Below are 72,089 nucleotides of genomic sequence, written 5' to 3' on the forward strand. Positions count from 1 at the left end.
TGAAAGGAACAGCCATAGATCTAGTTCAGGCAGGAACATTGGTTTAAAGTGGCCTCAGCAGTGCCTCATACCACTTTCAACCTATACAATAGCACAGCTTCTGTCTCTTCATGGTGGGAGTACATTGGTAGATTTTGATTATCATTAATACTTGGAGTACAAATGGCTGGAGGTTGTGCTTCAGTTGTTTAAAACTCTAGTTACACTGCATCTGAAATACTGCATTCAGTTGTGGGCACCCCACATCAGGAAGGATCTTGGAGTGGTTATGGTGCAGGTTTGCTGGAATGATACTGTGACTAGAGGGTGAGATTTTTTAGTGTAAATGGTTCATGGATTTTTTTTTTAATGCTTTCATGAGATGTGGGCATTGCTGGCAAGGTGGCATTCAGAGGGCAGTTAAGAGTCAACCCTGTGAGTCTGGAGTCACATATAGACCAGACCAGGTAAGAATGGCAGATTTCCCTCCCTAAAGGGCTTTAGTGAACCATTCACAGCAATCAATGATAGCTTCATGGGGCAGAATTTTCAGGTGAGCGAGTGGGGGCTGGGCCCGCTTGCCAACGTGTAAAATGACGCGTGGCGACGTAGGGCATGCGTCCTGACATCACCATGCGTCATTTAGATTTCCAGTTCGGCGGGCATGCAGCCAATTCAGGCTGTTAAAAACTAATTAACTCAATTTAATGAGCTGCCCGTCCAACTTTAAGGTTGGGGGGCAGGCGAAGAGCCCAGGCGGCCTTCGCATTTTTCATGGAACCTCATCCACAGGCGGGATGAGGTTTCATGAAGATATTATAAATTAAGTAAAGTTTATTATTAATGTTCCTTGACATGCCCCAGGTCATGCAACACTGTCACATGAGGGGACATGTCTTAAAATATTTTCTTTCCTTTATTTAGCTTTTAAAACCATTAACTAATCTCCCTGAGGCACCTCTTTGCCTCAGGGAGATTTCTGTGCTCTTTCTCGTGCATGCGTGAAATAGCGCAGGCCCTGACTCAGGGAATGCCGCCCCCCTGCCCGCACAGGGCGTGCTCAGCGCTTCTGGATGTGCGTCACACTGGGGCAGGCCTTAATTGGCCCGCCCATGTAAAATAGCGGCGCGGACCAGATCGGGAGTGCCGATCAGATTCGCGCCCGCTCCCACCCGCCCCCTCGCAAACTCCCTGATGGGGGGATAATTCTGCCCATGATCATCATTACAGAGGCTAGCTTCCAATTCCAGATTTATTTATTGAATTTAAATTCAAATTTGAACCTATGTACCCAGAGCGTTAGCCTGGGACTCTGGATTACTAGTCAAGCCACCATCTCCCCCTTGTAAAGTAAGAATATTAAGGCAAATTGAACCAAGGTGAGCAAAAAGTGTTGAGACACAGCTCAGTTATGATCTGACTGAATAGCAGAACAGACTCAAGCTGCTGAATGGTCTACTGCTGCTCTTATATGGGAGGGAGATTTTATTTTGTGCTAAGGAGAAGAACATTTGCAAGATTTATTTGACACGCTGTCTTAAAGTTAAAAATGATGCGGGCTGTGATAAAACTTAGATGGTTTTAAGCGATTGTTTCGCTTAGAAGCAAAATACCAAACACAAATCAATCATATTTTAATGGTCTGAGCAACACAAGCACACACTCGTCAACCAAGTACGATCTCTTTGGTATACATCATGAAATCAAAACGTAGGATTGTAAGAGGATGTTTCTGAAATATTTTGCCCTGTCAATAAGCTGTTTGAACTGGCCACATCAATTAACTTAACAGAATGTCATGCAGCAAGTGTGAAATAAAGCTACTTGACTGCATCAAAAGCATAAATGTGAAGTTCTCATTTCATAACCATCAAGGCGAAATTACAGTCAACCAAGCCCTGTTACTGTCGTAGAATTATCCTCAAACTGGTGATTGTCTAGCTAAAGGCAAAAAACGTTGTGCATGTTTCTCCAGGTGCTACCAGCCATGCAATAGCACACTTCCTCAAACTGATCCAATGGAAAATGGTGGCTCAGGTATATTTCAAAGAGATATTGCTAGTAAAACCAAAGTTGCTTAAAATAACACCAGCTCCGTTAAATGTGATGGGGAAATCGAGTGGACAGCGGCCGAGGTGAACAGAAAATCCCCTGATTATGGCAGTGTCAAGCACATGGCTCCATTGACATATCCCTGGTCTGTTGACTACCTGTTAATGGCGGGAAGTGGCTGATGGCTCTTGACCAGGAGCAGAATGACAAGCAGCAGGAGGATGTTGGCAAGTCCAAAGGAATGGTACCTGTGCTTAGTTAAATCATGGGGAGGGAGTTTTGGAAATATCACATGACCAAAGGTGACATGGGGAGCCCAAGGCACTATTGGTCTAAACATTTCTTGTGAAACTCAGAGGTACTCCTGGTCCTCCTAATTCCACAAAGAAAATAAAACATAAAGGTTAAGAGAAAAAGTGTCTCTCTTGGCCCTGCCTCCCAGCTTCATCAGGCAGGATTTCAATGTTCGGCCAACATAGAATGAAAGAAAGACCCCACCTGATTCAAGCAGGTGTCCTCACCATCTGCGCAGAAGGGCAGATTAAAACACAGGGTAGCAGAAATGAAGCCGAATGCAGCTGATGTGAACTATCCAGCCAAGTAGGCAGTGCTTAAAACTGCTCCTAGAATGTGCATCAAGTCTTTGAAATAGATGTATTGTATTCAGCTCGGGTGATAATGATGCATTTATTCATTGCATCAACAACACGTCAAATTGGAGAGCAGCAACGAGCCAACAACAAGAAACACATTTTCAAGATCTACCAATTCAAGTCTTTGCTGATTTCCATCAAGGACCAACCTATGTTTGTTGTTTCTGATTGTCAACTGAAGCAGCACTGCGTGCTCATTCAAGTATTTCCACTTGGTACCTCATCCAATGCTTCGTTAATTATTTTTGCTCAAATCAAAGCAAGCAACCTCAAGTGCTTTGTTTGTTGTGAGGGGAAAGCTTGGCTACCCAGTTGCTCTACATATAACACAAGCATTATACCTCATCAGTTTAACTCCAGTCGTATTTAGCATCAATATTTTGCCAACACTGGAGGATGCTATCTGCAGCAAATTCTCTCAAGTATTTAACCGTTAACGCAAGCTGGAAGACACGCAGGTCAAGTTGTGTTTCGCCAAGTCTGTAATTCCTGTTGTTCAGACATTTTGAAAAATATAATTTCCTCTAAAGAAGGAACTTGAGGCAAAACTAAGAAGAATTGGAGAATAACCGTGTAACTGAAGAACAGATGACCCTGCACATTTGGATCATGCCTCCAGTAATTATCGTCAAATCCTAATTAACAAATTCCGTGTTTCTGTGTCACTACATTAGCAGCAAGGGAGGTGTCAGCTGTGGCTCAGTTCATAGCACCCTCACCTTTGAATCAGAGGGTTGTGGGTTCATGTCCCACTCCCGGAAACCAAGAACTGTGATTGTACTCGAAAAGAGTTGCAATTTGTGACTGTTGGTAACTCGAAAGAGCTACATTAGCAGCAAACTAAGCAATTTAAAATAAACGGCATAATCCAAAACTGGATAAGATTATAGCAGAAATAAATGGATCACGGGCTCAATTTTAACTGTGCTTAATTGGCAGGAGTGCAGCTGACAAGTGGTTAAAATGGCAGAAGAGTGCTTTCCAATGCTGTGCATGACCCAGGCCTCCCTGTCGCTTGCCATTTCAACACTCCACCCTGCTCTCATGCCCACATGCCCATCCTTGGCCTGCTGCACTGTTCCAGTGAAGCTCAACGCAAACTGGAGGAACAGCACCTCATCTTCCGACTAGGCACTTTACAGCCTTCCGGACTTAACATTGAGATCAACAACTTCAGACCATGAACTCTCTCCTCCATCCCCACCCCCTTTTTAATCCCCTTTTTTTCAATATTCATTTTCATTTTTTAACTTTTATTTTTTCATTTTATAAAATTTTAATGTTTATCCACTTATTTTTATTTTTTATTTATTTTCCTTTTTATTCATTGTTTTATCCCAACCTTTTATCCTATTTTCAATCTTTTTTCCCACCACCATCCCCTCCCCCCACCCCACCCCCACAAGGGTCACCTGTCACTTGTTCATGTTGTTCTTTCCAGAGTGCTTACCCGTGTCCAGCTATTATCACATTCTGCTTTCTGACCCTAATGTCACCACCAGCACCTCCTTTAGCCAGCACCACTATCATTAACACCCCTTTGTCCTTTTGTCCATGACATCTCTGCTTAATCTCTCCTTTACCTGCACCTATCGCTGGCCTTCTATCCAGTTTCACCTGCTCCACCCCACCTTAAACAGTATAAATTTCATTACATTTTACTACTCTTTAGCTCAGAAGAACAGCCCTAAGGACTTGAAACGTTAACTTTGTTTTTTTCCTCTCCACGGATGCTGTTAGACCTGCTGATTTTTTTCCAGAATTTTCTGTTTTTGTTTCATTCAGATTTCCAGCATCCGCAGTATTTTGCTTTTATCTTCTGTCTTTCTCGGTGTCTCTCTGCCCTTAGGCCACAGCCCGGTTTTCTCTACTTTATTTTTCTCCCAAAATCACTAAACGTCTAACCACATTTGAACCCATCTCTTTAATTTTGGATGGTGTAAAACCTCAGTAAAAATATATGTACCCAAAAGACTGACATTTTAGCCACAGATCCACCCAGACTTCTACGTACCAAAGCTCGTAAAAACACCTTCCTGTATACAAAAATACATGTAAAAACCCAATACATGTAAAAACCCAACTTAAAAATTATACGTTGTCCATTACACACATTAACAACTTATTATATAATCTTTGGCTAATACTGAAAAAAAATGACTGCAATGGAATCCCCTCCCCTGGTGCAGAGGCAGGCAGTTCAAAGCTGCAGTGACATTAGCACCGGCAAGAATCCATTAATTATAATGTCCAGGACCTGATTTGAGACAGGGACACGGGCCAATTAGAAGCGTCAGCTGTGGCTCAGTGGCAACAGCTTCACTTCTCAGGCAAAATATAGAAATTTTAGAACATAGGACTTAGGAGCGGGAATAGGCCATTCGGCCGTTTCTGATCCATGGCAGACTCAACTCCACTTTCCTGTCTGCACCTCTCCATAACCCTTGACTTCCTTGTCTATTAAAAATCAATATAATTCAGCCTTGAATAAATTCAATGACCCGGCCTCCACTGCTCTCTGGGGAGTAGGGCTCTACAGGCTAATGACCCTCTGAGAGAAAAAAAAAATTCTCTTCATCTCCGTCTTAAAAAGGGAGAACTCTTATTCTTAAAATGTGCCCCCTAGATCTAGTCTCCCTCACAAGAGAAAACATCTTCCCTGTGTTCACCCTATCAAGACCCCATCAGGATCTTATATGTTTCAATAAGATCACCTCTCACTCTTCTAAACTCCAATGGGCATAGGCCCAACATGTTCAACCTTTCTTCATAAAATAAGCCCTTCATCCTAGGAATAAGTTGAGTGAACCTGCTCTGTATTGTGTCTATTAATAACTTCCTATTTCAAATAAGGAGACCAAAACTGCACACAGTACTCCAGATGTGGTCTTGTGGTGTTGGGCTAACTGGCCTATAGTTTCCTGCTTTATGTCTCCCTCCTTTCTTGAATAAAGTTGATGTTTTCATTATTTTCCAGCCCACTGGGATCCTTCCAGAATCTAAGGAATTTTGGAAGATTATAACCAACACCTCTACTATCTCTGCAGTCCCTTCTTTTAAGACCCTCGGATGCAGGCCATCTGGTCCTTGGGACTTGTCAGCCTTTAGGCCTAATAGTTTTCCCAACATGGTTTCACTTGTGTTGGTGATAGTTTTAAGCTCCTCACTCTCTTTCACCTCTTGTTTTTCCAGTATCTTTGGGAAATTTTCCAGGTCTTCTACAGTGAAGACAGACACAAAATACCTGTTCAACACCTCTGCCAATTCCTTGTTAATCATTATCAATTCCCCAGACTCACTCCCTGGAGGACCAACACCAGCTTCAGTTACTCTTTTCCTGTTAAACTATTTGTAGAAATTCTTACTATCAGTTTTTATATTGCTAGCTACCTTTCTCACTCTTCCACTTTCACTCTCATTATTTTTTTAGTCGTTCTTTGCTGGTTTTTAAAATCTGTCCAATATTCTAGCCTACCACTGCACCAAATTGTACGGTGTTTCTTTCAATTTGATACTATTGTTATGACCACAGCTGGTGTTAATTCTATTCTTGGATCCACACTTCTCCTCTTCAAGATGAAATTCTATCCTGTTGTAATTGCTGTCACCTAGAGGCTCCTTTACCATGAGATGGCTAATTAATCCTGCTTCATTGCACATTATCAGGTCTAGAATAACCCGCTCCCTGGTTGGCTCTAGAACGTAATGCTCTAAGACATTGTCCCACAAACACTCCATGAAGTCATTTTGCAGGCTACCTTTGCCAATCTGATTCATCCAGAACAAAGCAGCCTGCTTGATTGACACCTTATCCACAAGCATTCACTCCCTCCACCATTGATGTACAGTAGCAGCAGTGTGTACCATCTACAAGATTCCCTGCGGAAACTCACCAAGGCTCCTTAGATAGCACCTTCTAAACCCACAACTGCTATCATCTAGAAGGATAAGGGCAGCAAACACATAGGAGGACCACCACTCGGAAGTTACCTTCCAATCCACTCATCATCCTGCCTTGGAAATATATTGCCGTTCTTTCACTGTCGCTGGGTCAAAATCCTGGAAATCCCTCCCTAATAGCACTGTGGGTATACCTACACCACATGGACTGCAGTGGTTCAAGAAGGCAGCTCACCACCACATTCTCAAGGACAATTAGGGATGGTCAATAAATGCTGACCCAGCCAGTGATGCCCACATCCCATGAATGAATAAAATTAGACTCTGATTGGTAGAGGCATTGCCATGGAGAATGCACTAGTCAAATAAACTTTCTTTCCTTGATGCACTAGTTGAAAAATCTGCCAGGGGTTTCTCCAACATGGTCTTCTGCATGCATCCCTTCACTGGTCAATACAGACGTTAGGATTCTTACAGTTCCACGCGCTATAAGATTGGTCTTATCAGCAACCTCGTAATTAGGGCCTGAGACATTTGCCCAGTGTGGAAGCTTCATGCTGAAATAGGGCACATCAAAGACATCCTGCCGGATAATAGCTACCCTGATCAGATTATTATGCACTGTAAATTACAGAAATAATAACCTGCTCCCTGGCTGGCTCTAGAATGCACCGCTCTAAGACATTGTCTCATACACACTCCATGAAGTCATTTTGCAGGCTACCTTTGCCAATCTGATTCATCCAGAACAAATCAGCCCTATTGACACCCTATTCAAAAACATTCACTCCCTCCACCACCGATGTACAGTAGCAGCACTGTATACCATCTACAAGATGCACTGCATGAACAGGCCTAAGGACCTTTGACCTTGAAGAGTGCTCAACCTACCCCAGATTACCCTGGAAGTCTAAGGTATCTCAAAAATTTGAGCAACAGGTGAAGCTAGCTGTTTCACGCTGCTACTATGCAGTAGCAACAGGAGTGGTATTCGCCACTAACAGCATGCTGCCTTCAAGCCAAAAAGACGTTTTACCTATCACACAAAAGAGTAACGTGGTACATGAATTTCAGTGCCTGTGTGATGCCAGGAATGTAGGCCATAAGTCCCAAAGACTGGTAGATTGTATCAAACAGCATTTCCCTTCTGCTGTTCGCAATGGGCAAGGTACAGGCCGTACCCAACCAGCCCATGCTTGCAAATCTCAAAATACAGTGTCCAACATTAGATATGATCCGCAATTGGACAACATTTGCTAAATAATCCTCAGTGTGTTAAGAATTACACTGACAACCAATTTAATATTGTCAGTCAGGCTCGCAGTGTGGCGCATTTGCGTGTACTGGAAGCTACATATATTAATACACGGGGCCCTGCTCTTTGTAGACAGGAAGAACATGTACACACATTGCGCCTGTTTCAGCTAAACAAAATAAGTTACAACCATTCGCTGGTTCATTCCACAGGGCAATGTCTTGACTGATCAGGGTTAAGCTGCCCATTTTAAATTTCAAACACTGCTTGGCAGTTAACTCACTCACCATCAGCTGTTGCATTTTCAATAGCAACGCCTCTACCAATCAGAGTCCACTTGCCAACCAATCAGCAATCTCTTCCCGTACAGTATAAATACGTTGTTTCCCTGACACTGCTATTTTCTTGCAAATTGTCCTGATGAGTGCAAGACAAAAAGTTTTGACAAATGTCTCTTTTTTTCAGCAATACTCACATATATTTATTTATATCTATGCCAACAATTCATCCATTCTGCTATGAATGCTGCAAGCATTCAGATACAGAACCTTTAACTCTGTCTTTTTGCAATCTCTTGCCTTATCTGCCGGGGTACTCAAGTTTGTATTCTCTGACCCTTCCTGCCACACTTTGGTCATCATTAACCACATTTCTACCCTGCTTTATTATCTTGTCATTTTCTGTTGATTTACTCCCATCTCCTCTCACATGGTCCCCACCCCCCCACTCTTTAGTTTAAAGCCCTCTCTACCATCTTAGTTATACGACGTAACAGAACACTGGTCCCAGCATGGGACATGACCTCAAGTTCCCTCCAGAGACATAAGAGCCCATCTGTACTCTCAGGCAGACATAAAAGATTTCATGGCAAATTGGCAGTCTTGTTTCCTACGTTATAATGCTGATTACATTTCAAAAACCTTTTATCATCTGAAAAGTGCATTACGATGTCCTGAGTTTGTAAAAAAGTGCCATATAAATGGAAGCATTCTAGTCTGCCCAAACCCAGACCTGGGGAGTGAAATCATATGAATTCTAAAAGAATCCAATTTTGTCAAAGACAGGATAAAGGAAATCTTCCTGTTCTGCTTATAATGTTGGCAGCATTAGAGATGGGATGTAATCTTTCCTGGCACCTCCCCAAATGCCATAAACCATACCCATAATGCCTGCATTCTTCACCCACTGGGATGAAATTGTAATTCATGGGGTTTTATTTTTCCATACAGTACAAACATCCAACACATCTAGGTCAGTGTCGGTAACATTAATGGACACACATTGACATGTTTGCATTCCTCTGCTATTTTCACAGAGGTATTAAAATAAACAGAATAAAATAACCTGTGTTGAAATGGGTTTTGCAAAGACTTAAAAGGTTGTTATTAATATCGTTGGCAACTTGTTCTGTGCTGAAATGCTTTAAAAAATATACTGAGCACTGATATCAAAACAGTAAAATTGTTGGGTGAGTATTTTGTTTTACTATTCAGCTGAATCAGAAATGTGAGTAGGACACAAAATGAGAATCTGGTAGAAATGAATATGCACTTGATATAAAATGGTAAAAAAAATTCAGATATTTCATAAGTGTAGAAGTTTCACTCAATAGTCAAAATGGAGTTTTGAGAACACCATGTAAAATTGAAGAAGAATAAAAGAATGAAAGATTCAACACTGAAATGTCTGAAAATGCTTTAAAGAATTTAAATTTTGACCTTTTTTATAGTTGAGTTCTATATTAGGGGACATTTCTCATAAAATAACTATTTATACTGATACAATGCAGAAGAACCCATGGTCATTGTATGAAGAATTGACTATAACCAAGGTCATAGATAATAGGAAGGGACATTTTCCACTTTTCATGCAGGTAGTATAAAGTTGGCCTAAATCATGTTGGACTGATGTCTAATCATTTTCCAAGGTTGGCCTCATTAGTGAGATTGTGCCTACCTGGGGGAGCTCGCTGTCAGCAATTGCTGGGAAATAACTTTTCAAGATCTTAGTTACTATTTAAAATACTGATTTTATTCCTGTTTATTCCATAGCAAACTGGCAACGAGGATAAGATAGGAAACAAAAACAGAATTACCTGGAAAAACTCAGCAGGTCTGGCAGCATCTGCCAGACCTGCTGAGTTTTTCCAGGTAATTCTGTTTTTGTTTTGGATTTCCAGCATCCGCAGTAGCTTTTAGCTTTTTGTTTTTATCTCTGAGGATAAGATAGGGTCCAGCATTGTCCCTTGCCCAGTGACAGTGAGTAGTATCTTGTTTAAGCAGAAGAAAAGGAAGATATACTCCCCAGATATGCTGCAGGGTTCAAACAGAAGACACAGAGGCGCTGTCATTTTAAGTTAAAGAAAAGAAAATGGGCCCCGATCCAAATGGCTGAGAAATCTTCTGGAACGCTCCCAGCGTTTAAAAAAAAAGAACCTGTAGAGGCAAAAATGAAAAGAAAATAAGGGAGAATCTGTAGTTTGATTGTAAAATAGACGGCAGCCCCCTAGGCTCAGTAGATTAGAGAAGCTGCCACACAGCTGCAAGTAAAGGAAGGTTTAAAAAAAAAACTGCAATGCACAGTTAGAAAAAAAGACCTCAGCGTTAAAAATAAAAAAAAAAGCTTGCTGCAGAGTTGACAGCTTGCAAGTTAAACAAGGTCAATTCAGAGCAGAAAACAGTGCTGCAGTTTTAAACTTAAAGGTAAAAAAGGCCCCGATCAGGCCATGAGCCTGCTGGCTCCCCCAAAGTGTGGGATGTCCAGCATCAAAAGAACCTGCAAAGTTAGCAAATAAAAAAACCCAAAAAAAACCCCCCACAAATTCGCCCAGAAAAGGGAGAAGGAATCGCTGCTCTGTTTTTTCGAACAAAGTTTTACAAAGTTAAAAAAAAATCAGGCATGTTTGCCGATGAGCCCGCCAAAACACAAAAAAAACCCACAGGAAACTCAAAAATAGCGCAGAAAAGCCGACAGTTGCAGGGACAGCCGGGGTGAAATAAACGGTGGCCTGAATTTTACCCTTCGGGGTGCGCTCGAGGTTGGTGCGGCCAGAAGTGCACATAAAACCTGTTTCTGTCTGAGGTGATGCTATGAAAGCGATCGTATGTTGGCTGAGCAAGTAACCGCCAGCCAGTATGAAACACACCCAGAGAAAGGCTCAGCACTGCCTTTGTGCTGGGAAGAGGGTGGTTGGGGGGACGATGTCGTCGTGGGCACTGGTCAGCACTTCCACTGAGCTCCCAGAAGCATGACTGCCAGAAAATAAAATGAAGCACAGAAACGCTGAAACAAATGTTCCTGCAGCGCAGTCAGGTGCCTGATAGCATCCCCTGATATTTATTTTTTAATTTTAACCCAAGTGGAGGTTTGATTCCCACCCTTGGATAAAATTTGAGCAAAAATATAAAGCCGTAATGTTGGATGGACCACGAAAATCGCTGACAATTATGCCGTTAATGGGCTTAGTTGGCAGCTTAATTGTCGCCGGGTGCGCTTCCAACTTTTGTGCGTGCCCGCCGAGCGAAATATCACGCAAGTACGCTACAACATTGGGATGCTCGCCCTATGTCATCTCGCACAATCTTATGCCCGTTCAGGTCAGGCATGCGTCTGACCTCAAGACACAAAATTCTGGCCTGGACTGCTCTTAAAACGGAAATACATTTAAAGTGGTAAATAGAATAAAATGGCTGTGGACAGAAAATTAGAAGAGACCCCAGAGAGGGGGCAACTATCAATACAGGTCCATTGGCAACAAGAGACCCCAGAGAGGGGGCAACTATCAATACAGGTCCATTGGCAACAAGAGACCCCAGAGAGGGGGCAACTCTGCCAAATGGAACAAGAAACCCCAGAGAGGGGGCACCTCTGCCAAATGGAACAAAAGACCCCAGAGAGAGGGCAACTCCGGCAAGGACAACAGGAGGCCCCGGAGGGAGGGCAACCAGAAAATAAATTGTTGAAAAGACAGTTGATTGTCCTTCAAGATCAGATGCAAAAGGAATGTGTAACCATTCAGCAACACAAAGAAATAAAGACTGTCTTCAACAGTAGAATGGAAGCATAGCAGTAGAAACTCAAAAAGGACTCGGGGAAGCCCTGGAAATCGAGGAGGGCTCAGTGGAAGCCCTGGTTATTGAAGAGGGCTCACAGGAAGCTCTGGGAGTCGTTCATAGCTGGATACAGCCAGGAGACAGGAATTTGGAGAAACTCCAAGGCAGTGTCAACTCAGTGAAGCAAACTGTCTAGCAAAGAGCTGAGGAATCAGCTGAATGAAGCTAAAGAGGCACTGAAAGGATAAATCACATAACTTTCCGAGATGTGGCCGGTTACCTGGTGTAATAGTTTTTGTGACCGGACGCTTGTCGTACCGCGTAGCAGTGGAGAACCGGATCACCCACAAACACATGGATCATTTGAGAAGAAGGGAGAAACCTCAACAAAAAATGATCTTCCACTTGTAACAATTGTAGAACCTGTGGTTCCGTTGTAATTGTTCAACTGAGGATAGACATACCAGCTGTATGTTGGAGTGGATAACACTGAACTGCCTGGGCCTAAAGAGGTATCTGACGTTGCTGTGATTCCAGATAACGTGGATCCTGTAAGAGATTCGAAAGTCGTGGAGCTATGATGTTCCACCCAGAGCAGGAAACTGTAATGTCAGGAAGGCAGATGTTCTTGTAAATACAAACTGTACAAAATATTTAAAGGGGGAAGAATGTATTAATTATAGATTTAAGGAATGTAGTGACTGTAGGTTTAAGGTTTATTGTGTTGTATAGTATCACATGATAGCGTGAATGAATTAGCTCTAAGCGTGGGGAGCCTTAGAGTGTGAGTTCATCTTCTATTTGTGGAGCTTGATGGAAGCATGTAACTGCTGCTGGAGCCTGTAAATAAAGTTTGATGTTTCTAATGAGAAACTTATCTAGAAAATCAAGTCCATAACAGCAAAGATCTGCCAAATGGAGTATTATGTGGGCAAACGTGAAATTGTCAATTTTGGTAGGAAGAACAAAAAGGAAGCATATTATCTAAACAGTGAGAGGTTGCAGAACTCTGAAATTCAGAAGCATCTGTCCTGCTACATGGATCACAAAAGGCAGATACAGCAAGTAATTAGGAAAGCTAATAGAATGCAATCATTTATTGCGAAGGAATTGAATACAAAAGTAGGGAGAGTATGCTTCAGTTGTACAGTGCACTGTTGAGACCACACCTGGAGTACTGTGTACAATACTGGTGTCCTTATTTAAGGAAGGATGCAAATGCATTAGAAGCAGCTCAGAGATGGTTTACTGGGCTAATACCAACAATTGGTGGGTTGTCTTATGAGGAAAGGTTGGACAGGTTTGGCTTGTATCCACTGGAATTTAGAAGAGGAAGAGGTGATGAGATTGAAACCTGAGGGGTCTTGACAGAGTGGATGTGGAGTGGATGAGGGAGAATCTAGGACTAGGGGTCACTGTTTAAAAATAAAAGACTACGCATTTAAGACAGAGATGAGGAGAATTGTTTTCTCTCAGAAGGTTGTGAGTCTTTGGAACTTTCTTTCTCAAAAGGCAGTGTGGGCACGCGCCCAACACGCCTGTGCGTGAAATAAAGTGCGTTGACGTCAGACGAGCATCCCGATCTCAACGCGCACTCTCGCAATATTTTGCTAGGCAGGCGCATGAAGAAGACAGACACCATTAATTAAGTGGCCAATTAAGGCACTTGAGAGACCAATTGACTCCGGGTTTACGTAGCCCGTGCGATTTTCAGGCTGTCGCACGGGCAAAACGGGCAGGTAGGCAGACCACAATTTGCAAAATGGCATCCAGGGGTGGGATTAGAGGGGTCAGTGGTCTTTACAAAGTGAATAGGGAATAGTTTTGGATATCACTTGCTGCTGCTTGCTTGTGTGAACAGGACAACTTCATTTTGTTTCAGTGTTGCATTCAGAACATTTAGAGGCTTCAGTTCAGGACTCAGTGTTGCCTTCCAGGCCCCCGGAGGATTCACATCACGTGGGACCTTCTAGGTATCAGGCAGCCTTGCCTTACCCTGGTGATGGGGAGTATGGCCTCCACTGGAGGCACCTCCCCTGAGGAGGGAGGGTCAGAAGGTGGAGGAGGCCAGGTGTCCCTATTTAGCCTCCAAGGAAGCCACCTGCGGGAGGAGAGGCACAGGAACAAGTGGCGCAGGGCCAACAGGAAGTCCAAGGCCAAAGGGGCCGCAGAAGACGCCACTATCCTGCTGCCGGGGTTTACAGGCAGTGATGCAGCTACCTCAATATGTCTGAGGTGCAGTGCTGAAGGAGGCTTCACCTCTCAAGGGAGACAATGACCTCCATATATCAGAGCATCAGCCTTGAGATCAGCTCCGACTGTGTGGGTAGACAACCCATGCCAGTGGCTCTGAAGGTCACAGTGGTCCTCAACTTCTTTGCCTCCAGTTCTTTCCAGAGGTCAGAGAGTGATGTTTGTGGAGTCTCCCCGTCAGCTGTTCATGGTGGCGTCAAACTGGTGACAGACGCTCTGTTCAGGCGTGCTTTGACCTTCATTAACTGCCGCATGGACGAGGCCAGCCAGACACAGTGAGCCAGAGGCTTCGCGGCCATTGCTGGCTTCCCCCGTGTCCAGGGTGCTATAGACTGTACACATGTGGCCATCAAGGCGCCAGCAGGTGAGCCCGGTGCCTTTGTCAACAGGAAGGGCTTCCACTCCATGAACGTGCAGATAGTGTGTGATCACAGAATGCTGATTCTACAAGTCTGTGCAAGGTACCCAGGCAGCTCCCACGACGCCTACATCCTCAGACACTCCCAGGTGCCGGGTCTCTTCAGTGCTCCAGCCCGACTGGATGGATGGCTGCTGGGTGACAAGGGCTATCAGAAGGTGGCTCATGACACCTCTCTGGCATCCAAGAACAGAAGCTGAGCAGCGGTACAATAGGAACCAGGGCTCCACAAGGGCTGTGGTGGAGAGAACCATCGGTCTTCTCAAGATGCGCTTCCGATGCTTGGACCGTTCAGGGGGCGCACTCCTGTACCCACCAGACCCTGTGTAATGATAGTGGTTGCATGCTGCGCTCTCCACAATTTGGCACTGGAAAGGGGGGACACAGTGGGGCAGGCCCAGGATAGAAACGTGAGCATAAGAGCAAGATATTAATTGAAATGGCAAGCGACAGGAAGGTTGGTGTCCATTCAGTCCACAAGCATGACTCACGTTCACATCTCTATCCTCGGTCTGCTGCAATATTCCTTCTACCTACAAGAGATGGTGGACTCAGAGCAAACAATCCTTTTAGATGGGGTGTCTTCATTTGGTGCACCTTAGTCAATTGCTGAAGAGGCCAATCCTTGAGAAGCAAGTATCAACATCCTGCGGATTACCTTTCACCAAAAACTGAACAGAACTAGCCATATAAATACTGCGGTTACAAGAGCAGGTCAGAGACTAGGAATCCTGTGGCGAGTAACTCACCTCCTGACTCCCCAAAGCCTGTCCACCATCTACAAGGCACAAGTCATTATTGTGATGGAATGCTCTCCATTTGCCTGGATGAGTGCAACACTCAAGTAGCTTGACACCATCTAGGACAAAGCAGCCTGCTTGATTGGCACCCTATCCACAAACGTTCAATCCCTCAACCACCGATGCACAGTAGCAGCAGTGTGTACCATCTATAAGATGCACTGCAAAAATTCACCAAGGCTCCTTAGACAGCACTTTCCAAACCCATGACCTCAACTATCTAGGACAAGGGCAGCAGATAGATGGGAACACCACCAACTGGAAGTTCCCCTCCAAGCCACTCACTCTCCTGACTTGAAAATAAATTGCCGTTCCTTCACTGTCGCTAGGTCAAAATCCTGGAACTCCCTCCCTAACAGCACTGTGGGTGTACCTACACCCACAGGGACTGCAGCGGTTCAAGAAGGCAGCTCACCACCACCTTCTCAAGGGCAGCTAGGGATGGGAAATAAATGCTGGCCCAGCCAGCGAAGCCCACTTCCTGTGAATGAATAATACAAATGCTTCTGCTACCAGTGCCGCATATGATATTTGATGTTTAGGGCCTGCATGTCACACTTGCAAGGGGGGCTTTGGGAGTCCTACTGGTCATTTGACTCTGGCTTTCTCATCATTCAGGAGGTCTTTGGGTATGCGATCGGCTTCCAACCTGCAAACGTGCCCAAGCCAACAAAATTGTCTCAGTTTGATTAGTGCCAACAAAATGGGAGGCCTTTAAAACTAGTGCCAGTGCCTGTGCTCACATCAGATGGACATCATTACCACCGCTGCTGTCTGAAAAACTGGGACCAGGCATTATGATCTGAAATTGTTTAACTCAACTTTGAGTCTATAAAATGTCTTGAGCGGGATTTAAGTCAGGAGCTGACCGCCGCATTCGCGATTAAATTAAATTTAAAGCGCAAGAAAATCGCTGTTTGACCTGTAAGGTGTATTTCTGACACTGGGCGGTGGGAAGGGACCAAGTGAAAGGGAAGATGTTGCTTCTCCTGTGCTTGAAAAGGAAGGGGCTGTGGGGAGGGGACGGACGTTAGGGGGTGACAAAGGAGTGGACCAGGTTGTGGCCTGTTTCTGACACAGCTCTATTTTCCCACCCTCATTGTTGAAAAAAGAATTGAGTGGCATCTTTGACAATGAACAGTATTGGGGAAAGAAGCTTATATGCTTCAATATAGCTGAGCCAAGTTTCAATTTAAAGGTGTTACCAGTGGCAGGATGTACAGGATAAAACAGATCTGCAGATTGCATGTACAGCAAAACTGTATAAAGAAATAGGAACATTTCAGAAAGGTCTAAAAAACAAGTAGAGGGAACGTTAAAGCATCTGCTTCCCAACATTACTGTTGAATTATAAAGAAAGCGTGCTCTTACACTTGTGCAGAATTAAAAAGGTAATACTTAAGAAACATATTTAAAATGAAAATAATTACATTCAAAAGTATTAAAACATTCAAACTTATCCTATCTCCTTTAACCTGGTTTGTTTCAAGAAAACAGAAGAAAATAAAGCTTTCTTTGCCTCTTCAGCTAAACATAATTTAGATCAATGATGATACAAATTGACTTGGGGATTCCATTGTTAAAAATACTTTTATTTAATCCTGCATAGATCATAGGAAACTGGAAAAAGCCGAGGCTCAGTTTTGTGTTGATAATGCAGTTGCTTAGATAAACTGAAAGAAATTATACTTCGAAATCAGTTTTGCCAAAAACAGCTATAATTTACATAATCTTTCACTGAGGTGAGCAAATCGCTCAAATTTAAACCTTAGGTGTAATTTAAGTGGAAATAGGGAGACAGATGGCAGTAGTTAACAATCAGATGTAATAAGTAAACGTCAAACCTAACATGGGGATGAACTTGCTTTCAAGGGCTGTTTGTAATGTCAATATAGCGCAGTGCTGTCAAAAACAGCCTGTGTTGTGCCAGTCTGTTCCAGTAGTGACACAAACACTGGACCAGCCGGCAGAATAATGCCTTTAACTTTCCTTTGCAGTGGACATTTAATGTCAGGTTTTGAAACAAATCCTTATTTTACTTTGGGTATTTTTTCAGTAAATTATTACTAATTGTTATGGGCACTAAAGCAAATGAAAAGCTTCACACTTTTGTTTATCCCTGAGATCTGAACCAGGCAGTTGCATTAAAAGTGAAATCACTTTGGCCAGTTTCAACCCATTTACTAAAACGAAAAGCACCATAACGAAAATGAATAAACCTTTCACTGCCCGACACTGTAATCTTTCACATCGATAGAGCCAATAGGAAGGTAAATGGAATGTTGTCACTTATTGCAAAGGGAATGGAATATTAAAGTCGGGGAGTTATGCTGCAATTATACAAGTTGTTGGTGAGCTCACAACTGGAGTACTGTGCACAGTTTTGGTCTCCTTAATTAAGAAAGGATATGATTGCATTAGAAGCAGTTCAGAGAACGTTCACTCAGCTGAACCCTGGGATGAAGGGATAATTTTACAAAGGAAGGCAGGTTGGGTCTGTATCCATTGGAGTTTAGGAGAGTGAGAGGTGATCTCACTGAAACATATAATATCCTGAGGGGACTTGACAGGGTGAATGCTGAGAGGGTGTGTCCACTCATGGGAGAGACTAGAACTTGACAAAGACACGCCAATTTCAGCGCCTATGGGCAGGATTTTGCCCTTGTTGGCTGGGCTCGGTGGGGGAGGTTTGGAAGCCGCCCGCCGCCCGCGATCAGGGCCGGACTGCGATTTCATGTTGGGGGCCAATTAAGGCCCACCCAGTGTGAAACACGAGCAGCAGCGTTCAGCCCTATGCTGCAAAAATCAAAGAGAAGAAAATGCTCACTATTGCTACATGGAGCCATTTTATTTCATTAATTTTTGTTATTTTTTTTCAAGTGAAGACGGCCAAATCATCCTCAACAGCAGCAACCATATAATAAAAGCAAAATCCTGCAGAAGCTGGAAATCTGAAATAAAAAATAAAAATGCAGGTGAGACTCAGCAGGTCTGGCAGCATCTGTAGAGAGAGAAACACAGTTAACAGGTGGAACTTTCCCAGAATTGCACTAAGTGCAGAGGTGGGCAGTAAAATGGAGACCTACCCGCCGATAAAAAATGATGGGTTTTCATATCTTATATTCCTGAACCTGCCTCATTATATATTCACTCCCACCAAACACGCTGTTTCCATGGCGGGCGGGATCTCATTCGCCAGACCGCCATCACCCCGCTGTTACATCACGCCGGCCGCCATCTTTAAGAGTCAGCAGCCAGCAAAGCGCTCATCACCACCAGCTCACCACCGCTGCCTAGGAGACATGGCCAGCAAAGGGAAAAGGACTGCAGCCCCCTCCCCCCGCTTCCCTTGAGCGACTGCTGAACACCATGGAGGCCCCGCCGGGATGTGCCCTACCCACGCTCTGGCCGCAGGATGGGTAACAATGTCACCAACCCGGCTTGGGAGGCGGTGCCAGCGGTGGTCAGTGTGAACACCCTGCAGAGGAGGACAGCCACCCAGTGCCACAAGAGGATGAATGATCTCCTCCGTTCCACCAGGGTAAGTTACTCTTTTCATCACTCTCAACTCACACACTCACAAACCCATCACACACCCACAGGGCCCTCACACACTACCAGTGCAATGGACATCACCATTCACTCTTTCACACTCACCATCATTGTCCTCATCCCATCCATGGGACAACTCACCACCCACACAGGCCAGGCATACTTATCAACGGATCCTTTTACCCACCTCCAATATTCTCCTTCCACCTGGACCCCTCCCTCTGGATTCTTACCTTCTCTTGATCTTTTCATTGAGAACTGTCAACGTGACATTAGTCGTCTCAATTTCTCTGCTCCTCTCACCCATTCTAACCCGTCTCTCTCTGAACTTACTGCACTCCGTTCTCTCAGGTCCAACCCTGACATTGTCATCAAACCCACTGACAAGGGTGGTGCTGTTGTTGTCTGGCGCACTGACCTCTACCTCGCAGAGGCCGAGCGTCAACTCGCAGACACTTCCTCCTACCTCTCCCTGGACCATGACTCCACCACTGAACATCAACCATTGTTTCCAGGACTGTTACTGACCTCATCCCCTCTGGAGATCTTTCTTCCACAGCTTCCAACCTGATAGTCGCCCAACCTCGGACAGCCCGCTTCTACCTCCTACCCAAAATTCACAAACAGAACTGTCCGGGCAGACCGATCATGTCAGCCTGTTCCTGCCCCGCGGAACTCATTTCTCGTTATCTTGACTCCCTTCTCTCTCCCCTTGTCCAGTCCCTTCACACCTACATCCGTGATTCCTCTGACACCCTACATCATATCAACAATTTCCAGTTCCCTAGCCCCAACCGTTCCTCTTCACCATGGACGTCCAATCCCTGATGGCTCTCCGCTTCTTCCTCGAACAGAGGCCCGAACAATCCCCATCCACCACCACTCTCCTCCGTCTGGCTGAACTTGTTCTCACACTGAACAATTTCTCCTAAAACTCCTCTCACTTCCTCCAAATAAAAGGTGTGGCTATGGGTACCCGCATGGGCCCCAGCTATGCCTGTCTCTTTATGGGGTATGTGGAACATTCCTTGTTCCAGTCCGACTCAGGCCCCCTCCCACAACTCTTTCTCTGGTACATCGATGATTACTTCGGTGCTGCTTCATGCTCTCGTCGGGACCTGGAAAAATTTATTAATTTTGCTTCCAATCTCCACCCCTCCATCATTTTCACATGGTCCATCTCTGACACTTCCCTTCCCTTCCTTGACCTCTCTGTCTCAATTTCTGGTGATAGACTGTCCACCAATATCCATTACAAGCCTACCGACTCCCACAGCTACCTCGACTACAGCTCCTCACACCCCGCTTCCTGTAAGGATTCCATCCCATCCTCTCAGTTCCTTCGCCTCCGTTGCATCAGTTCTGATGATGCCACTTTCAAAAACAGTTCCTCTGACATGTCCTCCTTCTTCCTTAACCGAGGTTTTCCACCCACGGTGGTTGACAGGGCCCTCAACCGTGTCCAGCCCATCTCCCGCGCATCCGCCCTCACACCTTCTTCTCCCTCCCAGAAACATGATAGGGTCCCCCTTGTCCTTACCTATCACCCCACCAGCCTCCGCATTCAAAGGATCATCCTCCGCCATTTCCGCCAACTCCAGCATGATGCCACCACCAAACACATCTTCACTTCACCCCCCCTGGCGGCATTCCGTAGGGATCATTCCCTCCGTGACACCCTGGTCCATTCCTCCATCACCCCCTACTCCTCAACCCCCTCCCATGGTACCTTCCCATGCAACCACAGAAGGTGTAACACCTGCTCCTTTACTTCCCCTCTCCTCACCGTCCAAGGGCCCAAACACTCATTTCAAGTGAAGCAGCACTTCACTTGCACTTCCCTCAATTTAGTCTACTGCATTCGTTGCTCCCAATGTGGTTTCCTCTACATTGGAAAGACCAAACGCAGACTGGGTGACCGCTTTGTGGAACACCTTCGGTCTGTCCACAAGAATGACCCAGACCTCCCTGTCACTCGCCATTTCAACACTCCACCCTGCTCTCATGCCCACATGTCCGTCCTTGGCTTGCTGCATTGTTCCAGTGAAGCTCAACGCAAACTGAAGGAACAGCACCTCATCTTCCGACTAGGCACTTTACAGCCTTCCGGGCTGAATATTGAGTTCAACAATTTTAGATCATGAACTCTCTCCTCCATCCCCACCCCCTTTCCGATTTTCCCCCTCCTTTTTGTTTTTTCCAATAATTTATATGGATTTTTCTTTTCCCACCTATTTCCATTATTTTTAAATGTATTTCCATCCATTGTTCTATCTCTACCTTTTAGCCTTTTTCAATTCTTTCTCCCCACCGCACCCCCACTAGTGCTATCTGTACCTTGCTCGTCCTGCTTTCTACCCTTAATTAGCACATTCCTCAGATAATATCACTACCTTCAACACCTCTTTGTTCTTTTGTCTGTGACATCTTTTGCTTGTCTCCAAACAAAAGGTTGTCTGGCCCTCTATCCAGCTCTCTTGTCCCAACACCACCCCCCCCCACCCCCTTAAACCAGCTTATATTTCACTCCTTTTCTATTTTTCCTTAATTCTGTTGAAGAGTCATATGGACTCGAAACATTAACTGTGTTCCTCTCCGCAGATGCTGCCAGACCTGCTGAGTTTTTCCAGGTATTTTTGTTTTTTTTTTGATTTCCAGCATCCGCAGTTTTTTGCTTTTATCTGGCATACTTTCATCTGGCCCACCAGGTGTCCTGATACACTCTCCCCATCTCTGTCCATGCAGGACAAGCTGGCTCACAACAGGAGGGAAAGATGGAAGGATGCTGGAGACCAAAGTTCTGACAGATTTGAAAACAGAGCTATCCAGCTGGCCGGCGATGCCCGGGACCGGTCCTGTGCTGATGGTGAGGTCGGCGCTGCTCTACCAAGTGAGGATCCAGCAGTGCATCCATCAGACAACCAGGCTGTGAGTGATGTGTCCTGTTTCACAGGCCACTGCCATGCACTAATTATCTCTCCTTGCTTCCACAGGCAAATCTGCCAAAAAGCCGACAGAGTCCATGACCCAGAGCCTCCAATCAGGCCCCAAAGAAACCTCGGAAGAGGAATCTGAAGGCATCCTCCCCAAAGTCCCGTCACAGAGCTCACCCACACCCTCCACCAGCGCAAAGACACACACCTCGGTTGGACCTAGTTTTAGAGTAGCCTCGGGATCACAATCTGGTGAGCACATCTGATCCACAGCAGGTGGAGGCAGGGACTTCCCAGGTCCCCGGCACTCGGAGGAGTGCTGGAGGCCAGGAAATTGCTGAGTCTGAGTCAGATGATGAGCCTGTGGACTCGGTCATGTCACAGTTGCTGGAGCTGCAAAGGCAAGCTCGGGAACATCAGGAAGGGATGTCCACTGCACTCCTCAGATTGCAAGGCACGATGGAGGAGTCTTCAGGCTGAGGTGATAGTGCTGGCATTGCAACGCACCGAGGTCAACACTGGCAGGATGGCAGTCACCATGGAGACCTTGGTCCAGGACGTCTCTCCTGCACTGCTGCACGGGCTTAACTCCATCACTGATGCCATAGTTGCCCTCCAAAAGTGTGTACACATGAGGGGTGCCGGGGAGCTCGATCTTACTCCAGCTACCCCTTCTGCACACAGAGTCAGCCAGGGGCCCTCAGGCACCCATCAGGAGGAGGATCAGCAGGTGTACACCCCGGGCCCATCCACCCAGGTGACTCTGGGAGTGTCCGGCCCACCTGACTCCTCTCTTCCTGTGACCTCAGCAGCTCCAGCTCCACAGGCCGGGGAGGGTGTCACTGCCACACAGCAGGATCCCGAAAGCAGGCCGGGGCCCTCCAGGTCTCAGCCCTCCAGAGGACACCCCCAAGGTCATCACAGACAGGGGCGTAGCAGTCAGCAGGCTGCCTCCACATCTGCTGTGGATGTCTGGGGAGCACCAAGATGTAGCGGCAGGGTTAGGAAAGTTAGGTAAAAGTAGTTGCAAAGCCTGGGCACGGGTGTTAATCACTTGTACAGACTGTTCACTATTGTTAATAAACTCCCAAGAATGTCTCTCTGCCTCTGGCTCCTTGTTCTGATGAGCAGTGTTCATGTCACTCAGATGTGAAACCTTTCTGCACAAGATAAAGGGCAGGTGTCTCAGTCCAGGGTCTCTTCCCTGTGTCTGTGCAGCCTTCAGACCAAAGTGATGGTCCGGCCTCACACTCCCTGGACACATTACTGATGCCTGCACCTCCGGGGTGCTGGTCATTGCTGCCAGAATGTAGTGGGCAGGCGTCACAGAGTTCGTCATTCTCTCTGTGTGCTCTCAGTACCTTTAAGGTGGGGCTGGCCCCCATCTCTTCAGCATCTGTGACCAGTGATGCTGTGCACCAGCTCCTGATGGGCTCAGGTGCTGAAGGCGGACACAGCATCAGATGTGTCTAAAGTTTCATGGCTGCGTCTCTGAGATGGCCCTGATCACAGAGCTGCTCTCGGCTAGACAGGGGTCAGACATTCTCAGAGGTTATGTGAAGATCTATAGAGCGCCCTCACTGCATGTCGTCATCATCCTCCTGCGATCGAGCGACTTTTAGGGCTTCCACTGTGTCTCCATGACAGGAGCATTCTCACAGAGGGTATTGGTGCTGCCATAAGCCAGTCTGGAGTCAAACGTTCACAACTACGATGTGAGGACCTATGGGGACACCTCACTGCATGTCGTCATCATCCTCCACAAATCTGGCAGCTATGAGGGCCTCCCGAGCACACCTGCCTCGTCTAGCCAGTGCAAGAGCCTCATTCCTGTCGGCATCACCACCGAGGACTCCCTCGCCCTCATCCCTGTCGGCCTCCTCCTCATCGGAGGAGACGTGCAGCTCCTCCACCTCCTCCTTAGCCAGCTCCTCGCCAGGTGGTAAAGGGCAAAGGGGACGACGATGATGCCTGACACCCTCTGTGGACTGTATTGCAGGGCTCCATCCAGACCGATCCAGGCACCGGAACCGTATCTTCAGCATCCATCAAGTTGTGAGCTGCAGCATGAGCCTCATTATAGCGTCGCTCTGCTGCAGTCTGAGGCCGTCACACGGGTGGTGTCATCAGCCACAGCATCTGTGGGTAGCCCTTGTCCCTGAGGAGCCAAACCTGCAGCTTCTGTGGACCCTGGAAGACTCCAGGGATCTGTGAGCATCTCAGGATGTAGGCGTCGCGCACACTCCCTGGAAACCGTGTGCACACCTGCAGGATGCGTTTGTGGTGGTCGCACACCAGCTGCACGTTCAGTGAGTGGGAAGCCCTTACAGTTGGTGAAGTCCAGAGTGTAGCGATGGAGACCTGAGAGCAGCATGAGTGCATCAATCGCACCCTGCACCTGTGGGAAACCCGAGATCAGGGCGAATCCAATGGCCCTTGCATCCTGGCTGTCCCGGTCTCGGGCGAAATGCACAAAGCTGTTGCCATGGAGATGGCATCTGTGACCTCATGGCTGCATTTGTGGGTGACAGATTGTGAAATCCCACAGAGGTCGCCTGTGGAGCCCTGAAAGGAACCACTGGCATAGAAATTGAGCATTTGTCACTTTCACAGCCACTGGCACTGGATGCCCTCCATGTCCCCTTGGTGCCAACTCCTGCAGTAAGTGGCAGATGTGAGTGACCAGGTCCCTAGACATGCGCAGTCATCGGCGACACTGGTTCTTGGTCAACTGCAGGAACGACAGGCGGCGTCTATAGACCCTGGGTGTCGCTAGGCACCGACAGCCACGGCTCCCTATCGCTCCTGGGCAGTGTGTGCGGGAGCTCCTGCTGCCCCTTCTTCATGAGGTTGCTGCTCCTGTCTTTGCACAGCCAGGAGCCTCAGTCACTCTCTCCTCCATCTTCTACGGTCTCTGTGGGCCATCAGGCACACAGCTAGGTCACCGGGATCCATGATCCTGACATGGTCCTCCTGCGGCATGAAAGAGAGAGAGACGTGGTTATCATGGGTGTACTTAGCACCTTTCCTGGCCCTGTGTGACTGCCCCTTAATGCTTCCCGGAGAGTGCTGGTCACCCCTCGGATGGTCAGAGTTGAGTGCGTCGCATGGCTGCCTTGTCAACCTGTGACATGGGGGACACTGGTCCAAGCCGGGATGCTGAGATTGGAAGGGGCTGTGAGCACCTCCTGCAGTGACTGTTACATGGCCAGTGTTGGCGAGGAGATTGTACAACGTGTGCAGTCCAACTGCTCCGTGGTCCAATAAAGTAGTGGCGGACTCAAAGCTTGTGCTGGAGGGGGTGTGCGGTGGGAGTGGGGTGGGGGTGAGAAATGGAGCATTTGGTGGCCCTTTAGTGCCTCCGCGTTGCCTGCATGGGCGGACAGGCTAGGAGACTGACCCCAATCACATCACTGTGGCTGCGCCTGATCTGTCTCACTTGCAGAGGCATGTTCAGTTTATACAGGGGGTGTCCCTAATGTGTGACCACTTCCCTCACTTATCCTGACCCCCACCTCGATTACCTGTGTGCGGGATGCAGCACCAGGGCAGCACTTGACCCCTCCACTGTCCCCCAACTCAGCAGTCACCTCAGAGGCCGGCCAGCACTTGCCCCAGACAACCACCCCCCCACTCAGCAGTCACCTCCGGGGCCAGGCATCGGTTTCCCCTGCCCTCACCCCCTCCACCCCACCCCCCCACCCCCGTCCCCCCCCCACCCCACCGGCGCCCCTAAGTCCTGTAAACAATGGGCGAGCCATGGAGAACGCTGCTGCTGTTCATTCATCTCACTTCCCCCAAACTGAAGGCCACCAAGTGCACGTTGCCCGTGAGCTGTTGTGAAACACTGTGGAACACGTGCTTTCCCGCTGATGTGGACGGAGGATACGGTGGGGTTCCAAGATCTGATGGGATGACCTTTTAATTATTTGCTAATGTATTACAATTAGCTCCCCACTGACCGATGGCGGGAAACGCGGCACTCCGTCGGCAGGCTGAGCGGAAGATCGCGACCTGTCTTCACGCCATCGTGAAATGGGTCCCGCCATATTTTCCATGCCACCTATCACACCCACCACCAGCAGGCTCAGAAAATCCCGCCCAACATTTCAAGTCCAATTTGACTCTTCTTCAGAACTGAAGGAACTCATCTCTCTATTGATGGTGATACTTGCACCTTTGTGCAAATAGCAAAAGCAAGCAAAAGTGAACATAATCTTTATTTAAAATATACAGCTACAAATGTGCATTTGTTGCAAGTTTACAGGTGACTTGGCATATAAAGCAAACAGGAAAGAAATCTCGAGATGAACAACACTGTTATCTTCTCTTTAGCAAATAGCGTGTATCTTCCGCACAAAATGATGTCTGACAAACATTTCATAACTTTTGCTCCAAATGAAAGTAAAATCAGAAACAAGGTCAAGTTTGCACCTTTGTGCGAATGTTGAGGAAGCAAAGTCCTGCCATCTGAAGATCCAACGCAATCTCCTCTTTAATCACTACAGCCAGTTAGAAACATAAAATGAAAGAAAAATACTACTTGCATTTAAATAACATCATTCATGACCTTAGGGCATCCCATTGTACTTTACAGTCAATGTGGTACTGTTTTGAAGTGTAGTCACTTGCTGTAATATTACAATGCTATGTGCATTTGAAAACAAAATAAGGGATTGCGCATACAATAGTGTTACAGACAAAGATGGGAGGAATACACAGCTAATTCCAGCCCCACTTCTCTACAGGTTGTAACAATAGTTTAAATGTTTAATTTACCCACAAAACTGGCCAAATGTTACCCGTTGATACTGTTATTCTCAGAATAGAAAGAGTCTAACTAGGCTTCTTTCAATAATCACAAATGAACATTGATTTACTATAACACAAACTACTTTTTAAAAACAGGTTATTAAACTGGTTAACATACAATTTGTAGCTTAGAAGTGTAACAATGTTCCCCCTTTTTTAAAAAACTGATATTTGAACCCTCTATTTGTACTAGGGGGAGGTGGTGGCATAGTGGTATTGTCACTGGGCTAGTAATCCAGAGACCCAGGGCAGGGGACCTGGGTTTAAATCCCACCAAGGCAGATGGTGGAATTTGAATCAATACAAATCTGGAATTAAAAATCTGATGATCACCATAAAACCATTGTTGTAAAAAAATCCATCTGGGTCACTAATGCGCTTTACCTGGTCTGGCCTACATATGACTCCAGATCCACAGCAATGTGGTTGACTCTTAAAATGCCCTCTGAACAAGGGCAATTAGGGATGGGCAATAAATGCTGGCCTAGCCAGTGATGCCCACATCTCATGAATGAATTTAAAAAAAAATACACACACACAAACACAAAGCAGGACAAAACAAACAGAGTCCCCTGCAAAGGCTGGAGGATGGGAACGGTCCTTTTAGAAAGGCTAACATTCGAAGAGATCTTGATACTGTTGATCTAACAGAATTCTGGTCAGAATGGGCCTGGAAGTTCCTTCAGATGAATTTTTTGGTAAACCTGTCCTTGATGACTCTTACTTATCATATTTATTTGCGAACTCTCAAAAAAACAGCTGAGTTATCCTGATGAAACATTTCTAAGGAAAGTTTAACACAAAGGTGGGGCAGAGGGAGAGGGAAAGAGAGTTTTTTTTCTTGCAACCTGCTTCTAAGGGCACATCCACACACAGTCATTCTAAGAGTCTTACAGATTAAGATGTTTAAAGAATACTTCTCTTAAGTCAGGTGTTTTTAACAAATGAGCAAGACTCTTTAGACTGGCAACAACAGTTCTTTGTTAACTTAGATATATAAAGTATCTCTTCCCTCTCCACATGGCCATGCTGGACATTTATCTTGCCCTGTAGTTTCTTGGCGAATGGCGAATTAATACTGCAAACTTTTAAAAATGACTCAGGAGGAAGAATATCCAAAATTCAAAGTTCTTCAAGTTTTTCATAAATAGGATCCTCACAATAGTAAAATTAATTCCAGTTTAACCAAGATAAACGTTTCAAGAAAACTCTATTTGATTAAGACTGGAACTTGAAACAAGAGGAAAAAATCTTCTAGCGGCTGCCTATTCTCAAAAACAGATTTCTAAAAGTTTCACCAGGGCCTAATGCATGAAAAACTTTGGTTAGAGAAAATGCATGAAGTTACATTCATCTTCAAATTTATCTCTATTTTAAGACAGAACGTCCTCTAATGCTCTCCCCTTCCCCATCCCCACCTGCCCTAGCCCCGAACTTCATCTTTCTCTCTTATCTCCCATCATGTCCGATCTGAGACCCACCTCCTGTCTTCTCATCCATAATCCCACTAAACTCCTGACCCCCCACATTTCCTTTCTCGCTTCCATTTTAACTGACATCATTAATGATTCTCTCCCTCTTCCTGTTCTGTTCCTTCAAATTTGTTGTCATCAGTCCCAACTCAAAGAACAACCCTCAGCGCCCCCTCTGTCATGGCAAATGATCCCTTTCCTCTGCAAAGTCCTTAAATATGTTGTTGCCTCCCAAACTCATGCCCGTGTTTCCCAGACCTCCATGTTTCAATCCTCCCTTCAATCAGCTTTCCACCTCTGCCACAATACTGAAACACCTTTTATCAAAGTCACGAATGACATTGAATCTGACCCCAACAAAGGTCAATTTTTCCCCCCCATGCGTCTCAACCTCTCTACAGCCTTCAACACAGTTGATCACGTCATCAACTCCAACCCCCCCTCCACAGTCATTCATCGGGTGGAACTGCACTTGCCTGGTTCCATTCACATTTATCTAATCGTGTCAGGAGAATCTCCATCAATGGCTTCTCTCCCCATTCCCACACCATTACTTCTGGTGTCTCCCAAGGATCTATTCTTGCCTCCCTCCTATTTCTCATCCACACGCTGCCCTTCAGTAATACTATCCAAAAACCTATCCATTTCCACATGTATACAGACAACACCCAGCTCTACCTCACCTGCACCTGTCTCTAATTTGTCAGGTTGCATGTCTATCATTCATGACTGGATAAGCAGAAATGTTCTCCAACTAAATATTGGGACAACTGAAGCTATTTGTTCTCAATCCATGCCACAACTCCGCTCCCTAGCCCCCAAGTCGATCTCTCTCCCTGATAAATGTCTGATGCTGAACTGTAGTGTTATCAATCTCAGTATCATGCTTGGCCTTAATATGAACTTGAACGTTTAATCACATTCCTGTGGCATCACTATTGCCTTTTTCCACCTCTGTAACATCATAAGACTCCACCCTGCATCAGCTCTTCTGCTGCTGAAGCCCTCACCCATGCCGTGTTGCCTCTAGACTTGACTATATTAACATGCTTCTAGCTGGTGTCCCACATTCTACCCTTGATAAACTTGAGGTCGTCCCAAAATTCTGCTGCCCATGTCCTAACTCACACCAAACCCCATTCACCTAACACCCCTGTGCTCACCAATCTAGGTGGGCTCCAGGTAAAGCAACACCCTGATTTTAAAATCCTTATCCTTGCTTTCAAATCCATCTATGGCCTTGCCCCTCCATGTCTCTGTACTCTCCTCCAGCCCTACAACACTCTGAGATAGTTGCACTCCTCTAGTCCTGGCTCTTGAGCATCCCCGATTATAATTACTCCACCATTGGTGGCTGTGCCTTCAGCTGCCTAAGTCCTAAACTCTGGAATTCCCTTCTTAAACATCTCTGCCTCACTATCTCACTTTCTTCATTTAAGGCATTTGTCATGAAGATTTGCTTTATATCAAGTAATGATTTTTTGATCCATCGGCTGAAAACGTGAGTTAAACTTTTAAAAAACGACCTTTTAAAAACGCAGACACTAAAGCAATTTGAACTCACAGCCCAAGATGGCTGACCCCAATTTGCATTATTATTTCTTCCACATTCCAATTCAGTCAGTCTGTCTGCAAAGCCTATCAGAGACAATGGGCAGGATTTCCCAGGCCCGACATCACCGCGAGCAGAACGGGAATATTTGGAGAGCTGTTAAAAGTCAATGTCGCTCCAAATTTTCCCATCTTGCTTGTGATGATGCCCACCACTGGCAGGACTGGGAAATTCCAGTAATGACTTCAGGGGAGTGTGAAGCACTCATATCTCCTGGCTCATTAGCAAGCCATTTATGACAATCACCTGGGGTATTCAACTGTTGGAGATGAGCCATTAAGCCTAATCACTTGGGTAATGGGACCCTGGATAAGGTAGTTTCCAGACATGAGCTAACCGAGTCATCTTTGGAATACATGAATAATGTCTATTTTTTTTCAATTCCCCTGGTAGTCAGAGAAGAAAGGTCACATGACATTCCAATCCTTTGTATGTTTTAAGCACATGTTTTCTCAGCAGAACTGAGGACAAGCAGCTTAGGGAGAAGAACCAAGTGAGTGCCCTCCTGTGTTATGACAATATCAGATGTTAGTTGCTAAGGGAACCAAATCCCAGAGGGAAACTTGGCTTACGGGTCATACCCTTTTTATTTGTATTCTGAAAACGAGAAGAAAATGTACTGATCTCAGCAGCAAGATATCCAGTAACACTTTTGGGATTTTAAAAATTAAATGTATATGTTTTATTAACAAGAAGAAAATAAAACTTAAGCACACAAGATTACAGTTACACAGTTAAAATTAGCCTTACAAAACATTCCCCCAAAAGACTCCCTAATCGGTCAGACCAACAAGTAAACACCTTCCAGGCAACACTCCCTTATAGATAAAAACAAAAAGCTAAAAGCTACTGCGGATGCTGGAAATCCAAAACAAAATAAAAACAGAATTACCTGGAAAAACTCCCTTATAGATGTTTAACTATAAAAATCCAGTAACATTACCCAAGTCAAACTGCTGCAGCTTTAACAAAAGCATACCACATGACCTCTTAAACTCTCTTCCACTCTGCTGTGTAAATCCAAGACTTCAAAACAAGACTGCTTTTTGCAGGCCAAGGCTTTTCTGGCTTGACTGGATGGCTAATTAAAGCAGCATCTTCTCCCAGCCTAGAGCTGTTTCCTGGGGCAGGATATAGAGCTCGGCAGGTGGGCACACGCCAGACCCAGTCGAGCGTAAAATGATGTTTGTTGACTTCGGGCAAGTGTCCCGACGTTATTGCGTAGCCCCATGATATTTAGTTCGGCCGGTGTGCACTGACAATTAAAAGGTCTATTAAGGCCATTAAAATGGTAATTAAATTCAAATTTGTGCTGCCCAGTCAACCTTACGGTTGACAGTCAAGCAAAAACACCAACCGGACTTTGCACTTTTTAGGAAGCCTCATCCACGGGCGGGTTGAGGTTTCCTAAAGCAAATAAAAACAAAATAAAAATTTTACACTTGAATTAAAAACAGAGTCACATGAGGGGACATGCTTTATGACGTCTTTATTTTGTTCATTAAGTTTTTTTAAGCAGCGCTTCATCTCCCTGAGGCAGCTCCGATGTTTGTGCTAGGGCTGCTCTCCGCCCTCCCCCCATCCGCGCAGGCTGCGCTGAGCTTGTCCCGCCAGCTTGAAATCGCGGCGCGGTGCTAATCGCGGGCAGCGGCCGGCTTCCCGACAGCCCCCACATGCTCCCGGCAAGCACCCCCGCCAAGGGCAAAAATCCTGCCCCATGAGATCTTCCTCACCCAGCCAGAAGCCAACAGCCAACCGCCAACTCAACAGCCAACAGCTAAGCACTCCACGGAAATTCCTCTTCCTCCCATCCACTGCTCTCTCGCCCCTTTGAAACTCAAATCCTTCCAAATATAAAACCTTTCATGCTTCTATTTTGTCTCTGCTTTTGGGTCAATTAAATGTAATATAGTCTTTTCTGTTTACACATGGAGCTCCAGTAAGATGCAAAAATGTTTCTTGACACCTCTAACTTCCCTTTGATATCGCAACGAACTCTCAACTTATCTAAAAATGCAAATGTTAGATCCAACCTATTTACTTGTGCCTTAAACCACCATGATATCTTATTACAAATGCACAAACCTAACACCTCTATCCTTTTATGGGCTGAATTTTATGTTGACCAGGTGGGTGCAGGCCTGTCCCGATTGGGCGTGAAATCACTGAGATGAGGCTGGGTGACCGTCCCGATGTCATCCCACACTCGCAGGATATTTCACTCAGCGAGCATACGCAAAAGTCCGAGGCACCCCCGCCAACAATTAAGAGGGAAACTAAGCATTAACGTGCAATTATCAGTTATTTCTCATAGCCCAACCAATCTTACGGTTGGCAGAAGGGTTGAATCAGCCAGGCGGCCTTTACATTTTTCATCAAACCTCATCCAAGGGCAGGATGAGGTTTCCATTATTATGTAAAAATAAAAATCTGTGGACAGTATTTTTATCATCTATGTGTTCAGGTGCCTGATTGTGATACTCGGACATTTCTTTTCTGATTTTCATGGTTTCCGGACCTGCAGCTGCCTGAGGTGGCTATCTGCCTTCCGGGAGCTTCCTGTCAGTGCTCGCCCATGCCCGTGTTGCCATCATCACCCGCCCTCCTCCCGCTCCCATCCTGGCACTGAGCTTTTCAGCCCGTGCTTCACGCTGTCTGGCCGTTAATTGGCCAGCAAGCGTCAAATCATGGCCAGAGGCTGATCGCGGTCAGCAGTCCATTACCTGCCGAACATACTCGAGAATCAAACCATTGACACACACACACACACCCTTCTTCACAGAATAACACAATATTCCCCAAAATTATATTTTTTTAAAATATCCATTCTCACACCTGCTACTCTCTCTCTCCAACCATCCAGTAAGCTGTGATCCCTTATTGCTGACTGTGATTATCCAGGGACGCTCTGCTGCAGACTGAGATTTCTGAAAAGAATTCAGCCCAACACAATAATCTCTGAAAGAACAACCACCCCAATTACCTACAACCTACATCTTTAAATCAGTATGTGTGTGTCTGTGTGTCTGTATGTGTGTGTCTGTGTATGTGTGTCATTGTGTGTGTATCCGTGTGTGTGTGTGTCTGTGTGTGTGTGTGTGTGTGTCTGTGTGTGTGTGTGTGTGTGTGCTTGCGTGTGTGTGTGTGTGTCTGTGTGTGTGTGCCTGTGTGTGTGTGTGTGTGTGTCTGTGTGTGTGTGTGTGTCTGTGTGTGTGTGTCTGTGTCTGTTTGTATGTGTCTGTGTGTCTGTGTGTGTGTGTGTGTGTGTGCCTGTGTGTGTGTGTGTGTGTGTCTGTGTGTGTGTGCCTGTGTGTGTGTGTGTGTCTGTGTGTGTGTGTGTCTGTGTGTGTGTGTCTGTGTCTGTTTGTGTGTGTGTGTGTGTCTCTGTGTGTGTGTGTGTCTGTGTGTGTGTGTGTATGTGTGTTTTATTATTTTACTTAGATCAGTTTAAGTCTAATAAAGCTAATCTTTTTCTTAGTTAAGCTCAAGAAAACCTGTCCTATGTGTTCTTTCGCAATCATACTTTGGTTAAGGAATTGACCCCTCGCAAAAAAAAAAAATCCTGCTGCAGTCAAACGAGGAGAGGGCAAAGAGAGAAGCGATTTGATTCCTCATTACCTGGTGTAATACAGTCCTTAAAAACCTACCTCTTTGACCAAGCCTTTGGTAATCTTCCCTAACACGTGCTTGTGTGGCTTGGTTTAATACTTTGTTTCATATTGTCTCTGTGAGGCACCTCTAAATTTATTACATTAAAGATGATATATAAATATAAGTTGTTGTTATTTTCCAGAAACCACAGTATTTTGCCATTGTATTCATATTTATAAAGGCACTGACTAAGGAAAGCAAGAGGGAAATACATGTAAGGTTGGATTTTACCCTCCCTGGGGTGAGTTGGCAGTTGGGAGGGGCTGTAAAATTGGGCACCATGCCATGGGCACCATTCCCAGTGCCTACCTGCCACCCCAATCTACTGAAATTTTATCAGTGGCGAGGGAGGCATCTGGAGGCCCACCCCTGCGTGGGCCAATAGAGGCCCTTAAATGGATAATTAATGGCCAATTAATGACCTCTTCCCAACACCACGTGGAGTTAACCTGTGTGACGATTCCAGCTGATATTAATACTGAACAAGTCCTGCCCCAGAGTGATACCTGGCTTGATAGATCCTAACTTTTTTTACGAAACCGTGAAGGAAAGTTACTGAACAAATTCACAAGAGTCTGCTGATGAACTTTTAACACAAAGAATAAAACATTTATTAAAACAAGAAAAGTGGACAGTATACACCAGGCAAAAAGGTTTGAAAATTCTCAATGCCAACACAAGAAGATGGTTCAAATTCCCAGTATTCCTGTCCCCAGCAATATCTTTACAGGCACATAAACCAGTGAAGAGTTACCATCAGCATGACACAGAGGCACCTTGCTTGGGACTGGCACACAGGCAAACGGTTTTCTTCCAGTGAATTCTTGAGCATTCACTTGATGCTTCTCACCCAACTCGTAGCTCTTCCCGAGACATTCAAAAACCACACTCTGTACTCACTGTTTCAGTAGCAACACCACTAAACTGATCATGTTACTGAATCCTACAAATGACTATTCAGTAAACTATTGTCCTGTTAGTCTTGTGCTTTTCTCTTCTCGGAGAGCTGAAACATCCCTGTCTTCACTCTCTGACACACACTGAACTCTTCTCTGTTTTTGTCTGTGCCTCTGTGTCTTGGTGTCTCTGTGTCACTTGACCACTGTGCTCAACAACAGCCCGGTTATTTCTACTTTATGTTTTTTTCCCCCAAATCACTAAATTTTTAACCACTTTTTAGCCCATCTCTTTAAACTTGGGGGTTGTAAAACCTCATTAAAACTTTATATATACATAAACAAATGCAAAACACTGACCTCTCAGCCACATGTCCACCCAGACTTCTAGGAGCCAAGGCTCATACCAAACCTACATGAAACTGAAACCCGTTTTCCCTTACTTTACACAAATAAATATTAACATTCAAAATTCTACATTGTTCTTAACACCTGTCCTGCCTTGGAAATTTATCACTGTTCCCTCACTGTCACTGGGTCAAAATCCTGGAACTCCCTCCCTAACAGCACTGTGGGTGTACCTACACCACATGGACTTACAGCGGTTCAAGAAGGCAGCTCACCACCACCTTCTCAAGGGCAACTAGGGATGGGCAATAAATGCTGGCCCAGCCAATGCTGACCACAGCCTGTAAAGGAATAAATGAAAAACAGATTGAGAGGTGACATGAAGGAAAGTTTTTTTTACACAATGAATGGTTAGGATTTGGAATTCACTGCTCTGTGGTGTGGTGCATACTGATCCAATGGTAGCCTTCCAAAGGAAATTGGATAAACTGTTGAAGAAGAAAAGTATTGCAGGGATATGGGGGAAGATCGGGGGATGGGGCTATGAACGGTGTTCTGACAGAGGGGCCCCAATCCAATGCCATTCACTCATGTCGCACCTAATGCACTTCCTTCAAAAGAACAAGTGGAAGCTTAAGGTTTGGAGTTATTGAAATCAGTTTGAAAGCCGGAAGGCTGCACCATGTCTAGTAGAGAGATGGCGAGTAAAATGAGTCCAGCATTGCAGTGCACAGATAAAGCCCGAGGCACAAAGATTGATAGAGGTTGTGTTTTGTGTGCCTCATCTCCATGCTTGTGGCTGAGCTCCCGGTGCTGGTCACACCTCCACAGGTATCTTGCACAGTGAGAGGAACCAATTCTGAGCCATCGGTTTAGCCATCAATGACTCTTGGGTGCACCCAGAGCTGGGGTTTGGGGGATTTGGCAGATGTGGTGGGGAAAGGACAATCATAATTCCTGCTCCCCCTGGCGCCATCATGAGGTGCTTTTGAAAACGTGTCTGTGGGACTGTGCCCCAGCGAAAAAAAAAACTTAATGTTTAGGGCAGGAAATAGAGAATTTGTAGGGTAAAACAGGAAAATTAAAATTAGTGAATTAAGCCTTAAGCCTCAGAGTCTGGACTGAGTTCCTATCCTCTGTCAGTATATGCATTTACATATATATGGATGCTCTAAGGATGTGTCCCCTTGTGGGAGGGACTGGAATTAGGGGACACAGTTTAAAAATGAGTATCCCATTTAAGATGGAGATGAGAAGAGTTTTTCTGTCACAGGGTCATGAATGTGGAAACCTCAGGGAGCGGTGGAGGCAGGGTCAATGCATGTTTTTAAGGCTGAGGCAGATAGATTCTTGACAACCAAGGGAGACAAAAGCTATCGGGGTGGGGTAGGCGGAATGCAGAGTTAAGGCCACAATCAGATCAGCCATGACTTTATTGAACAGCGGGGCTAGTTCGAGGGGCCAAATGGCCTAACCCTGTTCCTAATTCTTATGTTCATATGTACATATAACCTCTGATAATAGTTCAGGAAAGGTTTTTTATAGCTATTTACTCATACCTGACATATTTGATGAGAAATGATATGATACATCTTAATTTTCATTAAAGACAGTCTTGACAGATTTTAAGCTAAAAGGGGTACCTTGTTCAACACATGGTAACAATTTGGCAGCACTTTCATATCCCACAGGAATGCTGATACTCCTGTTTTCTTTTATTTTTACCTTTATGTTTTTGCTTTGTCTGCAGTGAAGGAAAACAGTGTCCAATCCCACTGGGAAATTCTCACCAGGAGGATGTCACTGTTGGATATTCTTCCCCTTGCACATGAGAAATGAAGCCATTCTGAGCAGAAGAATTTGTTAACTCAGAACCCAGTTTCACATTTCCCATTTATCAATAAACTTTTGTGCTTTCTAAAAGTAAAAATGTTTCAAGGAACTGGCTGTATTTTTTTTCGGTGTGAAGAAGGAAAATAAACGTGTTTGCCATGTTAGGGAAGCTGTTCTCATTCAGGTGCTGTGATTGGACAGGTGTAGGTGACTTGTTACCTGTTTCAATTTAAGCCCTTCAGGATGTTATGTACCTTTCTTCATCAGACACAACCACTCGGGACCCGGGAGAGGTGCAGACGGTGCTAAACACTGGGGTCCGAGGCTTAGGAGGGGCCCGGGCTCAAGTGCTTCTTTTCCATATAAAACATTGATGCCCTGAATCATCGTTCCGAATTGAACTTATTTCCTACCACCTCCTGATTATTTCCTCTGTCAGTGGTAAGCGGGCGCGAGGACTGGAGTGCTGCAGAGAGGGTGGGGAGGGGAGCTGCGCTTGATTGATGTGATGCTTCACCTTTCCATTGGTCCGTGGCCCTGTCCGCCAATTGAAAACTCACACAGGATTGGTTGGGCTGGCGTGAGCGGGTACGGACATGCACAAGGCGGGTGGAGGCATTAAAGCGCTGGATACACAACTCGAGGCACTGGGAAGGCAAGGTATAACCATGAGTCTACAAATCTGCTTAGTTCTTTTGGACTTTAAATGAACTGCTTTGTGTATGCCAAACAAATTCTGGAATTGAAAAAGGGATCATATTTGAGTTACGATCTTTCCCCTCAAATTCCTCAACTATTTAGGCCTATAAAATGTAACCTGCTGGCACATTCGTGCAGCGCCCAGCATATTCCAAGTAATTGAAATTATATTTTGAGGTGATGGGAGGTTTTTTTTATATCAATTGGACAACACTCTAGGGTGCGTTTTAAGTGATTCTGAACACCCAGCTCTTGCATGGACTTTAATTCAAATCCGGCAACTTTAAAAGCCCTAACTGGAACAGTTCACAAAACAAAACAAAAACCATTCTATGTTTTAAAGGAAGCGAATAAACTGATCCTTGGGTGATGGCTGTTGTTTTTTTTATGCACGCAGATGGTTTGTGCTGTGCGAGCATTTTATAGAATCCAAACAGTGGAACCCAGAGCATTGTTTAATGAATGAAAGTGCATTGTATCTGCTTTCGAAACTGTGTTACAGTTAGTCAGAAATTTCATAACATGTATTATTTATCTAATGTAGTATCAGTTAGGTATTTTGAGATGGAAAGCTCAGCTCAAGGTTGAATAGGACACTGAGACTGCAATTTGGTTCAGCTTGAAGCAGTGTTTAGGGAGTGAGATGGAATGGTGCTGCTTTAACATACCCAGCTGGAGGACATTCCAGCTCATTTAAGCCTGGATTTCGGATGAGGAGACTGGCATGACAGAGGAGGTGGAGGTGTAGTGAGAGTTGGTAGAGAGGGTAGAACTGGATGAGCTCAATCAATATGCATGTGAAAGCTGGAATATAAACGGGTGGGAAAAGAAGCCATTGTTAGAGAAGTTCTGGCTATGATCAAATAGGTAAAACTGGGACCAAGGGAGGGAAATTTCACTGAACTAGATAGCAGTGGAAACAAATTAGAGAAAGGATGTATTGTTGAGACCATGTCAAAGGCTGCAGGGAGATCAAGACCAGATGAGCACCTCGGTCACAGTCACAGAGGATGTCATTGTGACTTGGCCAGGAGCTGTTTCAGGGGGATGTGGCAGTGGTGGAGTCCTGACTGGAAAACAGACTTGCAGGGAGGATGGGCACTGGAGGCAACAACATGTTCAGAGGAAAAGGAAGTTAGTGATAGAGTTGTAACTTGCAAGGACAGAGGGATTGAGAGTTGTTTTCTATAGTGGGGGAGAGGGGGTTTGAATGTGAAACGGACAGTACTGAGGATAGTGAACTTTTTAAGCCACTTCAGTGAAGCATGGGGACCAGGGAAGGAAGTTGAGTGGTCGGCAGTTTAGTGGGAGTGGGCTGAATAGGCTATAAAAGTCAGGGTATCAGAGTATAAAACACCAGTTTACCCTACCTGGTGTATTGTGTTCAATTCTGGGCACCACACTTCAGGAGGGATGTGATGGTTTGGAGAGACTGCAGTAGAGATTTTCTAGAATGGTTCAGGGATGAGGGACTCCAGCTACAGAAGCTGGGGTTGTTTTCCTTAGAGCAGAAAGGGCGAAGAAGAGATGTGATAAATGTATTTAAAATCAGGAAGTGGTTCGGTAGAGAAAATACAGAGAAGCTGTTTCCAATAGCTGAAGAGGATAGAAATTTAAGGTGATAGACAAAACGAAAGAAGCAACATGAGGAAAACCTTTTTATTTGCAACGCATGCTCTGCCTGATAAGGTGGTGGTGGAAACAGGTTCAATAGAAGTTTTCAAAAGGGAATCAGATACGTATTTGGAAGGAGAAAAACATTTACAGGAATATGGGGAAAGGGTGGAGCTAACTGGATTGTTCTTTGTAAGATCCTGCCCCAACTTGATGGGTCAAATGGCCTCCTTCTGTGCTGTACTATTCTATCCACTTTTTAGATTCTATGGTGCGTGGGTCTCTGTGTGGAAGGATTGTTCTTGACTACAAATTACAAAGGTTAAATCTTACAAATGACAGATGGACTGCCATTCACTGACCCCTGGGCCAAAGGATATGAAATGAAAGGGTCAGCTGCTCAAATGATTTCCAAAGAGACTTTTGAACAGAGCATGAAAATGAATATGGTCCAGTGTGTTTTGATGAGCTGGTTGTTCAATCATTGCCATTTAGTATTCATGTATAGTTTAACATAGCATATTCAATTGTAATAAAGTTGAAGTTGTGTGCAAAGAAATTGAGGTTCCAGAACAAACAGAATTGTTGAACTTATTTAGATTCAATAATTCAAAATGTGATCAGTGGGCCCAGAAAGATGAGAAGCACCAGAGCCCATGATTTGTCTTGCTGGACCTGCAACCACAGCATAAAAGGACCATAAGACCATAAGATGTAGGAGCAGAAGTAGGCCATTCGGCCCATTGAGTCTGCTCCATCATTCAATGAGATCTTGGCTGACCTAATAACCCTCAACTCCACTTTCCTGCCTTTTTCCATAATCCTTGATTCCTTTACTGATCAAAAATATATTTATCTCAGCCTTGAATATACTTAATGACCCAGCCTCTACAGCCCTCTGCGGTAAAGAATTCCACAGATCAGTACCCTCTGAGAGACGAAATTCCTCCTCATCTCTGTCTTAAAAGGGCGACCCCTTACTCTGAGATTATGCCCTCTGGTCCCTGCACATCTCCCTCTCATCTCTTGCTTTTCATCATGAATTTGGATATCTCAATTACTCTATTCTTATTGGCTGAAACCTCTCTCTCTCTAAACTTGTCATTCTTGATTCTCTCAGTTCCAACTACAATATTAAACCTCTTGACAAAGCAGGTGCTGTCATCATCTGCTGAGAGGAGTTCAGCCTGGTTGAGGCTGAATGGGAACCATCTAACTCCTCCATTTGGCTCAGAACACCGAATCATCACTTCACAGATTATCAATCTCATTTCCTCCAGGGATTTTCTCCTAGTACCTATTAATCATCTAACCCAGTAATTCTTCAAGTCTGCAATCCCTCTCTTCTCTAAAATACACAAACAAAACTCTCCAGATGTATCAATTGTTTTCAGCCTGCTGCTGACCCACTCAATTAGGTCCTTCCTAATGTTGATTCTGTTCTTTCGCTTCATATGCAGTCTCTACGCAGACATCCTTGAGTCCTCTGGTCTGTGCCCTCATTCACTTCCAGGTTCTTCAGCCCCAGATGTTTTATTTCCACCATGGATAGACAGACCTTTTCACGCCTCCATCCATCACCAGGACAGCCCCCAAACACCACCAGCAATAAACCCAATGACTGCCTCTCTGTGACTTGAGTTAACCTTCCTGATTGCATCCTCGACTTTGTTTCTGCCACCTTTGGCACTGTTGATCATTCCATTCTCCTCCATTGCCTCTCCTTCTGGGTGGTGCACAACCTTAGTATTCCCATGACCAAAATCCAGGATTATATTCTCTCTGTGTTCCTTCACTAAGATCAGCATTTCTTCACTTACAGAATAAAACGTGCTTACACACATACATCATCCCCTCCGCTGGTTCCCTTGCATCTAATCCTTTGTTTCTTAAGGATCGTTTTCTGTCATCCAGTGTCATCCTGAATAAACTTCATCTAATCTAAGGTCTGTTTCTCCTTCTTTGAAAGAGCACCAAATGCATCATCCGTGTCCTAACCCAGTTTGAAAGTCTTCCTGTGCCCTACCAAATCAATTTAAAACCTTCATCCTCATTTTCAAATCCCTCCACAGCTTCTTCCACCTTGGGTGGGAAATCTTTTCCAGCAATCCACCCAAGTTTCAACCTTTGCCCCTCTTATTCAGATTACTGTTTGCAACCAACCTACCCAGCTCATTTCAGAGTTTCAATCACTGCATCTCTGTGTTCAGGCACCTCGTTCCAAAATCAGCCTTGTTACAACTCAAAAACAGAAATACCTGGAAAAACTCAGCAGGTCTGGCAGCATCGGCGGAGAAGAGCAAAGTTGACGTTTCGAGTCCTCATGACCCTTCAACAGAACTAAGTAGAAATAGGAAAGGGGTGAAATATAAGCTGGTTTAAGAGGGGGGGGGAAGAAGTGGAGGGGGGGGTGGTTTGTTGGGACAAGCAAGCAGTGATAGGAGGAGATAACCAAAAGATGTCACAGACAAAAGAACAAAGAGGTGTTGAAGGTCATGATATTATCTAAAGGAATGTGCTAATTAAGAGTGGAGAGCAGGACAAGCAAGGTAGCTCTAGTGGGGGTGGAGTGAAATAAACGATGGGTGGAATACATTTAAAAATAATGGAAATAGGTGGGAAAAGAAAAATCTATATAAATTATTGGAAAAAACAAAAGGGAGGGGGAAGAAACGGAAAGGAGGTGGGGATGGAGGAGGGAGTTCAAGATCTAAAGTTGTTGAACTCAATATTCAGTCCGGAAGGCTGTAAAGTGCCTAGTCGGAAGATGAGGTGCTGTTCCTCCAGTTTGTGTTGAGCTTCACTGGAACAAAGAACTCTTGTTACAACTCTGTTTGCTTCCAGATCTCTTCCATAATGCCTTGAGCCTACCCCAAAATTTCTTACTTTCTATTCAGTCCTCTACAACATCCTGAAACTGTTTTTTTTGTGTGAGACATTCTCTCACATAAATAGTTATTCCAAGAAGATCAGTCATCCGTTGAACACTAACCATTATGCGTTCTATTTGGTGATAAGTAACATAACCACAAAGTTTTCACAATCGTAACGGTTGAAACCTGCACATTTGTCACAATCTGCAGAACATCCTTCCCTACCCATTAAATAGCACAATATCTGACTCAATTACGCTTTAATATTTGGCATTATCCGAATATATTTTAAAATGAATGGAGCTATCAATCTGGGACATGCCCCCTTAAACTATTTATGTCTTCCAAGCAATGCTGAAGTTGTTGAAATAAAATGATTGTAGAATTCTCACTTGCTGAAAATTAATCTATGGAATTGTTATCATAGTACAAAGGTGCCTTGTTCAAGGCTCTTCTGCATCATTCATCTGTATTATTTTGAATTTCATTATAGCTTCAACTTGCCCTGATATATTAGGCAGCATTGAGCCTGGAATCAGTCTGGATATTTGATAGGGACAAATTGCCAATCATGGAGTCGCTTGCTCCAGCTTTCTGTATGAAACATGATTATGATGAAAATAAGCAGTGACATCAGGTAGAATGTGGTTTTTGGATAGCATTCATTTCAACCCCTGGACATCATTGCAGGAGCTCTGCAGGGCATATTTTGCTGCTTAACAATGACTTTCACTTCTTCATAAGGTCAGAGGTGGGGATGCTTGCTAATGGTTTTACAGTGTTCAGTTCCATTCGTAACTTCACGCAGTCCGGCTATTCTTATGTCAACAGGTTACTAACGTTTAAATAGATAATGTGGTAGGTCAACGATATATCATTTTATGTGTCATGTTTAGATTGAATTCTATAGAAACTGAAACCCTTAAGATTTGAGCAAACACACTTTTAAACCAGAACAGCTAAATGTTGATGATATTTTCCTTAGGTTAGAGTATTGATTGTAGGTATAACCTATCCTACTGCTTTTAGAGGTCACGTGATTGTTCAAAGATGAATCAATCTAAGTGCGGGTAATCTTAGCGGTGGAGCTTTCTAGTCATGGACCTGGTTCAAGCATGTAGCTTCTAAAAGAGCTCTGCAATAAAGTTATTTGTTTCAAGTAAGAGCCCTGTCCGGCACACCAAGCCTATTATAATTGGTGACGAGGGTAAATAGCTCTGACGCTGCACCTCGCCTCGTGAATGTGAGTGCATCAATTCTTTAGGATAGAAAGACTCACCAGTCATGCCACTCTTCGGCAGAATCGACCTCTATGATTCGTCCGTGGAAGGCTGGAGTCAGTAGATCGAGCGCCTTGGTTTTTATTTCGTGGTGAATGAAATAACAGCGGGGGAGAAGCAGAAAGCAATTCTTTTAAGTGTCTGTGGTAGCAAGACGTATAACCTCGTCCGCAGTCTGATGGTCCCGACCACGCCCAATTCTAAATCTTTTAACGAGCTGGTAGACCTCATAAAGATGCATTTTTAGCCAAAGCCATTGGTAATAATGGACAGGTTTAAGCTCAACTCCAGAGCAAGGGCCCCGGGAGAGTCCATCGCAACATATATCGCGAAGTTGAAACAGTTGACTGAGCACTGCTACTTTGGAGATTCACTCAGTGACATGTTGCAGGGCCAGCTGATTCGTGGTGTTCCCGATGACGCCGCTCAGCACCGTTTATTTGCAGATGTTAATGTTGATTTGAAGCACGTCATGGAAATAGCGCTAACAATGGAGAGTACTGAGTGGGGCTCGCAGGCTTTACAGAGTGTGCAACATGGCGCTGTTCTTCACTTGGGGTGGGAACCAGGGAGGCAGCAGCAAAGCGAGAGACAGTCTCTGCTGCTGGAAAATGAAAAGGCCCATTAGAAGCATCTCAGCAGAGACTCCGAAGTTAACCTGTTACCGATGTGGGGGTAACCATGTACCAGAAACTTGCAGATTTAAGGGGGTAGAATGCCACTATGGCTACACAAAAGGGCATGTAATAAAGCAATGCAGGGCAAAATTGAGACAGCCAATCAGACAGCAGATCAAGATGATTGAAGTGCACAATATAACTGAACTTGAAGCTGCTGATACTGATATCTATTCCCCATACAGTTTCAAAGCAGTAAAACTGAAGCAATCACCATCACCCTTCAAGTGAGTGGGAAGCCTCTAGTCATGGAGCCTCGACCACAGTGGTGGGAGAACACACCTTTAAATATCTAAGTGAAGGTACCCAGCCACTGAATCTGGAGTAAACCACAGCTCAGCTGAAGACATACACTGGAGAGTCAATACAGATAAAGGGCATCACCACTGTACCTGTGTCCTGTAGGCAACAGACAGCCCAGCTTCCAGTGATCATGGTGACAGGTGAAGGACCTAGTCTTCTGGCCCGTGATTGCTGACCAAAGATTAAGCTCAACTGGTCAGGAATATTCCAAGTGAGAATGGGAGGAATTCCTGAGCTGTTAAGGAAGCACAACAGTGTATTTTGTGATGAACTGGGAAAGATAAAAGGTTTAGAAGCAAAAATGTAGGTAGATTTGGTGGAGACACCCCAGTTCTTTAAGGTCAGATTTAAGGCCTGGCCTTATATCCTAAAAGAGAAGGTGGGTGCGGAATTGTGCTGCTTACAGAAGCTGGGCATCATCCAGCCAGTCCAATTTTCAGAATGGGCAGTGCCCATAGTCCCTGTGATGAAACCTGATCAAACTATTTGCATTTGCAGAGGCTACAAATTAACCGTGAACAAGGCAGCTAAATTAGATAAATATCCAATCCTGAGGATTGAAGATTTGTATGCAAAGCTAGCTGGAGGAAAATCTTATACCAACTAGACTAGAGCTGGGCAGCACGTCTAGAGGTTATGTAACCATGAACATGAACAAGGGCCTGTACCAATACACATGCCTACCCTTTGGAGCATCACCTACCCGTGCAATCTTCCAAAGGACCATGGAAATCTATTGCAAGGCCTTCCCCAAGTAGTACTGTACCTAGATGATGTCCTGATCACAAAGTCAATGGAAGCCAAACATTTGGCCAACCTAGGAGAGGTTTTAAGAAGACTTTTGGAAGCTGGTGTATGATTGAAGAAAGAGAAATGTACTTTCTAAGCGACAGAAGTCACTTACTTGGGTCACCGACTGGATGCCAATGGATTGCACCCAGTAGAGGAGAAAGTCAGGGCAATCAAAGAGACGCCCTCTCCTACCAGCGTCACTGAACTCGAGGCTTCTTTGGGCATGGTAAATTATTACGGTCGCTTCTTGGCAAACTTGTCAACAATGTTAGCTCCTTTGCACTTATTATTGAAAAAGAACCATCGTTGGTCATGGAATTCGCAATGAGAAAATGAAGCTGAACTGGACTAGCCACTTAAATACTGTGGCTACAAAAGCAGGTCAGAGGCTAGGAATCCTGCGACGAGTAGCTCACCTCCTGACTCCCCAAAGCCTATCCACCATCTACAAGGCACAAATAAGGAGTGTGATGGAATAGTCCCCGCTTGCCTGGATAAGTGCAGCTCCCACTACACTCTAGAAGCTTGACACCATCCAGGACAAATCAGCCTGCTTGATTGGCATCCCATCCACCACCGATGCACAGTAGCAGCAGTGTGTGTATCATCAACAAGATGCACTGCAGGAATTCACCAAGGCTCCTTCGACAGCACCTTCCAAACTCATGACCACTACCATCTAGAAGGACAAGGGCAGCAGATAGATGGGAACACCAATACCTGGAATTTCTCCTCCAAGTCACTCACCACCATCCTGACTTGGTAATATATCACCGTTCCTTCACTGTCACTGGGTCAAAATCCTGGAACTTCCTCCCTAACAGCACTGCGGGTGTACCTACACCACATGGACTGCAGCGGTTCAAGAAGGCAGCTCACCACCACTATCTCAAAGGCAACAAGGGTTGGGCAATAAATGCTGACCCAGGCAGTGAAGCCCACATCCCGTGAGTGAATAAAAAAAAAGAAGCCTTCATAAAGGTCAAGGAGCGATTACACTCATCATGTTTACTGGTACATTATGACCCATCAAAAGGAATAATGTTAACCTGTGATGCATCTCCTTATTATGTGGGAGCTGTGTTGTCACACAGGGTGGAAGATGGTTCCAAAAGGCCAATCGGCCATGTCTCCAGGACACTCTCTACAGCCGAGAAGGGTAATTCAGAACTTGAAAAGGAATGTTTATTAGTAATATTCGGAGTGAGGAAATTCCACCAGTATCTACATGGACAACATTTCACTATCGTGTCGGACCATAAACCATTAATGGGTTTATTCAGTGAGGATAAAGCCATTCCACCAATAGCCTCAACCAGAATTCAACTTTGGGCTTTGATTTTATTGGCGTATGAGTGCAACTTAATACACTGTCTGGGTGTGCATATTGCAAATGCAGATACGCTCAGTTGCCTTCCATTACCAGAGAGCATTGCACATGCTCCAGTGCTACAAGAAGTTGTACTTGTGTTGAATTTCTTGGACTCTTCACCTGTGTACATATTTGCACGAAGCAAATAAGGAATTGGACAAATGGGGATCCAATTTTGTCAAAAGTTTGAGACCAGGTATTGCAAGGACGGTCAAATGCACCTGTGTCTGAAGAGAAAAGACCACTCCATGCCCATAAAACAAAGTTAAGTTGTCAAGATTGAATCTTGTTGTGGGGATCAAGAGTTGTTGCCCTTCGCAAGGAAAAGAACCACTCTTGACAGAGCTTCACAGTACGCATCCAGGAATATTGAAGATGAAGATGCTTGGGTGGAGCTATATGTGGTGGCCAGGCATTGACAGTGACATTGAAAATGTGGTCAAGCACTGTCTCCAGTGTCAGCGACAACAGAAATTGCCTGTTTCAGCTCCACTGCGTCCGTGGGAGTGGCCTGTTCGACCCTGGGTTAGACTACATGTAGACTATGTAGGTCCATTTTTAGGTACTATGTTTTTATTGATCATTGATATGCATTCTAAGTGGATGGATGTGTATAAAGTTAGATCACTGAATGCGTATGCAACTGTTGAAAAGCTGCACCAATGTTTTAGTGTACATGGCTTACCAGAAGTTACTGTTTCGGATAATGGTTCTGTCTTCACTAGTGTGGAATTCCAGAGATTCCTGAGTCTTAATGGAATTAAATGTACAAAAGGGTTAGCAGAAAGAGCCGTGCAAACTTTCAAATCAGGAATGAAAAAGTTATCCGAAGGTGCCCTAGAAACTCAAATTTCACGTTTTCTTCTCAACTTTCATACGACTCCTCATGTAGGTACAGGTTTAACACCGCCTGATTAGTGATGAAATGCTGTCTTCGTGCAATGTTAAATCCGGTGTTTCAGAACTTCGAGGGGAAGGTAGAGAAGAGCCAGAACAGTCATAAAGTGAATCATGATATTCATAGCAAAGCTCAAAAATTTACTGAGGGAGTACATTTTGGAAATGGACCTAGTTGGGCTCCTGGTTATAATTCTCTCTGAAACTGGACCTTTGTCATACCAGGTGGAAGTGGAAGACCAGATTGTTCAAAAACATGTGGATCATCTAAGGAGTAGAGAGACATTCCAACAACCAGCTATTCCGCCTGTAATTGATGTCAAACCTTTAACCCCAGAGGTGACAGATCGACCTGGAATAGACATACCTGATGTCTCTGTTGAATTACCTAATCCTGAACTGCCGCTGTCTAAGGATGTCCCTGATGCTGCAAGTCCTGATCATGTCGATCCAGTGGGAGAATCTCAAGTCATAGAGCTATGTCGCTCTAACTGAATGAAAAAACCACCTCAGAATCTTTAGTTGCATAACCTGTGTATACATGTATATGTTGTAGATTCAAATATTCTTTGTAAATAAGAAATGTAAATAAAATCGAAAGGTTGAGGAAATGTAGCGATTGTAGGTATAACCTTACCTACTGCCTTTAGGTGTCACGTGATTGTACTGATGAATCAGCCCTAAGCACAGTTTTTTTTTTATTCATTCATGGGATGCAGGCGTCGCTGGCTAGGCCAGCATTTGTTGCCCATCCTTAATTGCCCTTGTTCACAGGGCATTTAAGAGTCAAGCACATTGCTGTGGGTCTGGTGTCACATGTAGGCCAGACCAGGTAAGGACAGCAGATTTTCTTCCCTAAATGACATTAGTGAATCAGGTGGGTTTTTACAACAATCGACAATGATTTCAAGGTCATCATTAGACTTTTAATTCCAGATTTTTATTGAATTCAAATTCCACCATCTGCTGTGGCGGGATTTGAACCGGGGTCGCCAGAGCATTACCCTGGGTCTCTGGGTTACTAATCCAGCGACAATACCAATCTTAGGGGTGGAACTTTTCTAGTCATGGACCTGGTTCAAGTATGTAGCTTCTACAAGAGTTCTGTAAATAAAGTTATTTGTTTCAAGTAAAAAATTTGTCCTGTAACCAAGTTTATTACAATTAGAAGAAGATCTGCCCTGTCCAGTGTTTTGACTTTACACTTTCTGCTTACTTCTGGTGTTTATAGGTTTTGGAGGGAAATGTGTTTAGGAAAACTACTTTCATTTAGTGGACATTTATAAATCATTATATTAAAACTAGAATCATTTTTTCTTTCATTTGTCAACATTTTTTGATCTTACACAGGAGACAGCATGGTGGGATCATGACAATTAACTCCACCCTATGAAGAACTAAAACCATAACAAGGTGGCTGTAATTTTTTTTTTAAAGTTGCCTCATAGATGGAAAGAAAAAGGATACTGGGTCAGAAGAATAATGCTTTTTTACTGGTGCTCACTCTCACCAACGAATAAATCAGCAGGCAAGTTCAGGGGGTGAGGAGATAAGTTGTAGTTACAAATCTCCAGAATTTGTCAAACGATCAACACCACGCTGTTGTTTCACAAAGGCTACATCGCCCTTGGCTCCCCTGGCATTTTGAAGAACTAGCTGGATTGGCACACTGACCACCAATTAAACAGGCTGCAGAAAGTTAGGGCTCTTAATGTGCAGTTTAAGCACCTTTTTAATGATGGGATGCTACTTCGTGCAACGCTAATTAAACTCTTTGGCCCAGAAAGGAAACAATTCAAACCATTTCCTGCATTTAGTAAATTGCTGTTAGAGATTTTCAGAAATGTCCAATTTTAAATAAAAACATGTTTATGCACCTTTGGCGCATGCAGCGAGATTTGACCCATTAAATGAACATATGCTGCATTTAATGTGCTACATAGAATCTGTATCAATGAAGTCAGTCTTTTGGAGAGATGGTGGCCGAGTGGTAACATCATTGGACTAGTAACCTGGAAGCCCAGGCCTCTGGGGGCACAAGTTTAAATCCCACTATGGCAGCTGGCAGGATATAAATTTAATTAATTAATAAATCTGAAATTGAAAGCTAGTCTTGGTTGTCTCAGTTGGCTGGATGACTGTTCCATGATGCAGAGTGATGTCAACAGTGTGGGTTCCATTCTGGTACCAGCTGAGGTCATCCCTGCAGGCCCCACCTTCTCAACCTCACCCTTTGCCTGAGGCATGGTGACCCTCAAGTTGAACTCACCACCAGTTGCCTCTCCCTAATGGGAAAGCAGCCTCTGGGACTATGGTGTTTTTCATTAATGTCTTTTAGAGAAGGAAATCTGCCATCCTTCACCTGGTCTGGCCTACATGCGACTTCAGACGCACAGCAATGTGGTTGACTCTTAACTGCCCTCTGAAGTGGCCTAGCAAGCCACTCAGTTCAAGGGCAATTAGGGATGGGCAACACATGTTAGCTTTGTCAGCGACGCCCATGTCCCATGAAAGAATGCATTTTTTTGTAAAAGTCTAACTTCACCAGAAAATGACTGAAGTTATGTTTTAAACATGAACCTATTCAAATTGAGCTAAAATCAGGAATGTGTGAAATCTGGTCCTGTATGAGGCTTGAAGGATTGTATGTTTTTGAAAAAAACAGAACATGCAAAGTATGCCACTTTGTTCCATTTGCCCATCTGTGCATGAGAGTTGACATTTTGGAAATCACACCAACTGCTTTGTAGGCAGGTGCCATTAACAGCTGAAAGGGCGCGAATGAGAGATTGAGCATGAATGCCATTTTTAACCTAACTTTTAACTACTAATATTTTCTGTTTATGTTTCCTGGCAACAGGAGAACATGTGAATTGAAGTCCAGGTCCCCTGGCAGTAATAGAGGAAGAAGATAGCGTCCATGTCATGGTGCCTTTCAGTAATGAACACTGGTTGAGTTCCTTTACAATTGCAATGTCTGAATTGAGCTTTGAGCATACATTTCTGATTGAGTATTTCCTCATTGGTCCAAAGAAAAAGGTGGTGTGATTTCTTGGAGAGGATTTAAATTTTATTCCAAGTTAACAAGGGGAGGTGGTGGCATAGTAGTATTGTTGCTGGAGTGGTGAACTAGGTTTATACTCTGGTGGTTCTAATCCCACATTGATAGAATTAGAATTCAATTTAAAAAAAAAAAATCTGACAATGAAACCATTGTCGATTGTCATAAAAATGTATCTGGGTCACTAATGCCTTTTAGGGCAGGAAATCTGCCGCCCTTACCTGGTCTGGCCTACATGTGACTCAAGACCCACAGAAATGAAATTGATTCTTAAATTCCCTCTAAAATGGCCTCGCAAGCCACTCAGTTGTATCAAACTGCTAAGAATCTCAAAGGAATGAAACCAGATGGACCACCTGGCAACGGTCTAGGCACTGGAAATGACAATGGCAAAGTCAGCCCTGTCGACCCTGCAAAGTCCTCCTCACTAATATCTGGGGGCTAGTGCCAAAATTGGGAGAGCTGTCTCACAGACTAGTCAAGCAACAGCCTGACATAGTCATACTCGTGGAATCATACCTTACAGATAATATCCCAGACACCACCATCACCATCCCTGGGTATATCCTGTCCCACTGGCAGGACAGACCCAGCAGAGGTGGCAGCACAGTGGTATACAGTCGGGAGGGAGTTGCCCTGGGAGTCCTCAACATTGACTCCAGACCCCATGAAGTCTCATGGCATCAAGTCAAGCACGGGGAAGGAAACTTCCAGCTGATTACCACGTACCGCCCTCCCTCAGCTGATGAATCATGCTCCTCCATGTTGACCATCACTTGGAGAAAGCACTGAGGGTGGCAAGGGCACAAAATATATTCTAGGTGGAGGACTTCAATGTCTACCACCAAGAGTATCTTGGTAGTACCACTACTGACTGAGCTGGCCGAGTCCTAAAGGATATAGCTGCTAGACTGGGTCTGCGGTGGGTGGTGAAGGGGCCAAGAGGTAAAAACATACTTGACCTCGTCATCGCCAAACTGCCTATTGCAGGTGCATCTGTCCATGGCAGAATCGGTAGGAGTGACCACATGTTGATATGAAGGCTCATCTTCATATTGAGGACATCCTCCAACGTGTTTTGTGGCACTACCACCATGCTAAATGGGATAGATTTCAAACAGAAATTCTGTTCTGAAGAGGAGTCATACGGACTCGAAATGTTAACTCTGTCTTTCTCTCCACAGATGTTGTCAGACCTGCTGAGTTTTTCCAGTAATTTTTGTTTTTATTTCAGATTTCCAGTATCTGCAGTATTTTGCTTTTATCTTAGATTTCAAACAGACCTAGCAACTCAATACTGAACAACCATGAGGCGCTGTGGGCCATCAGCAGCAGCAGAATTGTACTCAAACACAATCTGTAACCTCATGGCCCAGCATATCTCCCATTTTACCATTACCATCAAGCCAGGGGATCAACCCTGGTTCAATGAAGAGTGCAGGAGGGCAGGCCAGGAACAGCACCAACAATACCTAAAAGTGAGGTGTCAACCTGGTGAAGCTAGAAAACAGGACTACTTGCGTGCCAAACAGCTTAAGCAGCAAGCGTTAGACAGAGCTAAGTGATTCCACAACCAACTGATCAGATCTAAGCTCCGCAGTCCTGCCATTTCCAGCTATGAATGGTGGTCGACAATTAAACAACTAGCTGGTGGAGGAGGCTCCACAAATCTCCCCATCCACAATAATGTAGGTGCCTAGTAGATCAGTGTAAAAGATAAGGCTGAAGCAATTGCTACAATCTTCAGCCAGAAATGCCGAGTGCATGATCCATCTCAGCTTCCTCCAGAGGTTCCCAGCATCACAGGTGCCAGTCTTCAGCCAATTCGATTCACTCCGACATGATATCAAGAAACAACTGAATGCAAAGGCTATGGACCCTGACAATATTTCGGCAATATTATTGAAGACTTATGCTTCAGAACATGCCGCGCCCCTAGCCAAGCTGTTCCAGTACAGCTACAACACTGGCATCTACCCGGCTATGTGGAAAATTGCCCAGGGATAAAGCAATCTGGCCAATCACTGCTCCATCAGTCTACTCTCGATCATCAGTAAAGTAATGGAAGGGGTCATCAACAGTGCTATCAAGTAGCACTTGCTTCACAATAACCTGCCTACTGATGCCCAGTTTGGGTTCCGCCAGGACCACTCAGCTCCTGACCTCATTACAGCCTTGGCTCAAGCATGGATGAAAGAGCTGAACTCCCGAGGTGAGGTGAGAGTGACTGCCCTTGACATCAAGGCAGCATTTGACCGAGTGTGGCATCAAGGAGCCCTAGCAAAACTGGAGTCAATGGGGATCAGGGGTAAAACTCTCCACTGGTTGGAGTCTTACCTAGCACAAAGGAAGTTGGATGTGGTTGTTGGAGGTCAGTCATCTCAGCTTCAGGACATCACTGCAGGAGTTCCTCAGGGTAGTGTCCTCGGCCCAACTATCTTCAGCTGCTTCATCAATGACCTTCCCTTCATCATAAAGTCAGAAGTGGGGAATGTTCGCTGACGATTGCACAATGTTCAGCACCATTCGCGACTCCTCAGGTACTGAAGCAGTCCATGTCCAAATGCAGCAAGAACTCAGCAATAGCCAGGCTTGGGCTGACAAGTGGCAAGTAACATTTGTGCCACACAAGTGCCAGGCAATGACCATCTCCAACAAGAGAGAATCTAACCATCATCTCTTGACATTCAATGGCATTACCATCACTGAATCCCCCCCTGTCAACATCCTGGGGGTTATTATTGACCAGAAACTGAACTGGACTAGCCATATAAATACTGTGGCTACAAGAGCAGGTCAGAGGCTAGGAATCCTGCGACGAGTAACTCACCTCCTGACTCCCCAAAGCCTGTCCACCATCAACAAGGCACAATTCAGGAGTGTGATGGAATACTCTCCATTTGCTTGGATGAGTGCAGCTCTCACAAGAAGCTTGACACCATCCAGGACAATACAGCCCACTTGATTGGCACCACATCCACTAACATTCACTCCCTCCACCATTGACGCACAGTAGCAGCAGTGTGCACCATCTGCAAGATGAAATGCAGGAATTTACCAAGGCTCCTTAGGCCGCACCTTCCAAACCCATGACCACTACCACCTAGAAGGACATGTCAGCAGATAGATGGGAACACCACCACCTGTATTTCCCCTCCAAGTCACTCACCATCCTGACTGGGAAACAAATCACCATTCCTTCGCTGTTGCTGGGTTAAAATCCTGGAACTCCCTCCCTAACAGCAGATTCAAGAAGGCAGCTCACCACCACCTTCTCAAGGGCAATTTGGGATGGGCAATAAATGCTGGCCCAGCCAGTGATGCCCACATCCTGTGAATAGATAAAAAGAACCATGAAAGACATGCCCTGTGCTTTTGTTGCTGATTACTTCAAATTTCAGTTTTCAACTCAAATATCTGAATTTCAGCTGGCCAAAATGCAACATGAGAATTTATACAAATGATTGGATTTAAGTTGTTTAATCAATAGATATAATGGCCCAAATCTACTGATCAGAATCATAAACCCTGGTTCCAACGCTGAGCAAACAGAAAAATACCCACTTGCCTCCTCCAATTTTTCTGGCCTATCTTATGATGGTGAATCCTGCCAACCTCACTCAGTGCTGGGAACCTTGGAGGTGTCAGCAAAGGGAATCTGCATAGAAGCCAAGACCCCTCTTTACGGCACTAGCTACCTTCTTATTCTGGTAAGTAAAGAGTTTAAATGTCCCAAAGCGTCTTTGAAAACATCTATGGAAAGAAAGTAAGTGGGTTAGGGGGTTGGGTTAGTGAGGTAAATGAGTAAGGGGGTAGGGTGGGTGATGCCAATGGGTAATTGAGTAGGGTGGAGGTGAGTGATGTGGCAGCTGGGTAAGGCATTGAGGTTGGGTTAGCTTCGGTTGGGGCAAGTCAGGGGGTCAAGGCAGAATTGGGTGGTGGTGGCTAGTCAGGTCAGGTTGGAGTGGGTCAGGGGGTGTCAGGGAGCAGTCATATGTGTCGAGAGGGGACTCTGGAGTGGGGGGCGGGGTGGTCAATTGTATAGTTACCTAGGAGTTAGGCTAGGATTTCCCTGTCTAACATTTCCTGGGTAAAAACCTGGGTAATTAAGTCGGAGCTGTCTGAAGTCTCCAACTCTAACTCAGAGTTGGAAACTTTATCGGAGGGTCCCGGGGACCAGGGAAATTACCAAAAGAAGTTCAAATTTCCTGGGCAATTCCCACAGAATCAGCACAATGGGACTTCCGAGGAGTTCCGTAGCAAACCTTGGGGGGCATGTCTGGGCTCCAACTATCTGGAGATCAGAAGATCTAGACCATTAGTTTCTGGAAACCCAGATTAGGAAAAATGGCCCACAAGGAAATCCATCCCAGCTCTGTACAGGGACTTGGCTCTGGCTGTAGTCCCAAGATGAACCATCAATCTCATCAGCATTCAGAGCTGGTGGAGAGAGTGTAATGCTCTATCAGCCTGTTCCTTTTTGATTATCTGGCTGTCACCCATTCCCATTCTCCCTGCATATTCTTAAACCACAAGGTGACCACACCTATAACTGTGCTATCTCAACTTTACGGATGCACCACAGTGATACCAGCTGCTGGTCAAGTTCCAAAACCGGGAGCTCAATCTGCTGTAACTGTTGACACTTCCTGCACATCTGGTTATCCAGGACACAGGAAGCAGCCTGAAGTTCCCACATTGCTTTGTTCATTCATTCACGGGATGTGGGCATCGCTGGCTGGGTCAGCATTTATTGCACATCCCTAGTTGGCCTTGAGAAGATGTTGGTGAGCTGCCTTCTTGAACCGCTGCAACCCACTTGGTGTAGGTGCAACCTTAGTGCTGTTAGGGAGGGAGTTCCAGGATCTTGACCCAGTGACAGTGAAGGAACGGCGATATATTTCCAAGTCAGGATGGTGAGTGACTTGGAGGTAAACTTCCAGGTGGTGCTGATCCCATGTGTCTGCTGCCCTTGTCCTTCTAGATGGTAGTGGTTGTGGGATTGAAAGGTGCTGTCTAAGGAGTCTTGGTGAATTCCTGCAGTGCATCTTGTAGATGGTGCACACACTGCTGCTACTGTGTGTCGATGGTGGAGGGAGTGAATGTTTGTGGATGGGGTGCCAATCAAGCAGGCTGTTTTGTCATGGTGTTAAGCTTCCTGAGTGTTGTGAGAGCTGCACTCATCGCACAAGTGGGAAGTATTCCATCACACTCCTGACTTGTGCTGAAGATGGTTGGGCCAAGGACACTACCCTGAGGAATTCCTGCAGTGATGTCTTGGAGCTGAGATGACTGACTTCCAACAACCACAACCATCTTCCTTTGTGTTAGGTTTGACTCCAACCAATGGTGATTTTCCCCCTGATTCCCATTGAGTCCAGTATTGCTCAGGCTCCTTGATGCCACACTCGGTCACATGCTGCCTTGATGTCAAGGGCAGTCACTCTCAACTCACCTCGGGAGTTCAGCTCTTTTGTCCATGTTTGGACCAAGGCTGTAATGAGGTCAGGAGCTGAGTGGCCCTGGACGAACCCAAACCGGGTGTCAGTGAGCAGGTTATTGCTAAGCAAGTGCCGCTTGATAGCACTGTTGATGACCCTTCCATTACTTTACTGATGATGGAGAATAGACTGGTGGGGCGGTAATTGGCCGGGTTGGATTTTTCCTGCTTTTTGTGTACAGCACATACCTGGGCAATTTTCCACATAGCCGGGTTGATGCCAGTGTTGTAGCTGTACTGAAACAGCTTGGCTAGGGGCATGTCATGTTCTGGAGCACAAGCCTTCAATACTATTGCTGGAATATTTCAGGGACCATAGCCTTTGCACTATCCAGTGCCATCAGCTGTTTCTTGATATCACATGGAGTTAATTGAATTGGCTGAAGACTGGCATCTGTGATGTTGGGGACCTCCAGAGGAGACAGACATAGATCATCCACTTGGCACTTTTGGCTGAAGATTGTAGTAAATGCTTCAGCCTTATCTTTTGCACTGATGTGCTGGGCTCCCCATCATTGAGGATGGGGATATTTGTGGAGCCTCCTCCTCCAGTAATTTGTTCAATTTTCCACCACCATTCATGACTGAATGTGGCAGGACTGCAGAGCTTAGATCTGATCCGTTGGTTGTGGGATCGCTTAGCTTTGTCTATCACTTGCTGCTTATGCAAGTACTCCTATACTATAGCTTCACCAGATTGCCTCTTCATTTTTAGATATACCTGGTGCTGCTCCTGGAATGCCCTCCTGCGCCCTTCATTGAACGAGGATTGATGGTGAGAGTGGGGGATATGTTGGGCCATGAGGTTACAGATTGTGTTCGAGTACAATTCTGCTGCTGCTGATGGCCCACAGCATCTCATGGATGCCCAGTCTTGAGTTGCTAGATCTGTTCCAAATCTATCTCATTTAGCACATTTGTGCCACACAACATGATGGAGAGTATCCTCAATGTGAATGCGGGACTCTGCGGTGGTGACTCCTACCGATAATGCCATGGGCAGGTGCATCTGCGGCAGGCAGGTTGGTGAGAATGAGGTCAAGCGTGCTTTTCCCTCTTGTTGGCTCCTTCACCACCTGCCGTAGACCCAGTCTAGCAACTATGTCCTTTAGGACTTAGCCAGCTTGGTCAGTAGTGGTGCTACCAAGCCACTCTTGATGATACACATTAAAGTCCCCCACCAAGGCTACATTCTGCGCCCTTACTGGTCTTAGCGCTTCCTCCAGGTGGTGTCAATATGGAGGAGCACTGATTAATCAGCTGAGGGAGGGCGGTACGTGGTAATCAGCAGGAGGTTTCCTTGCTCATGTTTGACCTGATGCCATGAGACTTCATTGGGTCTGGAGTCAATGTTGAGGACTCCCAGGGCAACTCCCTCGCACTGTATACCACTGTGCCACCACCTCTGCTGGGTCTGTCCTGCTGGTGGGACAGGATATACCCAGGGATGGTGGTGTCTGGGACATTATCTTTAAGGTAAGATTCCGTTAAGAAGACTATGTCAGTCTTGACTAGTCTGTGAGACAGCTCTCCCAATTTCGGCACTAGCCACAGATGTTAATAAGGAGGACTTTGCAAAGTTGACGGAGCTGAGTTTTTTGTAGCCTAGGTTGATGGTGGGTGGCCCCTCCAGTTTCATTCCTTTTATGAGGCTTTGTCGTGTTACATGCATCAGGTGATGCATCTGAGTGACTTGCTCAGCCATTTCAGAGGGCATTTAGGAGTCAACCACATTGTTGTTATTCTGGAGTCACATGTGGGCATTAGTGAACCAGATGTTTTTTTTTCACAAAAATCTACAACGGTTTTATGGTCGTGATTAGACTTTTAATTCCAGGTTTTTATTGAATCTTAATTGCACCATCTACTATGGCGGGATTTGAATTCAGGTCTCAGGACTATTATTTTGGGCCTCTGGCTTATTAGTCCACTGATAAGATCACTACGTCATCCCCTCCCCATACCTGATGTGCACTCTCGAGATTGAAGCAGCCCTGCCATTTCTCTATTGCTTAACTGATGACCTTGTTACTGAAAATAAAACTTACTACTATTAATAAACCTTACCAACATTTAGTACACCTCACTAGTCGTAATTAACTTTACTTAAGAATAAAAGATAAGACTCACCAGCTACTCACTTGCTACTTGTTACTAATCGTTATTAGCTTTAATGTTTTTTAAACTCCCAGTTGTTTGGACTCAGTCCCTAAGCAGCAATACTCACCAGCCAATCACCTTACGACTCTCCTGTGATGTTACCATTCACCTTCTTTTCAAGCTCAGGGTATTCCTGGGCCTCTCTGCCTTCCTTCCAAAGGTGATAAACTGCAGCACTTTGTGTTTCCTGTTGCCAGTGATGTCGCAGAATGTTGGACCAGGAAGAAGATGGACAGGAATAAAGACAAGTTCTCTCGAACCTTGGTATTTCCAAAGGATTCTCAGGGTGAAATGGACTGATGGATGTACAAATGACGTACAACAGTTGGGAGTTGATAACACAGACAGATTGTTATTGGTGGTGGACAGATGGAAGTTGAAATACTTTGGGCATGTAACATGAAGCAATGTTAAAAGAAGATGCTGGAAGGAATGAAAGATGGAAGATGTAACTTTGGTAGGCAGAAGATTAGATGGAGTGATAACATTATGGAAGTAATGGGCTTGCGCTACATGAGGGCATTGAGAGTGACACAAGATCAATGCAGCTGGAGGAGGAGAGCGCGTGCTGCCACAGCAACTTAGTCTCCCTGAGTTATCAGCAGCGCCAACTTCAGATAGTTATGTCAGTGTTAACTTTTGGGAAGTCCACTGACAGAGCACAATGGCAACTTATAAACTCTGTGTGCGAAGACACCAGAGCCTTTTTGAGGCCTGGATCGTTTGAACGGAACTGGCCAGCTGCCGCTGGCAAACAGTCATGGGAACTGAGATTTACATTTCATAGGTTGATCCCTTTACAGAAGAAGTCATCATGACAAACCGTACAGATACAGATATGGTGCAAAATGTTTTGGCAGGATATTGTATGGCAGGTAATATTCATGGTAGACTCGGATATAAATAGTTTATGGCATTTTTTCAGGAGTACAGCCACAGTACGCAGACAGTGCATATCTGAAACCAGGGGGAGGACAGACACTCATCCTAAAATAGACCTTATTTCAATAATGGACCACCCTCGTCACTGGCGGCAGCCTTCAGGTAAGACCCAGGAAAGTGGTCTGGGGAGTGGGGGCAAGTGGACAGTGGGAGGATGGGCCAATTGCAGTTCTGCCCTTTGGATTGTGGTGGAACTGGGGGCAACACTGATCTGTTTGGCTTCTCAAGTTGTAAAAGAAACAAAAAATGCCTACCTTTTTAATAATAATTTCTTGCTTGGCTGAATCTCCATTTAGAGCAGCTGAATTTTGCAGAGGAGCCATAAATCAGTCGTTATTAATATATGTAAGTGGTCTAACACCTGCTTTAGATGGCTTCCAGGGATGCTTGAAAATCCAGCCAACTCATTATGGGGTGGGAAGTGTATCAGGAATCTGTGAAATTGGTGCTTTTTCCTTTGATTTTCCATCTAGAAAACTGGATCAATGCAGTATTTATGATATTTGTAGTACAGCATGATAAAATTGATCTTTTTATTAATGCCTACAAATTATTATACCCATTGATCATCATGTTGACTCATAAAAGTCAAAGAAAAGCAGCTGATTTGTGTGCAAAGCCCAGCAATGGCTTTAAATTATAGCTTTAATTTTTTAGTGTTCATAGTCATTGGGTGACAACGTGTCCAAAAATGTCTGTTCAACTTTGTACCATTTCTTGATAAGATTCAGTCCATAAGGTGCACCTTTTCTTTAGGCATCAGAGAATCAGGTTATGAAATGGGCAATTTTTAATCAGAGTGATGTGTTTATGCAGCCAAAGAGTTTAAAGCTGGTTTTGAAGTAAGATTTTCTTAAACAATACAGACAAATAATGCATTCCTGAGCGCCAATCCTTGTATATGTGCTAATTGTGTTGCGGAATGGATAACAACAGCACACCGACATATGAATCATTCCTCACATCATGTACTCTCATTTTTCAATAAAAAGGCTCATTCACAATTAGTTTCCTCATAAAGAATATTAAGGTTGTGTTGCTACTGTTGCTAGTCTGAAGGGAGATGTTTTCGGGGACCTTCTGATCTGGTGAATCTATCTGATCTCTGATAGATGGGGAAGGATGTAGGTGACCTACCACCACAGTGAAACATTTTAGATATATATTTATATAAGGGAGAGACGATGGTGATGGCGTAGTGGTATTGTCACTAGACTAATAATCCAGGGACCCAGGGTAATGCTCTGGGGTCCCGGGTTTGAATCTTGCCATAGCAGATGGTGGAATTTGAATTCAATAAAAATCTGAAAATAAAAGTCTAATGATGACCATGAAACCATTGTTGATTATTGTCCTTTTAGGGAAGGAAATCACGTGACTCCTGACCCACAGCAATGTGGTTGACTCTTAACTGCCCTCTGAATGAGGGCAATTAGGGATGGGGAATAAATGCTGGCCTAGCCAGCGAAGCCCACATCCCATGAATGAATAAAAAAAAAGAAATCTCTACCCTGTCCCTCTTTCTTGCTGTATTAAATATCTGTCACTCGCTTAATTTTCAGGTTTGAAGAAGGTCATAACTAAATATTTAACTGTTGTTCTCTCCAGTGATTCTGCATGGCACACTGAATACCTTTGCAACCAGCATTCTTTGAGGTTAGCAGCAACCACTGTTACTTTGCTGCTGACCTCGAAGGATGCTGATAGCAAAGGTATCTGTGGCATGGGTTTCCCCTTTCCCAATACCAGTTTGAATCTAGCGCATAAGTAAGGAAATCTCCAGGCATCTGGCAATAGTCATGCCATCAAACAGGGTGAGCAGCCAATCACACTGAAGTATTCTCACAGACAGCAAGCTGGGGATGGGAATGGAGGCAGATGGGCACTGAATGTCCAGCACGCCAACTTGCCTGCTTCATTCCGCCCCCAGGCTATTTTCCCAGAGGTGGAATGGGGAGACAGCAGGGCTACCCAGTCGCAAATGGCAAGTAGCCAATTGAGGTAGTTAGGTGCCTATGAAGGTCTATTGAAGGAGGCCAACTGAGATTTTCTAGCTGGCCTGGTGGTTCGCAGAGGTGGTGGGGGATGGTTTAGCTGCCTGGAGGTGGCCTCAATGTCAGACTGGGTGCGGTGGGGTAGGGTTGGGGGACAGCACTCCAGGCAGGCTTAGGGTCCCTTCCTGGGCAGCCATATGCTGCCTGCTGAGGCCTGTAATTGGCCCTCCAGCTTTAGGACCCCACTCAGGACAATGAGCCCGCCCTCTGACTATTAATTGGCACCTCCAGGTAAGATCACAGTGAGTAACTGTTCCCCACACAGTGCGGGCTTCTGACCCCTGTTTGAGCCAACGATGGGATTCAAAAGCATGCGGGGAAAATCTGACCTACAAAATAAAACACAATCAATGATTCACTTTGAATTAACCTGTTACAGAGAGTAAAATAAATGGTTGGAGCATAGACATGGGGTACTGGTAGAAGTTGAAATATCATAAACAAACTTCTGAAAAAAGGTTATTTTTAAAATGACCAGGATTTTCCATCCCACTTCTGGGGTGGGGGGGGTTGGGCAGTTGGAACCTCCTGGCAAAAGTCAATGGACTTTTGGCGGTTTCTCCAAACAAATTTCCCATCACGGGAGCAACCGGAAAATCTCAGCAGATGTGTTTTTTTCATAGAGAAATTTGAAATCCCAAAAATATAAGATAAGTCTTTCAGGATCAATGAGGTAGTTCAGCAGTAATAATGATGTTAGTACACCTTTAAAAACACAGTTGCACCTCCTTCAAAGAGGTATAAGTTTCTCTTGTTTTTTTTTTACAGTGAGTGTAACAGAGTAAGCTATTGAGGAAGCTTGAAGCAGTGAGTATTTATAATTTTTGTCCAGTGCTAAATTAAAGAACAGGACCTCAAGGGTTATAATTCTTAGATTATGAGCCAAACGGTTTGAAAATTGGCACGAGGAAAAGCAGATTAGGGAGGTGAACAAGTGACTGAAAAGGTGATGTGGGGAAGAGGGGTTCCATTTCATACTGGCACAGGAAGGAGCTGTGCCATTGGGATGGGCTATACTTGAACTGTGGAGAGTGAGCTGGGACCAGTGTCCCATTGGAAAGGACAGTCTCAGGGACTATAAACTAATAAATGGGAGGATGAAGGCTCAGGTGAGAAACGTAGTCTAAATAATTGCAGGTGAAAAATCAACTTGAAGGGTATGACATGGTAACCATTACTGAAACATGGCTGCAAGACAGTCAGGACTGGGAACTAAGTTCAGCAGGCTATAAGGATTAAATCATTTTGATAATAAGGGCAGATATAATGAGAGGTAGCAGCAGTGCAGACTATATGGGTAGAATTGAGAAATAGAAAAGGATTTCAGACTGCAGCAGCTGTGATGTGATAGATTGTATAAATGTAGAGAGTAGACAGGCAGGTTGGAAAAGCAGAGTGGTTTTAATGGGGTATTTGAACGTTTCATACAGGTTGGAATAAGCAGACTAGCACATGTCAGAAAGATAGTAAATTTCTTGAGCATCCAGGATAGTTTTCTGCAGCAATCTGAGGCATGCAATATTAGAATTAGGAAAGAATCATGAGCCAGACTTAGTTAACAGCCAAACAGCACATGAATATCTTTCTAAAAATGATCAGAACATGATCGAGTTCAATGTCATGTTTGGAAGGGTGAATATGGAAAGGCTACGACGGTTTCACGGTGAGGTTGACTTCAATGGGATGAGACAGACTGCCCACTGAGAGAACCTGTTAATGGGTAAATGGAAGGTCATTGGGAGGTGCTCAAATAGGAATTGAATATGATTCAGAACCAGTTTTTTCCCCAAAAGGGCAAGAGCTTCATTTGCCAAAGTAAAAGAGGCAGGAACAACTAACGAGATAAGGGACAACAACAAGAAAACAAAAATAAAAGGCACACAAAAAATTGCAAAAATTAGCATAAGTTCTAGTGAATGGGAAAGGTACAATGTGACAAAGCAGATAGTAAGAGCTAGAACAAGGGAGCATAGAAAGGAACTTGCAAAAGAAAAACGTTACCCTTGGGTTAGTAGGGGGCGTGGGGGAGGGGGGATGGGAGGAGGGGGATGGTGTCAGAAGCAACATGGCCTCCTGGAAACTGATACCAATAATATTATGAATGACAAAGAAGAAACAGTGAACATGTAGAAAAGTTACTATACACCAACATCTACAGTTGAGGAAGAGGTCTGCGTGTTGGATATCCCAAGGAAACAAATAATGAATCAGGGACAGAAACTCCCAAAATTAATGTAAGTAAAATAATGGTAATAAGAATAATATTGAGAAAATAACAGCACTAAAGAGTGACAAATCGCCATAATCAGGTGATTTCCAACACAGGAATTTAAAGGAAATAGGTGAGAATGAACTGGATTATAACTCTAGCCTTGTTTGGGACTATTCCAAATCAGAAGTACTCCTCAGATGAAACCCCACACTTCAGGTTGAGAAAGATCAGGCCTCACAGACACTTAAATGGGTCTGAAGAACTGTTCTAACTTTCACCAAAGGAGAGGAACCACCAAAGAATATTACTGTGCCCCAGATAGCCTTTTAAACATGTTTTAGCCAGATTATAACAACCTGGATATTATAAGGGTCGAGCATCTCTCCTCAGCAATGTACCTCTCCACTGAAGCGTTTACAGAGATGGTTTTTGAGTTTGAATACCGAAAACTATATGAAGCAACATGTTCTCCAAATTATTGAAAATATAATTGTAGAACTGAATATACAAATCATTTTTGATGGCAATTCAATCATAATATTAACTGTTCTAAGAAATGTAAGTATAATCTTGTTTCTATTAGAGAATCCAGATCTTATTAATGTTACAGAGAGATATTTAAGATATCTATCAATATATATCACAGAATCACAGAACCACAGTGCAGAAGAGGCCTTTTGGCCCATCAGGTCTGCACCAACCTATGAGAAACACCTGACCTAACTACCTAATCCCATTTACCAGCACTTGGCCCAGAGCCTTGAATGTTATGACGTGACAAGTGCTCATCCAGGTACTTTTTAAAGGATGTGAGGCAACCCGCCTCCACCACCCTCCCAGGCAGCGCATTCCAGACTGTCACCACCCTCTGGATAAAAATGTTTTTCCTTACACCCCCCTAAACCTCCTGCCCCTCACCTTGAACTTATGCCCCCTTGTGACTGACCCTTCAACTAAGGGGAACATCTGCTCCCTATCCACCCTGTCCATGCCCCTCATAATCTTGAACACCTCGATCAGGTTGCTCCTCAGTCTTCTCTGCTCCAACAAAAACAACCCAAGTCTATCCAACCTCTCTTCAGAACTTAAATGTTTCATCCCAGGCAACATCCTGGTAAATCTCCTCTGCACCCCCTCCAGTGCAATCACATCCTTCCTATAATGTGGCGACCAGAACTGCACACAGTACTCCAGCTGTGGCCTCACCAAGGTTCTATACAACTCCAACATGACCTCCCTACTTTTGTAATCTTTACCTCGATTGATAAAGGCAAGTGTCCCATATGCCTTTTTCACCACCCCACTAACATCCCCCTCTGCCTTCAGAGATCCATGGACACACACGCCAAGGTCCCTTTGTTCCTCAGAACTTCCTAGTGCCATGCCGTTCATTGAATACTTCCTTGTCAAATTACTCCTTCCAAAGTGTATCACCTCACACTTCTCAGGGTTAAATTCCATCTGCCATTTATCTGCCCATTTGACCATCCCGTCTATATCTTCCTGTAGCCCAAGACACTCAACCTCACTGTTAACCACCCGGCCAATCTTTGTATCATCCGCCAACTTACTAATCCTAACCCCCACATAGTCATCTATGTCATTTATATAAATGACAAATAATAGGGGACCCAGCATAGATCCCTGTGATACGCCACTGGACACTGGCTTCCAGTCACTAAAGCATCCTTCTGTCATCACACTCTGCCTCCTACAACTAAGCCAATTTTGAATCCACCTTATCAAATTATCCTGTATCCCATGTGCCTTCTTTATAAGTCTCCCATGTGGGACCTTGTCAAAGGCTTTGCTGAAATCCATATAAACTACATCAACTACACTACCCTCATCTACACACCTGGTCACCTCCTCAAAAAATTCAGTCAAATTTGTTAGGCATGACCTCCCTCTGACAAAGCCATGCTGACTATCCCTGATCAAACCTTGCCTCTCCAAGTGGAGATAGATTCTCTCCTTCAGAATTTTCTCCAGTAGTTTCCCCACCACTGACGTGAGACTCACTGGCCTGTAGTTCCCTGGCTTATCTCTACAACCCTTCTTAAATAACGGAACCACATTAGCTGTTCTCCAGTCCTCTGGCACGTCCCCCGTGGCCAGAGAGGAATTAAAACTTTGGGTCAGAGCCCCAGCGATCTCTTCCCTTGCCTCCCTCAGCAGTCTGGGACACAAATCACCCAGACCTGGAGATTTGTCCACTTTTAAGTCTGCCAACACCTCCAATACCTTGTCATTCTCTAAGAACATGTTTGGTTGCTGCTAAATGCCTTTGTAAATAAACACAGAGTTTCTATCTATGAAGTGTCTGCTACTCAACTCTATCAGTAGTACCAACTTGGCCACCCCTTACAACAAGAGTGCGAACAGGATCCTACAAACTAACGACGAGGATCCAATGCCTTCTGACCATATCCTCAATGGAGTAATTGGTAAAGGTAAGGATCAGTTCCATGCCCTGTAACTGTCTAAGAACCGTACTGAACTTGGAAAGTGTGTCCACAGCGAGTGTCACCTTTAGAGGGTGTTATCCAGGTGCCTATGTCCGGACCACAGTCAGAACACCTGGAAGCTGTAGTGACCACATTGGATCCATTCCCCAAAGAGAGATCTCTCCAGCAATCCAATGTAATTAGTGTAGAGGTGACGGGGCAGTTTGCTTTATCCGATCCAGTTCCACATTGCTTCAATTTCTGACAGATGAGTAACTCCTGCTCAGTACATTCCTCCACATGAAGAAAATCATATTCCACATAGGTGGAATTGAAAGTGAAATTATGCTTCAAGTGTGGGCGGACCATCGAGTCATAACTCCAAGTATTCTTCAAAGAGTCAGAGTACAAATTTGAAGAACAAAATATTATTGAATTGTAAGGCAATCCACCATAAACAGGGAGTAAAATCATTGGTTTACTATGGTGCCAAAGTGGAATGATGGAGTTGAATGAGGGACATATTGCTGACTAGAGGATGTGGATCTTGCCATGAACACTTTAATCACGGAAAATGGTTCATCTTCAAGGACTAAGAATATTCTGGAAGAACTTGTGTTTTAACAGACACTGCTTCTCAAGGGATAAATGCCGGACTCCGATTGCTATTCCTGGAAAATACATCCTTTTACAAGAAAAGGTAATTAAGCAGCTATAAAGAAGCTGGAAGCCTCTTGACCTGGGTGAACTGTGTACAAAGTGGGGCACATAGTAATTTATGGCTCTAAAAAAAAAGCATGCCTGAAACCATGTTTAAAAAGTTGTTTTTTGTTTTGCTTTGAGAAGAGAAGGACCAACTACTTGTGAAAAGGAGACAGCAACGTTGTGTAATTCAGAGCTAGTCCATAGCCGGCTATCCTAAGTTGCTGTGTGTGCTGGGATAGAGTACCTGGCTAAAGTATTTTTTTATTCTGGGAAACTGTAGCAATGGTAGACAGTTGGACATTTTGGTGAGTAAATGAAACTTTTAAACTAACGGTGCGACCTGTGGAGCAGTGGAGCTAGTCAAACTGCACACTCTGCCCATCCCGGCTATAACAGCCTGAACACACCGGGTTCTCATGGCGATTCACAATGATTCCACACCATGCCCGTACAGGAGTATGTCTGTGTCGGTGAAGATGTTGTGGCAGTGGGAAGATCAGCAGTTGGGAATGCAGACTGTGGCTATTTTCCAATCCTGTCAGTGTGAGGGTAAGTTTTCTGCTGACCCCAGTCAATAAGTAGCAAAGTCTCACCTGCTCAAAGCATTGCTCAGGTTGTCTCTTTTCACACCTGGAAGGCTGGATTCTCTCTTTTTATGGTCTTGCAACCAGTTCATCTTCCTTTTGATCTAACTTCAAGAGTATTCGCTAACATTCTGATGCCAAACTCAACTTGCGTAGGCTGATAAATAGCGCCATGTGATAACACCAGTGCTTGAGGCTGAGGTATTGAAATGATGCCAGAAGGAAGTGGTACCATAGTAACAGTAAATATGTCATTATGAGTTATTCGAAAACAACATTTCCTAGAAAAACCACCATGGGCTGGAATTTTCCGTTGCAGGTGTAGATGCCGGGCCGACCCGAATGAGTCGCAAAAGAGCACAAGAACACATCGGGCGGATGTCCCAACATCATCGCGCCCTCACACCGGATTGTGTTCGGCGGGCAACTGCAGGAGTCGGAAGCGAGCTCACCAACAATTAAACTGGCAATTAAACTCACCAAAAAGACAAATGTCTTGAATTTTCCGTTGCGATTTTGCGGTCATCACATGGCCAACATGGACAGGCAACCGTTCCGATTTGATGGATTTCACATTCCAGGGCGAGATCAAAGGGAAGCGGAGCCCTGGCAGTGTAAGTAGTTAGGAGTTTAGGTGAGAGCCTGCTGCTGGTTTGTTTCTGGTAGCCTTTCCTGTGTTTTCTGCTGGACTCTTTGCATTGCTAGCTTTTTTTTTGAGAACTCTCCTGTCTCTCCAACTTCCTCGGAGTATTTCTGCCAAGTACACCCTTCAGTGCATGAGGCAGTGCCATTTGCATTGCAGGAAAATGGGTATCGTATACTCTGCTGGTGGGACCTCCTCGGAGAAGGACGAGAGGGGCAGAAGGGAGAGGAGGCCAGGTGTCCACAGGGAGAATCCCAGGGAGCAACCCTGTGGGAGGAGAGGCGCAGCCACAGGGAGTGCAAGGCCAGCAGGGTGGGCAAGATGGAAGAGTCCACAGAAGATGCCACTATCCTGCATCCAGAGTCTACAGGCAATGCTCCAGGTACCTCAACATGTCTAAGGTCCAGTGTGAAGGAGGCTCTGCCTCTCCAGGGAGACTGTAATCTCCATATGTCAGATGATTGGAGCGGAGATCACCTGCAACTGTGTGGGTGGACACTCTATGCTAGTGGCTCTAAAGGCCACAATAGCCTTCAACTTTTTTGGTTCTTTCCAGGGGTCACTGGAGGGTCTATGTGTTGTGTCCCAATGTGCTGCCCACAGTTACATCAAGCTGGTCACTGATGCTCTCTTCAGACCAGTCATGACGTTCATTCATTTCCAGGCTGACGAGACCAGCCAGGCTGAGCAAGCCAGAGGCTTCACTGTAATTGCTGTGCTCCCCCAGCATCCAGGGTACCATCATGTGGCCATCCAGGCGCCAGCAGGTGAGCCGGGTGCCTTCATGAACAGAAAGGAGTTCCACTCTGTGAACGTGCAGATAGTTTGCGATCACAAGATGCAGATTCTGCAAGTCTGTGCAAGGTGCCCTGGCAGCTTCCATGGTGCATTCTGCAACACTCTCAGGTCCCAACGCTGTTCATCGCTGGCTGCTGGATGACAAAGGATATCCCTTGGAAAGGTGGCTCATGCCGCCACTCTGGCACCCAAGAACAGATGCAGGGGAGAGGTACAATAGGAGTCATGCCTCCAGAAGGGCGGTGATTGAGAGGACCATCGGGCTGCTGAAGATGGGGTTCAGATGCCTGGACCGTTCAAGGGGTGCACTGCAATATCCTCCAGAGCGCGTGTGGCTTAACGTTGTTGTCTGCTGCACTCTGCACGATCTGGCTGTGGCAAAGGGGAACCCACTGGAGGATGACGATAGTGAGGCAGCTCCACAGGCTGCTGAGGATGACTCAAAAGATGGTTCTGACGAGGTACCTGGGGAAGCGTAGGTTGGGGACATGGAGGAAGTGTGAAGAACCTTCAGGGAGGCAGGAACACCAGGGAGGCCTTGATTCTCCGCACGTTCAGCCGGGCATCCAAGACATGGCTTGAAACTTATGCCAAGGGTGCCCCCTCCATATTAAATATTCCTGACGAGGCCATACTATGACCTCAATGTCGAATCAAACCTTTGTAATAAAGTTTGCAGCCCTTACCGGCCATCGTAAGCCAATTCCGTCTTGAGTACCAATTAAATACATGAAGGATGCTCAGATCATGATATCAGAGTCAATATTTATATCATCTCGAGGATTAAACAAAAGGAACATAATATTATATAGTGTTAACAGTTATGCAGAAATAAGGTATAAAACTGATCAAATGAAATAACCTCACCCATGAAATCCCTCTCTTGTGTTCATGGTGACTTAAACTTACGTTTGCGAGTGCTGGGTCTTGGTGTCCCCCTCAGCCCTCGCTGGCAGTGGCATTGCAGGCAGCCTGCTGACTATCATGTCTTGTCGGCCCTGATATCCTTGGCAATCGTCCTCTAGCCTTGGAGACTGTGCAGGCACCGCCTGGGAACGTGCGTCTAATGCCACTGCTGGACATTCCTCAGTTGCCGCAGCCACATCAAATACTATGGCCACTGGCAGAGGGGCAGAGGAGCTGCTGCCTTCATCCAGAGCACCATGAGAGGAGCCTGCAGAGACCAAAAGTAGCTGGTCCACCAGCGTGAGTACCGTTTGAACCTCTCTGCTCACCATTGATGATCCGACACCTAGCAGTGTGACTAGGTGCCTCACCTGTCTGCCACACTGGCAGTGATCTGCTGAGGTCACTGCCAGTGTGTGAGCTTGCAGGTCCAAGCACAACACCAGGAACCCCTGACTTTGTTCCTGGAGCAGCCTCTCCATGAGAGCCCATGGAGAGGGCTGTGCGCTCAGAGCTCCAGGTCAACGCAGTGCTCACGCTCCATGTTTGGAGATCATGGCCACACTGACCTTCAGGGATCTCTGCCAGATCCACCTGTGCATCCTGCTGGATGACTCCATGGGCTCAACATCTGCCTTGGGCTCAGCATGGTCCTGGTCTCCAGCGGTCCTCTGAATGCTGGACCCTTGGGTTCTCTTTGCCTCCACCATCTCCTCATGCAAGTGTGTTGTGCCCTCACCGCTGCACTCTATCATTGGAGCCGACGACCTCATGCCCATGATGCGCATGTGTCTGCGCTGCTTCCTGGATCCTAGACAGGATGTGGCATGGGTGGATCTGGCTGTAGGTCCTCCTCTGGAGTCAAGGTGGGGTGGGGGGAGGGTCCTCTGGGTCCCTGCATCCTCTTGAGGATGGCACATCTGAAGGAGGAAAACAAAATGTCATTAATTTGACTCTTCACATACTATTGTGCATGCAAGATGGGCTCTGACACAATGGACAAGTGCCTCACTGAGGCAATGTGATTGTGGCTCACTGGGCACTCTCGCTTACAATGTATCAGTTGAGTTGATGCCACCCTACATTTTGGGACATTGCGCCTGTCTCTCACCTGTCCACTGGAGTCTTACCTTTGTCAGAGACCCCTGCCCCTCCACGGACTGCAGACCTCGCATCAATCTGGCGTTCCAGCTCGAGTGTCCGCCTCATAGTGCAGCATCGTGATGAGTACGTTGGGGGCCCCATCACTCTTCTGTGATCTCTCACCAGCGCTATGAACTTGCTTTTCCTGAATAGACGGAAGGGAATTCATTCCTCTACCTGCAGCACCATTCCAGACTGTCCCACCCACTCCCCACCCGCAGAGAACCAGGTAGCAGTGAATGCCATATTAGCACACCTCACCCATCAATGCATCCAGGCCAAGGGGGCAGATTACCCAGCCTTGGCAGGCACAGGTTTCAGTGCCATTTGGCACAAACACTCATACTCTCCTGAGCATTAAGAGGAATGGACAACATTCCACACAGCTCCACACAGTTCTATGCCAACTCAGTGCTCACCCTTGCAAAGAGCAGAAAATCATTGAAGCATTTGTGGCACAGCACCCATGCGCGTTAGACAAAGACATGCCCGCTCACCTTGGCAGCAGCCTCTGTCCAGGCCTTTTGTCAGGCAGGTGGGGCCTCCTCTTGCCATCCCTGGGCATTAAGATCTCACACATGGCACCTCTGGCCTGGACAAGGATGCCCAGGTTCTCATCAGAAAAACAGGGGGCAGAGTATCCACCAGCCTTGCCCTCTGCCTGGCATGACCAGCAGGTGCCGCTAACAATGATGCTTCAAGAGGGGTTTTGAAATGTATAGCTTCCTCTGTGGAGACTGACAGCCTTCAGGGAGGTGACTCCCGCCTTTTTAAATCCTCCATTGGGTCCCCCATTGGACACGGTGCTCGACAAGCTCCCGTGCCCCTGCACAGCCCAAAAAAACCAACAACGTGACGTGATTCACGCTGGGCAGGCCATAATTGGCCTGTCAGTGTGAAACCATGTTTCCTACCCAAAGTTACCCAGGAGCAAATTCCACCTCATGGTGCAGATGGTGTGCACCCGACAAGCGGAAAATTCAGGTCATAGAATCCGCAGTGAAATTTGTACTGCCATCCTGGGAAGGAAGATCTGGAAACAAATCTTCTGTCAGTTGAATTTGGATATAAGCAACATATTTAACAATAGTCCACAGGATAGTAATTACTTTAACAAGCAGAAGGCTAATTAAGGCTGAAGTAAAACAACAGCACCTCATCCATTCATTCGAGAGATAGCCCATCACTGAATTAACTTTAGAGATAAAAACAAAAAAACTGTGGATGCTGGAAATCCAAAACAAAAACAGAATTACCTGGAAAAACTCAGCAGGTCTGGCAGCATCGGCGGAGAAGAAAAGAGTTGACGTTTCAAGTCCTCATGACCCTTCATATTACTCAGTTCTGCTGAAGGGTCGTGAGGACTCGAAACGTCAACTCTTTTCTTCTCTGCCGATGCTGCCAGACCTGCTGAGTTTTTCCAGGTAATTCTGTTCTTGTACTGAATTAACTTTGATGATTTCCTCTTTTTCTTGAGTGTTACCTTCCTTCAATGTTGTGACTCGTTTGTCACTAGAGGCAATGGTTGTGGTGTTTGGTGATGCCAATTGCTGAGGTGTCACTATGATGACCTTGGAAATCGTCCTCTAGTGGTGGAGCCTGTGCAGGCTATGAACTATGTTGGGGAGGAGGGGTCAGTGATGCTGTCGTCAGTGGCCCGATCACCTCCGCTTCCAGTTTTGTGTTCCAGGCTGGGCCTGGGAAGGTAGTGTACAACTGCACCTTATACTGTTCCTTCATTCTTGTATCCTTCTAGACACCTCTACAGGTTGTCAATGGAGACAGTTTTAAAGGTTTGCTCACCGTTTGGCTGATTACTGAATATGTTTCCAGTTCTTTCATTAATAACTAAATGTTTTTGAACACGTTTCTTCCACTTAGACCTTAAACCAGTTTTTGGTTCCAATCTCCTTTCCTGAGCCCACACCCCTGCTAAGGGTTACCATGCTTTGTTGT

This window comes from Cetorhinus maximus, chromosome 9, assembly GCF_964194155.1.
Source record: "Cetorhinus maximus chromosome 9, sCetMax3.hap1.1, whole genome shotgun sequence".
Lineage (NCBI taxonomy): Eukaryota > Metazoa > Chordata > Chondrichthyes > Lamniformes > Cetorhinidae > Cetorhinus > Cetorhinus maximus.